Genomic DNA, 72089 nt, shown 5'->3' with positions numbered 1-72089 from the left:
TTGGAACTAATTCACATAGTCAGCTGGTTTTACTATTGGTTTGGCTGTCTGGGCTTATGAGAAGCCCTCAGTAGAGCTAAAATCCACACACTGTTCATAGTAGATCCAGTAAGTATATGTGGATACCTATGAATATTTATAAAGATCTACCTTTGCCTCCCACTGCTGCTTCAATATTTGCAGCACACTGAAGTAAGAAGTTTGCAAAGTCATTCCCCCTTACTGACAGTCTCTTTGCTGGATTGCTGTCATTGTTATTAGCATCGCTATTCAATGTGGACAGTGGAAAGTCAAAGATCCAAGCCAGGCAGGTGATGAATATTCATTTTTATTTTTTCCAATTGTACGTACAAATAAAAAGTCATATGAGCAGATTTCTGTCTCCTTAAGTGAACGTCATGCCAGTGCACTCGACCACATGGTATATGTTGTGAAACAGAGGAGTGTCTGGTAACCTCCTGTGAGAAGTCTGTCGGATTTTATTATTTCTAAGGTTACTGCTTTACCAAAATGATCAGAGCTCTTTTCTACCCCCCTTCTGTTGCTCCTTTCTCTTATCCCCCTCCTTCTTTATCTTCCCTTCCTCTTTCTCTCCCATTTCCTTCTCTCCCTCCTATTTTATTTTTAACAAACCTCAGATACAAAATACCATTTTTCCAGATTCTATCCTGGAAGGATCACTCACAGATCATTCATGGATCTAAAGCAGGTAGTCCTGAGAGAAAACCAAAGGTGTGACACCCCTTTGGTGTGGTAATAGACTGTAAAGATCACAATTATGTCTGAGGTTGAAGTAATTGTGTTAGGATCTTACTCTAATAAATGAACATTATAAGGGACCAATCACTGGGCGAGTAGGTGGGACTTCGGTGTCCAAAAGAGAAAGAGAAGGGAAGAGAAAGGAACAGCGCCTGTTTTGGACAGAGGAGAGCAAGGAGACAGACTGAATATAGGAAGTCACAGGCGGGTCCACCCACAGAGGATTTCTTGTCTTTTTGTTTTGTTTTGCTTTTCTGTTTGTTTGTTTTTGTTGTTTTTCTTTTGGATAGTTTATGTATTTACATTTCAAATGTTATCCCCTTTCCCTGTTCCCCCCTCTCCCATCCGAGCCTCCCCCAGCCTCTGTGAGAATGCTCCCCCTCCCACCTAGCCACTCCCAACTCAACCCACTCCTAACTCAACACCCTGGCATTTCCCTACACTAGGGAAAACAGCTTTCACAAGACCAAGGGCTTCTTCTCCTATTGATACCAGACAATGGCATTCTCTGCTACATATGCGGCTTAAGCCATGGATCCAGGGATGTGTACTTTTTGGTTGGTGGTTTGGTCCCTGGGATCTCTGGGGGATCTGGTTGGTTGATATTGTTCTTCTTATGAGTTGCAAACCCCTTTAGCTTCTTCGGTCCTTTCTCTAACTCCTCCTTTGGGGTCCCTGTGCTCAATCTGATGGTTAGCTGCAAGCGTTTTAATCTGCATCAGAACAGCTCTAGGGAAGCCTCTCAGGAGACATCCATGTCAGGCTTTTGTCATCAAGCACTTCTTGGCATCAGCAATAGTGACTGGATTTGGTGGTGGAATGTGGGATGGATCCCCAGGTGAGACAGTCCCTTGATGGTTTTTCCTTCAGTCTCTGTTCCACTCATTGTCCCTATATTTCCTCCCATGATTGTTTTGTTCTCCCTTCTAAGAAGGACTGATGCACGCACATTTTGGCCTTCCTTCTTCTTGAGCTTCATATGGTGTGTGAATGGTATCTTGGGTATTCTAAGTTTGGAGATAATATTCACCTATCAGTGAGTGCATACCATATGTGTTTTCTTGTAACTAGGTTACCTCATTCAGAATGACATTTTCTAGTTCCATCTATTTACCTAAGAATTTCATGAAGTCATTGTTTTTTATAGCTGAGTAGTACTCCATTGTGTACTGTGCATATACACCAAATAAATGCTCCAACATGTAACAAGGACACATGCTTAACTATGTTCATAGCTTTATTTATGATAGCCAGAAGCTGGAAAGAACCCAGATGCCCTTCAACAGAGGAATGGATACAGAAAATGTGGTACATTTACTACATCAAGGATTTCTAACATGAAATACTTTGTAAAATTAAGGTGCTAGATTCTGCGCCTAGCAATTATGTTATCTGTTGATTCTCAACTAAGATTGCATGATGTTTTACTTCATGGGATAACTCCGCTGAGTTCCAGAGGAAGATACAGCAGAGTGTAGAGTGCTAGGGTAGTGTAGTCAAAAATAATTAAACATTAGAGATAAGAAGGCCTATAGCACATCAACAAATTTGTTATTGGGAATTCTTGAACCTTGAAAGAGAAGTGATTCTCTCAATTTACTAGAAAGAACTTGGACATTAAGAGTAGCTATATCTAAAGGGAGAACTATTAATTATGAAAATTTCCTTTCTATAGTAACTGGTACTTTTTATGACAATTTAGGTGTCCTGGAATTGCTTGTGGGATACATCAATAGGGTAACAAATCAATGTTAGATGAATTTCATAAATGGCAACTTAGCTCAATAAACATGTATGGAACATCTAGTGCCAGGCACTGAATTTGGCTCTTAGGGTTGGCAAGAATGTGACAAGCTATCTCTGCACCCAAATGGTTAACAGTAGTTCCCAGTTACACGATTAGTTTTGGTAGTTAACTCAGTATTTTTTTCTCAAAATAAAAAATATATTTTTACAAAGGTAAAATCATCATATAGCTTTAATCTCATAAATTATAATCTAGATATTTTCTTGCTACTAATGTATTTATCTACACACAGAAAGGCCACATTATTTTTGTTTGTTTGGTTTGGTTTGGTTTCATTTGGTTTTCGGTGTTTTGAGACAAGGTTTCTCTGTGTAACCCTGGCTGTCCTAGAACTTACTCTGTAGACCAAACTAGCTTTGAATTCACTGAGATCCCCCTGTCTCTACCTCCTGAGTGCTAGGATTAAAAGCATGTGTCACCACCTGGTTACTTTCTATTATTTTGTTATTTTGGTGTTTATGAAAACTCAGCCTGTGGTGAAAAGAATCCCTTGTCAGGCAAGGGTCATATCCATAAATATGATCTGGTTGGGATACAGACATACCCTGAATGAGAACATAGAGATATCTTTAATTCCTAATGATGAAGGTAAGGTTAGTTTGTAGAAGGAAGCAGCCATTTTTGAAGCGATGTCTGATTGGGGCAGGGAGGCAGATAGAGTGTACAGAAGATAGCATTTGAGAGCACTTCTCCCATATACACAGCTCTCCTAGTCCTTCTTCAATGACAACAATTTATCCTATTTTGCTCCCTGAGAACATGTGGACCTCTACTTCTCTTTGGTAGAGAGTCTTAAAGCTTCACTTATTTAGATTGACACCTACAAATAATTTTAACTTTCTGCTTGCTTCTCATCAAAATACATGAAAAACAATATTTTTTCTTTTCTTTTTTTACGAATTATCTAAATTTCATGTTTCTCTGTAAGTGATCTGAAATTTTGAAGTGGACTGAATTGTTCTAATGTTTTATGTAAATTAATATGTCTCATAAAATAGAACAAATATACCAAGGGATTATGTAAGTTGCTAAGAACCTCAGTTTATCACTTTATCCAGCTATATATTTGCCTTCCAACTGTGCTATTATCTAGGGGGAAAACTGCTGATTCTCAATCCTCTTGCATTTAATTCTGCAATTAGAATATGAACTTTCAAACCCCAGAACTCCAGTAGAGTACTGGTAAACAGTAAAGGCAGCACATGTACAAGAGAGCTCATATTTATGGCATACTTCACAGAAAGCGCTTATTTTATATTAGTCTTTTGTATTCTTACATTTGACTGATTGAGTCAATGGAAACCAGTCCTAATTGTTGCTTTATGGGCAGACGATGGTTTCCATCACTGGCACATACAGAACCAAGCCTTCAGGGAGTAAAACGGGGCTGGCCTCCTGTTTTCTGTTACTCTGCAAATCAAAAAAAGATTGGTAGTTCTGATGAATCTTTTATTTCTTTTGGTTGCCTACACAACACCCTGCCAAATTACTTTACAATAAATAATAAAAGTCAACGAGAACTATGTGTTTATTCTTGCCACCAATACAAATAAAAGATTTTCGGTAAATGAGTTATTTCAAATAAAGCACAGAGCTTGAAGAAAATTATTAAAAGCAAATTTGCCTTACAGTTTTATGTTAATAGGATACATAAAACTAAAGAATATGTTCAACTCATGGTGATGCTTTTTTAAAGATTTTAGAAGAATCTAAAGGCAACAAAGAATTCTAAATGTATTGCTTTATCTTATAAAATGTCATTTAATGAGTAAAACTGACCATAGGATAGCATGATGCTACTCGGATTCTCCACAATACTGAACCTCAGAAATCTAATTCATTGGGTATGCTAGAATAACATTGTTTTAAACGCACTAAAATAAAACAAGCATTAGATGCTAAATGAGAAAAGACTGCTCTTAATAGTAAACAGAGCTTATGTTGCCATACACACTTTCTCAATGGGAAAATGCATTAATGAGGTTATTCTTATGCAAGAACATGGGGACATCAAAGTCTGATTAGTAGTAAGTACATTTCTACTTCTCTTCAAAACACAGCATTCTTCATACCCATTTTGGTTGTTATAGGTTCCTTGCCATCACTGGTCACTGGTCCTTTTTTCACTTATAAAAAAGTTAAGATGAGGAATAATTAAATATTAGCCCATGATATAGGATGGCTCTGCCTATTCCAAGATTTAGCTCATCGTTGGAATTATTTTAGATCAGAAAGCTATGACTACACCTCTTTGCCTTTTTGTGGGGAGTCGTACCATAGACTCACGGAAGCTTGCTGACCAAAGAATGAGCAAATGTGACATCTGGAAGCTATTTGAATCTTGCAGAACGTTAACGCAAGTGTATTTGGGTAATTAATTGATTTAGCACATTTAAGGGACGTTCCTTCTCAATTACAATTCTGACTGTGAACTAATGGCTGAGTAGAGGCAATGCATTTTCCATGGCTGGGGTGCCATTGTGCTGGTCCCTCTCCCTCTTGGACGAGGCAGGCACTTAAACTGAGGGCTTAAGCAGTAAAATATGTCTTAAAATGCTGGTCAATGGGATATTGGATAACTTTCTAGAAATTTTCAAAAGATCTGCTGCTAATACATTAAATTATATGGCTTCAGATGCATTTAGTTATTTTGCTTTACTATTACAGTGACTTGCCTCACCTAATAATTCAAACACCTCTTAAATTACCAAACAACCATTAGGATGTGCACAGATTCTATAAGCTGAAGTTACAAGAGTACTTTACAGAGTCAAATTTTAAAACTCAAAAGGCTTCCTCTATTATGTATTAAAAAGGTCAGTTTACTGAGAGACAGAGTGGTACATGGAGTGCAGGCCAGCACTGGACTGACTGTGAACGAACCAAACAAAAGTAAAGTAAACCAAACAAAACAGAATAGCAGTATTAGCTCTTGAGTCAGAAAGAGCTAAACAAGCTTATAGAAGCTGGAGTGTTTAACTGAAGTAGAAAATAATTGGAAGATAAGTAAATATTAAAATATTCTAAAATATGTAGCTATAGGTAGAATTAGAAAAACTTTCTAAGGAAAGTATAAAGTCTTAACAATATCAGATATTGGTTAAGTGTCCTTTTTTGTGTTCAGTCTGATGTTTAAAATAAAATAAGAAACATAATTAGGCAAAATGACAGGAAAACTACTATTTGGCCATGTGAGGAGCTTTGAAAATCCCGTATAAGCCAAGCACAAAGGGTCATTATTTGTTTAAAGACATGAATAATTGAATGAAAATATGAGAAAAGCAGAAACAATGCTGTGAGAGCTCCTTAGCGGAGAGTGACAAGGGAGCAGGGGAAGTTGAAGAGGGTCTACAGAGAACAGATACTCTGACAGGCATATCTAGACAGGGCAAGAGAAAGGAAGTATCAGTTAAAATGTTGAGTCTCGCCTCATACTTCATCATTTTCATCCTGTGGAATTCACCCATTCCAGAGTTTGGGCTTACATTAGAATTAGTCATTTTGTCTGTTTTTGTTGTTGTTGCTTTTAATCCAGATGTGAAAATGGACTATTTGAACACAAATTATCACACCTCTACCATAAATCACAAGGAGACAAAAGAATAGTAAGACACACATGTGAATGGTGCACATCAGTCTATTTCCATACTCTTATTATTCTGATACAATTGGGAAAGTTATTTGTGTCATTTTAGGCAGCAAATATAACTCTATGTAGAAGACTAGAGTATCAAAAGAGTGAATTGATTTAGAGCAAGGACATCTTTAAAAGAAGCATGTGTGTGATCCTTAATTTTTTGACAATGTGAAAAATATACTCCCATGGTAATGAAGTCCAGTGTTAATGAGCATGTTTCACAGAGGATGAGTGGCTCTTATGACCATATTACCCATTCCTTCTTCCTCCTTCCTCACTACCCTTACATATACCTATTTCCTCCTTTTCACTGCCCTTACCCATACCTACTTCCTTCTTCCTCACTGCCCTTACCCATACCTACTTCCTCCTTCCTCCCTGCCCTTATCTCCTTCTCCTTCCTTCTTCCTCACTGCATTTACTGACTCCTCCTTCTTCATTGCCCTGATCTACTCCTCCTTCCTCCTTCCTCAGTGCTCTGCATGCCTGCCCCTTCTTTGCTCAATTGCATCATCTTCTCCTAATGAGCACATTTAGCGATCTAAATTTGTTCTCAGTGCTTATGACATATTTATAGTTCTTTGTTCATCATTTGTTCTTCATTTTTGATGAGTTCGATGCTTAAGTCCTTAATGGAAAGCAATCATTTAAATGGCATTTAATTGTTATTCTGTAAGAAATGACAGAATTCAAATATAACTGGAACATAATATGTTTTAAAATGATATTTGTTTAAGGTATGGTTATTGATAGAAATGGATCTTAAAGGATCATTGGTATTTCTGGTCATAGGCCAGGTAGCTTTTCTATAGCTGCATTCAAGGGTAATATTTTTCCTGTATTCATGGAAAGAGAGTGGGAAATAGAAAAAAAAGTAAGTAAACAAGGTGTGTCACCTAGTCACAAGAAAAGTGGAGAAAATAAAGCAAGAGAGAATTAGTTGAGGCAAATTGTAGATTCATGAATACTGGGGATTAGATGCTGATTATGTTTCATACCTATAAACTGAAAAATAATAGCTAGTCATCAAGCTGTCAACCAAGAAAAGTAGAAAATCAATCTTGCCATAAGGATGGTGTCTTATGGGATATATTAAGTGAGTTGAGCAGTATTGAATAAATAGTACATATGCCCATTATATGATATATAACTAGTGGTACTTTTTATATATTTTTATTGTGGTATTCTAAATTAGATTTCAAATGTTATTCCCTTCCCCTATCCCATTCCCTCTCCTCCTACTTCTATAAAGTTGTTTCCCCTCACCAAGGACCCCCACCTCCTAGCTCTGACATTATCCTACACTGGGGGGTCCATCCTTGGCAGGATCAAGGGCTTCTTCTCCCATTGGTGCCCAACAGGTCATCCTCTGCTACATATTCAGCTGAAGCCATGGGTCTGTCCCTGTTTACTCTTTGGATTTAGTCCCTGGGAGCTCTGGTTGGTTGGTATTGTTCTTATGGGGTTACAAGATCCTTCAGCTCCTTCAATCCTTTTGCTAACTCCTTCAAAGGCGACCCCATTCTCAGTTAAATGGTTTGTTACTATCATTTGCCTCTGCATTTGTCACGCTTGGCTGAGCCTCTCAGTAGACAGCTATATCAGGCTCCTGTCAGCATACACCTATTGGTTCTATTGACTTCATCAATATTGTCTTAGTTTGGTGACTCTGTGTGTGTGTGTGTGTGTGTGTGTGTGTGTGTGTGTGTGTGTGGACTGGATCCCCAGGAGGGGCAGGCTCTGAATGGCTATTCCTTCAGGATCTGTACCAAACTTTGTCTCCATTATCTCCTTCTATGAATATTTTTGTTTCTCCTTTTAAGAAGGACTGAAACATCCACACTTTGATTGTCCTTCTTCTTGAGCTTCATGTGGTCTGTGGATTATATCTTGGGTAATTTGAGCTTTTGGGCTAATATCCACTTATCTGTGAGTGCATACCATGTGTGTTTCTTGTGATTGGGTTACCTCACTCAGGATGATATTTTCCAGTTCAATCCATTTGCCTATGAATTTCATGAAGTCATTGTTTTTGATAGCTGAGTAGTACTCCATTGTGTAGATGTACCACATTTTCTGTATCCATTCTTCTGGTGAAGGGCATTTGGGTTCTTTCCAGCTTCTGGCTATCATAAATAAGGCTGCTATGAACATAGTGGAGCATGTGTCTTTTGTTGTATGTTGGAGCATGTTTTGGGTATATGCCCAGGAGAGGTATAGTTGGGTCCTCAGGTAGTACAATGTCCAATTTTCTCAGGAACCTCCAGACTGATTTCCAGAGTGGTTGTACCAGTTTGCAATCCCATCAACAATGGAGGAGTGTTCCTCTTTCTCCACATCCTTGCCAACATCTGTTGTCACGTGAATTTTTTGATCTTAGCTATTTTGCCTGGTATGAGGTGGAATCTCAGAGTTGTCTTGATTTGCATTTTTCAGATGACTAAGAATGTTGAACATTTCTTTAGGTACGTCTCAGCCATTCGATATTCCTCAGGAAATGAGGTGAGGACAGGTTCCTCTGTGCATCATATGTGTAGATGTGGGGCCCAGAAGCTTAAGGGAATTTGTTCTGGACAGCCTTGAATTCTTTAGTGATATAGAAGGAATTTATTGGGCAGCTAATAAATGCCAGGCACAACATATCCTAATACTTATTCACTCTTAAACATAGATTCATGAGAGAAATCTGTCTTTTGTTTTATTTTTTATGTAATGTTTGTTAGATTTTCGTGTGAGAATTATTCTAGATTCATAAAACAGATTGGATTGACTTGCATCTTTTTTCTGTGCTCTGGAACAAATCATACAGAGTCGAGTTTACTGGTTCCTTTTAAGTTTAAATATTTCTTTAGTAAAGCAACCCCTCGAGGATTTGGGGGTCATTTAAAAATGTTATTCATTATGACTACTGCAACTGTCATTAAACTAAGAATTTTAATAATTTTCAATTGCTGATGCTTAATGTCTTTTTATGAACATCTACTTTACAAGTTATGTATAGATTAACATTGCACAAGGTCTTTCATTGTTATCTGTTATAGGCTATGTATGTTTCTTATCCTTTTGCTTCCCGATTTCGCTGCGTTCTCTCTTTTCTTAGTCATGTATTAGAAGAAACTGCATTCATTCCCAATAATTCACAGATTCACTAAATCTATTTTTCTCGATGTTAGTCTATTTACTTTTTATTTTGAAATGACTTGTTTTATTTTTGTCTTAGTCAACTTTTGATAATTCTTTCTTAATTGTGTGCTTGTTCAAAGCTGGGATGATTTCTCTGAGTGTCAGTTTGCCACTGACTCTTTCAGGACTGGAATAGATTATTTTGTTTTTCCAAGATATAGCCTTTACCATTCTTTCATTTGTATTTGTATTCTAAGTATTGATAGATCGTGTAAATATGGGAGGCTCAAATTGTTCTGCAAGGATCTGGAAGGTTTCTGTGTGTGGATTTAACTAGTTCATGTTGAGATTCCCAGGTGATGTTTTCTCTTTTACTTTATTTACACTTTTCACACTCTACTACTATTCCCTTTATTGGTGCCTATTGTTAGGTGAATTTTGTTTTGCTTTCATTTGGCATATATCTCAAAATTTACAATACTACTTAAAGAAGTATAAATATTATGTATAATTCCATTTGTTTTCCTCTTAAATTTTAACTCTTAATCATAAAAAGTTGAACCTTTATTGTCCCTTCATATGAAGTTGAAAATGGAATAAATTGAAAGTAAAGAATGGCAGGTGAGGGGGACTTTCAATAATTTGTAGAATTTATTCAGGTTTCTATGAAATGAAGTAATCTATTTTCTATAAAATTGTTTCTTCTACTCAACTGTGGAAAACATGAAAGAAAAAGGGTTATGGAAGAAAAAGAGAAATATAACTTTGTTTCTCATGGGTGATAAGAAACTAACCAATTTTTTAAGTGTGTACTATTATACTAGTTACTTAGAAATAAGACCTAAGGAAAAAATATATATGAATTTCATTATTAAATTATATTTTATGTTATTTAGAAGCTTCTAAGAATACATTTCCATGGATTTAACAGTACTCTGTAGATCAAGTAGCCTTTAGACATTTTATTATAGTAAAATACTATGACATCTAGTTATAATTTTGTTCCTTAGGGCAAAGATTGAAAATTGTTTTATTTTTATTTTTTTAGTAGTATGCTTTTTCTTAGCTATCTTATAGTTCCCCTATTTATAGATTGTTGCTTAAGGGTAATTATCTTTAGCTTCAGGTAGAGAAGTGTCTATAGGGTGAAAATATGATTTATGAATTTAAAACTTAAAACAGCCTACATCTGTGTCTCTTAGAAAATGACACCTGTTGTGTTAGAAGGCGTCTCATATCTGGACAGATCACACCAGACCAGCACAGCTCCATGAGAAGAAGTTGATTGGAGGGAAGCAAGGAAGAGAAGAGGATAAAGGGGTCGAAGAAGAAGGGACAAGGGGATAGGGGCTCTCTGCCTTTATTTGGGCCGTGATATAATCACTCGTATCATCGTGCACAGGTGAGCTGGAGCACAGGTGAAGTGTTTGCTGGGAATGTGTGGCGCTTGCCATGGTAACAGACACAGGAGAGCCCTTGTTGCCTAGGGGTGACATCATGGGTGGATTCAGTGGTGACTGTAGACCGTAATGTTGATCTCTGATGTCAACAACATCCATGAAATCTCAAACATAAGACTGCCTAAACATGACCAGAAGAGTGATGGCACCAATAGATTCACTAACGTTGAAGGGGGAAATATGGCCAATTCCATAGATGAAAAGCTCTAGGAAATTCACAACTGCTTAGAGAGTATTCCCCTCAGATAAGTCCCCCAATTGGTTTTTCAATACCAAGTGTTCAGCTCACAAAGTGTACGCAAACAAGCAACAAATACTAGGTGAACTCATCAAATTGTAGTTATATATTTATGTAACTATTTTCATATAGCAGTAGTACATAAATTAATACATAAAGTAATACATAAGAGGCTGAGTTACAGGGGGAGAAGTGTGGGTAGAATGGGGCTTGTGATGGGTTGTAAGGAAGAGAGAAACCATCAAGAAATAATGGAGTTTTATTTAATTTTAAAAAGTCAAATAAGAAAAGAATAAGAAATCTTTAAAAATATAGTGATTCTGGTTGCCCCTCACAAAATCCACACAAATGGAAGATGTACATGGTGCAATTATGTCGATATAGTAAGAGCCCAGGGTGATATTATGGCCAGATTTTATATCTTACATTTTTAAATTCATATTAAATCACTACAAAATTTATGTAATGAAACAATGTCTACAATGATTCTGATAACTTTTTATTGTTGCTTGAAAACTCAAGTTTAAAATGATTTTGACAGATATGAAGCAAAAGAGAAAAGGTTTCATTACTTCAGAGGTTAGAAGTGTGAATAAATAAATAGCAGAAAAAGGCTTCCTTGTTAAAGGTTGTAAACATTCTGGCCTAACATTTCCATTGACTTTCATGTCCCTAATATTCTAGGGCAAGTTCAATCTAATTTAAAGGCTCATTTTTTTCTGGTTTGTAGCTTTGGTCATTATTTCTTAATAAGTTTGCTAATAGTCGGTTGGCTGCCTTGCTGACTGATCTTCACAGTAATGAAGATGAGTGTACAATTCAAAGGGAACACAGGTCACGGACAAACATGCCTGTGACAATACTGATAATATCAGTAATCATGTTTTTCTGTATTCTGTTACAATTTCAGATACCTTAATTCATACTTCAGAGTTTTTAATACATAATTATTGTGTAAATGGTATATAAAGAACATTTATATGCCAATTGTTTGGAATAGAACTTTAATAGATTTTGTACGTCTTCCTATTATACAACCTATACTGCAGTGTTGATATGAACATTAGAGCCCCATTATTCCTTAGCCAGATTCTATCATTCTCTATATAACACAAGGGCAAAAAACAAACCGGAAGCATGAAGAAGCTATCCAGCTCCTTTTCTGAATGATTATGGGCATTTGTGAAGAACTAAAATTGTATTGCCAAGAAATGTCATCCACTGTTATAAGACAAATAGTTGACAACCCCGCAAAGTAATCAATAAAACAAACACACTAATTTGGAAGCAAATCAAAGCAGCAACCCACTCTGGCATACCCAATCTGTGCTTTCCATAGCCTGATAGTTTCGTAAACCTTAAATTATCTGGCAGAATTTACAGGTAGGTAATCAAAAGAGCCATGGCTTATATCAGGAGGCTCTGAGGAGAAAACAGAGGAGAGAGGAGGTTCCATAGGTTTTAAGAACAAGTTAGAAACCCAAAGGATATGGGAAGTAAAATTATGAAATGGCAAACTACATGGGAAGTCCAGCAGGGAGGTATACAGACATTCCCATGGCGACTCCCTGAATAATGATCCTTGAGATGATCTGAAAGATGTCTGGTTGATGTAGCCCCATTCAAAGACAGCCTCAGATGAGCTGAGTACACAGGCTTAGCTAGGGATACTGTATTGTCAACCTTGAGCTTCTCTAAAATGTCTGAGTTTATGATTGCTCATCAATTATGTAGAACATAGTACTGGTTTAAGTGACTTGAAGCATCTTTGCCTTTTCTTTGTCAAGCCCCTTGAAATACCACTCTAAGAATGATGGAAGTGAAGACTAAGCATGACCTAAAAACTGAGGGGCCCTAACTATACACCCCAAATACAGCCACAGACAAAAGGCAACAAAAAGAACCTAAGGACAACCATGAATAAATTCATAGGGCTTCTACCCCACCCTCTTAGAAAACTATAGGTGGTTAATTAAAGATATTAGAGGGAAAGCTAGGATCATGACAGTATATATCTTGGAGAATTAGTGGAGGAACATGAGTGGGCAACTGTGGTTTGAACTTTCATAGGCTAGATTTTTGCCCTTGATCAAACACTTTCATGCATTAACGTTTAAAAGTGCAGCTATACACCTAAAAAAAATCTCTAATTTGGACACACTATATATGCTTTCAGCTATAAAATCATGCCTTGAGATTAATTTTAATTTGCATAATCATTCTAAATTTAGTACTAGGATGTAGGGCAAGTAGGCCTTGTTACCAGACAGGCATAAGAACTGGCAAGGTTGAATGAATCACTGAGATATGAGATAGGTAGGAGTAGAGCCACCTTTTACCTGTCTCTGTATCTCCTTTGGAACATGTAGCCACGACACCCCACTGTGAGGACCACAGTCAGTAAGTCTGTAAAGTAGCATCTTGGAGTCCTTCCCCATCAAATAGAATATCACTAACATCTCAAATGTCAGTCAGTGGGAAACATCCACCCCCTAAATTCCACCCCAAAATTCAAGGTTTATATAGTCCCTGTCCACATGGAACAAAGCACACAAATTATTTCATCAAGGATCATCCGAGAGGGCCTTTGTTTCCTGAGCTGTAACATGGCCACTGTCACAGTAACTGATGAGAGACACAGGACCCTAGCTTCCTACACAGGCTACCCAAACCTCCTCAATTCCCTCTAAATTCTCTCATTCCATCTTGGACTGGAGACCTGTGGAACCTATTTGTTCCCGGCTCCACTTTGACCTCCCTGGTCTGTTTTGACACAGAGGCATCTGACACCCCAGAAAGAAGCAAGTACACAGTGGTTGGCACTAGGATTTGGATCATGAAGCCATTTAACTTTTCTGTACAACATCTTATTTTTTAACAATCCAGATCAACAAATTGCACATACCACTGTGCCACTACGTTATATTAGAATGGTTTTACTATATATATATATATATATATATATATATATATATATATATATATGTATTTATATATATGTATGTATTTATATATATATATATATAGAGAGAGAGAGAGAGAGAAAGAGAGAGGGAGAGAGAGAGATAGATGATATAGATATAGATATAGATATAGATATAGATAGAGATAGAGATAGAGATAGAGATAGAGATAGAGATAGAGATAGATATAGATATAGATATAGATATAGATATAGATATAGATATAGATATAGATATAGATATAGATATAGATAGATATAGATATAGATATGTGTGTATATATAATATATACATGTAATATATATTATGTATTAAACTATTGGTAGATTAAAAAACAGAAGCCCCAAGGTATCTCACATCTTATTTTCCTGCTACTGAGAGAGCAACCAGGCATCCCTGCTCGACTTATTTATAAGGATTGAAATTCCTCACTCAAAGAAAAAGGTACCCATTTCCAAGATGGGATAGATAACATGGGAATGAAGTGTGAACTGAAATTTCTTGAGTTGGTACCCCAGCAAAGTATGACAAACCATGAACTTGGAAACTACAAGGAAGCTACTATTTCTTGCTTAGAAGGAGGGGAGAAGAGTGGGATCTACATAGAATGCAAATGTTCTAGGAGGAAGAACCAAAAAGTTGCTGGCTTGACCTTCAAGTATATTTTGAGTATATTGCTGTACTTATTAGAATAAGTTTTTTTTTTTTTGAGAGCTGAACAGAGGGAAGGAGCGATATGGACAGTGTTTCAAAATACAAGATTAAAGTCATCACAGCTGGACAGCAGTCAAACGTCAAAAGGTATGCCAGATGAGTAGGTATTTAAGACTCACTGTTAGAAACAATTTTATTTTAAACACATGTGCTTTCTTAATGATACTGCTAGTTTGGTGGCTGTGCAGCCTGCCTTCGCCAGGAAGTGCTGATTTGGTTAATTCTATTAAGCCTGTAAGAAAGGTAAATCTGTCTCCTGAACTTAAAGGGCCTCTACTCTAAAGTAAGTTTGACATTGGCCAATAATCACCCTAACATTCCTGTGGCTTCGGCTCCTCTCAGGGCTGCTGAATGGCACAAGAGAAAAAGGTGAGGGAAGAGGCCTGGTTAAAGCTACAGGCCAACCAGCCACATACAGAATGGAGTGCTACTCTCAAAGCTGCACCCTCAAGGTGCTTGCCTGCTGGAATCCATCACAGCTGCTGCCTTTGGGAAAGAATTGGGAAAGATTTGGAAAACAACCATGGCAAAAGAAATTGTATAACTTCCTAAAGTGTGATGGAGGAATGAAACCATGGAAATTATTTTGAAAACTCTATACTTCCCAAAGGTATATGTGTGTGTGAGATATATATATATATATATACATATATATATATATATATATATATATATATATATATATATATATTACATAGCAATTTTAAGTACTTGAAACCAACCCTTAAAAATAGTCTTGACTATCAAATACTATTAGACTCTTGTTTTTATTAAGTGTTATTGTCTACTCTATTTTGTATAATATTGTCCTGGCTTGTGATCATTAGGTTCCCCCTCAAAAAATTTGCATACGATTATTTTATTTTATTTTTTAAAGGGGGAAGATAATCTTTTTTATTTTATTGGATATATTTTTATTTACATTTTAAATGTTATTCCCTTTCCCAGTTTCTGGGACATAAGCCCCCATCCCACCTCTCTCCCCTTCTTCTATAAGTGTGTTCCCCTCCACACCCAACCCCCTTTCCACCACCCCCACACCGACATTCCCCTACACTGCAGGTCCAACCTTGGCAGGACCAAGGGCTTCTCCTTCAATTGGTGCTCAACAAGGCCATCCTCTACTACATATGCAGCTAGAGCCATGGGGTCAGTCTTTGGGTAGTGGTTTAGTTTGTGGGAGCTCTGGTTGGTTGGCATTATTGTTCTTAGGGGGTTGCAAACCCCTTCAGCTCTTTTAATCCTTTCTCTAATTCCTTCTTCTGGGATCCTGTTCTCATTTCAAAAGTTTGCTGCAGCATTGGCCTCTGTATTTGATATGCTCTGGCTGTGCCTTGCAGGAGACAGCTATATCAGGCTCCTATCAGCATGCACTTCTTAGCTTCATCAATCTTATCTAGTTTTAGTGACTGTATATGTATGGGTCACATGTGAGGCAGGATCTGAATGACCGTGCCCTCAGCCTCTGCTCCAAACTTTGCCTCCATATCCCCTCCTATGAATATTTTGTTCCCCCTTTTAAGAAGGAGTGAAGCATCCACACATTGGTCATCCTTCCTCTTGAGTTTCATGTGATCTGTGGATTGTGATTGGGTAATTCTAGCATTTGGGCTAATATCCACTGATCAGTAAGTGCATACCTTGTGAGTTTTTCTGTGATTGGGTTACCTCACTCAGGATGATATTTTCTAGTTCAATCTGTTTGTCTATGATTTTCAGGAAGTCATCGTTTTGATAGCTGAATAATGCTCCATTGTGTAGATGTACCACATTTTCTGTATTTATTCCTCTGTTGAAGGACATCTTGAGTTCTTTCCAGCTTCTGGCTATTATAAAAATGACTGCTATGAATATAATGGAGAATGTGTATTTATTGTATGTTGGAGCATCTTTTTGGTATATGCCTAGAAGAGGTATAGCTGTGTCCTCAGGTAGAACAATATCCAATTTTTGGAGGAACCTCCAGAATGGAATTCCAGAGTGGTTGTACCAGTTTGAATCCTACCAACAATGGAGGAGTGTTCCTCTTTCTCTACATCCTTGACAGCATCTGCTGTCACCTGAGTTTTTGATCATAGCCATTCTGACTGGTGTGAGGTAGAATCTCAGGGTTGTTTTGATTTGCATTTCCCTGATGACTAAGGATGTTGAACATTTCTTTAGGTACTTCTAAGCCATTCGATATTCCTCAGCTGAGATTTCTTTGTTTAGTTCTATATGCCATTTTTAATAGGGTTATTTGACTCTCTGGAGTCTAACATCTTGGATTCTTTGTATATTTTGGTTATTAGCACTCTATCATAAGTGGGATTTTCAAAGATTTTTTCCCCAGTCTGTTGGTTGCCATTTTGTCCTAACCACAGTGTCCTTTGTCTTACAGAAGCTGTTCAGTTTTATGAGGTCCCATTTGTTGATTCTTCATCTGAGTGCATATTGGTGTTTTGTTCAGGAAATTTTCCTCAGTGTGCATGTCATCGAGACCCTTCCCCACTTTTTCTTCTATTAGTTTGATTGTATCTGATGTGAAGTGGAGGTCCTTGATCCACTTGGACTTAAGCTTTGTACAGGGTGATAAGAATGCATCAATTTGCATTCTTCTACATGGTGATCTCCAGTTGAACAAGCACAATTTGTTGAAAATGCTATCCTTTTACCCATTGGATTGTTTTAGCTCCTTTGTCAAAGATCAAATGACCATAGGTGTGTGGGTTCATTTCTGGGTTTTGATTCTATTCCATTGATCTACCTTCCTGTCTCTGTACTAATAACATACAGTTTTTATCACTATTGTTCTGTAATACTGCTTGCGGTCAGGGATGGTGATTATCCTAGAAGTTCTTTTATGGTTGAGTAGAATTTTTGCTATCCTGGGTTTTTTATTATTCAAAATGAATTTGCAAATTGCTTTTTCTAACTCTATGAAGAATTGAATTGTAACTTTGACGGCGATTGCATTGAATCTGTAGATTGCTTTTGGCAAAATGGCCATTTTTACTATATTACTCCTGTCTCTCTATGAGCATGGGAGGTCTTTCCATCTTCTGAGATCTTCAATTTCTTTCTTCAGTGACTTGAATTTCTTGTGATACAGGCCTTTCACTTGCTTGTTTAGAGTCACCGAGAGGTATTTTATATTATTTAGGACTATTGTGAAGGGTGTTTTTTCCCTAATTTCTTTCTCACCCTGTTTACCCTTGGAGTAGTAGAAGGCTACTGACATTTTTGGGTTAATTTTATGTCTCGCCACTTTGCTGAAGTTGTTTATCAGGATTAGTAGGTCTCAGATAGAACTTTGGGTTCACTTAACGATACTATAATATCATCAGCAAATAGCGATATTTTTACTTTACATCTTCCTTTCTAATTTGAATCCCTTTGACCTCCATTTGTTGTCTGATTGCTCTGGTTAAGCCTTCAAGTACTATATTGAACAAGTAGGGAGAGAATGGATAATCTTGTCTAATCCCTGATTTTAGTGGGATTGATTCAAGTTTCTCTCATTTACTTTAACGTTAGATACTGGTTTGCTATATAGTGCTTTTACTATGTTTAGATATGAGCATTGAACTCCTGAGCTTTCTAGAACTTTTATCATGAAGGGGTGTTGAATTTTGTCAAATGCTTTCTCAGCATCTAATGAAATGATCATGTGTGTTTTTTTCTTTGAGTTTGTTTAGATGGTAGATTACTTTGATGATTTCAATATCGTGAACCATCCCTGTAATCCCTGGGATGAATGCTACTTGATCATGGTGGATGATTGTTTTGATATGTTCTTGCATTCGGTTTGCAAGAATTTTATTGAGTATTTTTACATCAATATTCATAAAGGAAATTGATCTAAAGTTCTCTTTCTTTGTTGGGTGTTTGTGTGGTTTAAGTATAAGTGTAATTTTGGCTTCATAGAAAGAATTAGGTAGTCCTCCATCTGTTTCTATTTTATAGAATAATTTGGACAGTATTGGTATGAGGTCTTCTATGAAGGTCTGATAGAATTCTGTACTAGACCCATCTGGACGTGGGCTCTTTTTGTTTGGTAGACTTTTAATAACTGCTTCTGGTTTTTTTTAGAAGTTATGTGGTTGTTTAGATGATTTATCTTTTCCTGATTTAACTTTCTTATCTGTTATTTGTCTAGAAAATTGTACATTTATCTAGATTTTCCAGTTTTGTTGAATCTGTAGTAGGATCTGGTGATTTTTTTTTTAATTTCCTCAGATTCGGTTGTTATGTCTCCCTTTTCATTTCTGATTTTGTTAATTTGGACATACTCTTTGTGCCCTCTGCTTAGTCTGGCTAACGGTTTATCTATCTTGCTGATTTTCTGAAAGATCCAGCTCCTAGTTTTATTGATTCTTTTTATAGTTCTTTTTGTTTCTACTTGGTTGATTTTAGCACTAAGTTTGATTATTTCCTGTCTTCTACTCCTCTTGTGTGTATTTGCTTCTTGTTGTTCTAGAGCTTCTATGGGTGCTGTCAAGGTGTTAATATATACTCTCTCCTGTTTCTTTTTGGAGGCACTCAGAACTATGAATTTTCCTCTTAGCATTGCTTTCATTGTGTTCCTCCCATAAGTTTGGGTATTTTGTGCCTTCATTTTCATTAAATTCTAAAAAGTCTTTAATATCTTTTTTTATTTCTTCCTTGACCAACTTATCACTGAGAAGAATGCTGTTCAACTTCCATGTATATGTGGGCTTTCTGTCGTTTTTGATGTTATTGAAGCCCAGCCTTAGTCCTTCATGATCTGACAGGATGCAGGATGCATGGGATTATTTCTAGCTCCCTGTATCTGTTGAGGCCTGTTTTGTGTCTGATTATGTGGTCAATTTTGGAGAAGGTATCATAAGCTGCTGAGAAAATGGTATATTCTTTTGTTTTAGGATGAAATATGCTATAAATGCCTGTTAAATCCATTTGGTTCATAACTTCTGTTAGTTTCTCTACGTCTCTGTTTAATTTCTGTTTCCATGATCTGAACAGTGATGAGAGTGGGGTGTTGAAATCTACTATTATTGTGCGAGGTGCAAAGAGTGATTTGAGCTTTAGTAAGGTTTCTTTTATGAATGTAGGTGCCCTTGTATTTGTAGCATAATACTGAAGATTGAGAGTTCATCTTTGTGGATTTTTACTTTGATGAATACGAAGTGTCCTTCCTTATCATTTTTGATGATTTTTGGTTGAATGTAGATTTTATTCGATATTAGAATGGCTACTCCAGCTTGTTTCTTCAGATCATTTGTTTGGAAAGTTGTTTTCCAGCCTTTTACTCTGAGGTACTGTCTGTCTTTGTCTCTGAGGTATGTTTCCTCTATGCAACAAAATGCTGGGTCCTCTTTTTGTATCCAGTCTGGTAATCTATGTCATTTTACTGGGGAATTGAGTCCATTGATGTTAAGAGATATTAAGGAATAGTGATTGTTGCTTCCTGCTATTTTTGTTGTTAGAGGTCCAATTGTGTTTATGTGCCTATCTTCTTTTGGGTTTGTTGCAAAGAGATTACTTTCTTTCTTTTTCTATGGCATAGTTTCTCCCTTTGTGCTGAAGTTTTCCCTATATTATCCTTTGTCAGGCGGGATTTGTGAAATGATATTGTGTAAATTTTCTCATGGAATATCTTGATTTCTCCATCTTTGTTAATTGAGAGTGCTGCTGGATATAGTAGCCTGGGCTGGCATTTGTGTTCTCTTAGGGTCTATATGACATCTTCCCAGGACCTTCTGGCTTTCATCATTTCTGGTGTGAAGTCTGTTGGAATTCTGTTAGGTCTGCCTTTATATGTTACTTGACCATTTTTCCTTAATGCTTTTAATATTCTTTCTTTGTTTCATTCATTTGGTGTTTTGACTATTATGTGATGGGAGGAATTTCTTTTCTGGTCCAATCTATTTGGAGTTCTGTAGGCTTCTTGTATTTTTATGGGCATCTCTTTCTTTAGGTTAGGGGAGTTTTCTTCTATAATTTTGTTGAAGATATTTACTGGCCCTTTAATTAGGAGTCTTCACTTTCTTGTATACCTATCATCCTTAGGTTTGATCTTCTCTTTGTGTCCTGGATTTCCTGGATATTTTGGCCTAGGAGCTTTTTGTGGTTTACATTATCTGTGAAATTTGTGTCAATGTGTAGTATGGTATCTTCTGCTCCTTATATTCTCTCTTCTTGTATTCTGTTGTATCTCTTATATTCTATTGGTGATGTTTGCTTCTATGACTCCTGATCTTTTCCCTAGGTTTTCTATCTCCTGGGTTTTCCCCCTTTGTGCTTCCTTCATTGTTTCTATTTCCATTTTTAAATCCTGGAAAGTTTTGTTCAATTCCTTCACCTGTTTGTTTTTATTTTCCTGTAATTCTTTAAGGGATTTTTGTGTTTCTTCCTTAAGGGCTTCTACTTGTTTACTTTTCTTGTCCTGTATTTCTTTAAGGGAGTTATTTATGTCCTTAATGTCCTCCATCATCATCATAAAATGTGATATTAAATCTAAAACTTGCTTTTCCAGTGTGTTTGGTTATCCAGAACTCCCTTTGGTAGGAGAATTGAACTCTGATGATGCCAAGTAATCTTGGTTTCTGCTGCTTAGGTTCCTGTGCTTGCTCTCACCATCATGTTGTCTCTGGTGTTAGATTGTCTTGCTGTCTCTGACAGTGGCTTGACCTTCCTATAGGCCTGTGTGTCAGCACTCCTGTAGACCTATTTTCTTGCAGCTGGATCTTGGAAATAGAGAGCTCCATTCTCAGGTGTTTAGGTGCTTCTGGCACCTGGCTTTCAGCTCTCAGTGCAGGCAGAAACTCAAAGGTCCAGCCCCTGACTGCTCGTAGGTCCAGAGGACACAGATGGCACTGGGTGATTTCCTCTTGGTTCAGGAATATGGGCAGAAAGTAGTTGTCTCCTCTGAATTCTCAAGAGTGTCCCCATTTCTGAGGGTCCAGCTCTCTCTCCCATGGGACTTGGGTGCAGGTACTGTGTGACTGGTTCAATTAACTTCCATGAACATATAGTAACCAACAGGCTCATGCTGCTTACTGCTCCTATATTCCTGCATTCAGAGTCACTATGCACTTTCCTCTGCGCCAGGGATGTGGGCAGAAGTGGTGGTCTGTCTTGCAGTCTCAGGAATGTCCGTACCTCTGGGAGTTCAGCTCTCTCCCCCACCGGATTTGGGTGCAGGCTATCTTATTTTTGATACAGGTATTATTACTAATATTTATATAAAAATAAGTCAGTAAGGGTCACTAAATCTCTACTTTATTTCTTGCTTTTGTTGTTTTCTTATTGGTAATAGGTATCAGATACAAATATAATTTAATATAATGAGCAATAGCCCATCATTTTCTTATTGGTAATAGATATGAGATACACATGTACTATAAGATAGTGAGCAATAGCTCAGACTGAAGGAGAATGAGTAAGGCAAAGAACTATGATCACAGAATGATCATAGAATTTTTGTTTTGTGGTTGTGGAAGAAATTTTAAGCATTGCTCTCATTGGTGGTTCCATGTAGCAGCCAGGTGTGTGCCTATCTAAGGAGCCTGAAAGATGCTCAGAGCCTCCAATATCCTACTAGAGAGGAGCCTTGAAAGCACAAGAAATCATAGCTCTCCCACTGTATAGAAAACAAACTTAATAGTCCATTATAATGTACACAGTAGAGTAATTTGAATATTCTTGCTATGGCAATGCCCTCATCTACCAATCATAGTTCTATAGTTATTATTATTTGGAAATAGTCTTTGAAATTTACCATAAATTCTTCTATGATCCATGACCTTAGAAAATAGAAGGCACATATTCTTCTGTCAAAGGAGGATTCTATTTGTAGAGACTATGAAGGAATTGTGTTGACACAGGGCATGTCAAAACTAGGATACAAAAATCTGCCAGAAGTCTAGCAGTGTCAACCTCAAAAGTTATTTTAGGGGCCACATGCCAAAACAAAACAAAACAAAACACAAAAGCAAAAACAAAACAAAACAAAAAAAAAACAAAACAAAAAAACCACCACCACCACCAACAACAACAACAACAACAAAAACCTCACCATTACACAAGGAACTATCAACAGTGAGATATCATCTTTTTCTTTGAAGTATGAATTTTTATTTAGAACATTTGCCTACTGTTTTATGTTAAATTTGCTCATTTGAAACTTTGTACTTTAGTGAATATGTAAACTAGGAAGCATAGGTAGAACATGTGGCATTATTGATAGCAGAACTTCAACCTCAATGCCGGAGCTGACATCAGCAAATGCTTCAAACTGAAAAACCAGCTAATTCCAATGTTTCCTAGTCACTCTTCCCTCTAATTCCAATGTTTCCTCTTCCCTCTTCCCTCTTCCCTCTTCCCTCTTCCCTCTTCCCTCTTCCCTCTTCCCTCTTCCCTCTTCCCTCTTCCCTCTTCCCTCTTCCCTCTTCCCCAGGCTGCAGTAGGAATCAAAGTGAGTTTTAAACCTAATTAACTGAAAGTGAAGCATCAGAGACCATTGGAAATGTTAAGGGTTAATAATGATGAATTTATTTTTATGGGAATAATTTGAAGAGATATCCTGTGGACTATTACCATGGTTAATGGCATTCTCATCAAAAGAATCTATAGAGGAACAACATGCTAGGAATGGGGAGTGATACGTGTTAGTTGCTTTGCTATAGCTGTAATAAAACACCCTGGTCAAAAGCAACTCAAAGAAGATTTTATTCTGGTTTAAGGTTCTAGAGAACTAACATCTGTAATGGCTGGTAAGGCATACAAGCTTACAGCAGGAACAGGGAACTGGCTGGTCATATTCTACTGCACATAGGAAACAGAGAAAACACAAAGTGAGCAAGGCTATAAATCTCCCAAAATCTACCTCCATAGTTTCTCCATCAAGCCTCAATTTCCCAAAAGGTCCCATAACCTTTCCAAATGACACGGGACCTAAAGACCCAGTGTTGAAGTCTATGAGCCTGAGGAGGACATTTATCATTCACAACACAAAATGATATGTGAAAATGTATAATTTCATCAAAAGAAGTCATGATGAGCTGAACTCTAGAAATGAGAGGGTTCCTAGACTTCATCAATATTTTATATTTATGTGTTTGGAATTACATGGTTTTATGATAAAGCTACTATGACATTAAGAAGCAAATTTAAGGTTAGAGTGATAGCTCACCATGTCCCTAGAACCCATGTAAAACTCAAGGGTAATGGAGTGTGTCCACAATGCTCCTACCTTGAGATGGAAAGAAAATGTGCCAGAGCTTGTTGACCAGCTAGCCTGGCATGCAGCTGTGAACAACATTGAGAAGAGAAACCTTCTTCTCAAGCAAGTGGAAGGCAAGGACCAACACCTAAGCTTTGCTTTGATCTGCCACACCCAGCACACGCCTATGGCAACCTCAGGTTCTGGTCCTTGCTCTTCACTTTTATTGTCATTCCAAAATATGTAAATTTTCGTGAAGTAGCCAAACTTTAGTAATGTTTTGATCAACACCAAATGAAGATTTGTAAATGTACTGTTCAATAAATGATTAGATAATGCAATAACTTCTAGGTTTTTTTTCGTTACAATTGTTAAAGTTTCTGGAAAATAGAAAGATACACACAAATGAGCTGAACAAACTAAACTGCAATATAGGCTACAGAGAGTGTAGATAATTTGGTTTTGAAACTACAAACAAATGAGTCACAGGAAGAAATCATTGAATTGGATACATTTGTAGTTTGTATACTGTTATGAAAAAGTAACAAAATCTACAATATTTTTGCTTTTAAATTTGGTGAACTTGTAGGGAAATTATAAATAGAAGTGATTTATTTGATAAGTGTTTTTGTAAAAAAAATCATTGAAGTAAGATAGTGTAAATAGTTGGAAAAGAGGCAATGCTTGTAAAAATATTTGGGTTGAGACATTTACATATTTCAGTATAAAATAAATTGAAACTGAGCGTATATCCCACTTAAACAAGTTATCTGGACATGACCTCTTCCTCTAGAGAACATTGAAAAGAACATTGTCTTCCTTCCCATATTAAGAAGAATCTAAAGAAGGTACTATCAATTCCAAAATTTTAATCATAGAATATTGATTTAAAACCTTGCAGGAAATTTTAAAACTGAAAAAGTGCAAATTTTAAAATAACACATTTTTGTTTTGTTTTAAATATGGCACTAGACACATGTTCAATTAAAAAGCTAATTAAACTATACAAATATATGCAATAATATCATTTGAGCTAATGTTACTTTATCATTTTAATGTTGTTTTATGTACATGGCTGCTTTGTCTGAATGTATATTTATGTAACATGTGCATACTTGATAACTGTGGAGACCAGAAGAGAGTCTCAGAGCCCTTGGGAGTTGAATTATAGACAAAGGTGTAGGTTTGAATTCAGGGCAACTAGAACTCAAGCACTGAGCCATTTCCCCTAGCCCCATATATGATTTTTAACTTTGTGAAAGAATGCTAATTTTTGAAGTAATTTTTTAATGAATTTCCTTTTCAGAATATAAGCATCCCAGGCTTCAGAAAACAGTCTTTTTACAAATAAAAATCTTGATATTTGCAGAGGTTCCATCATTTTCAGTGACTCCTCCCCCCAAAAAGGTCACATTTAGGTAGCTTTTCATTTTGAGACATTTAGCACCAGAACCACTGTGGTAGAGTCCATGCATCATACAAAGTGAGTGGTGTGGTGGTTTAAACTGCAGACGGCTGTTAGGTGGTGGGCAGAGATTTATGAGGTTGTATTTCCCCACTTCCTGGTCAGTTTTGTTCATTAGCAGAGACTTGCAAAGCCCTGGCCCCTGTCTTTCTGTGACTATCGTGGAGCTTTACATGACGGTGGGATCTTACTGCTGGTGAGCAGTGATGTAGCGGTAAGCATGGCAGTAATGAATCAAAGTCTGGGATTTTTTTTTGTTACTGGATCAGGTTACATATCATACCATAGGATTTAAAGACTACTCGGGCCTTGGTGGGTTTGAGGTATTGGGGGGAGGGGTCCAGACTCTAGTGACCTTTTTCTTTGCACAACTGTTTATAATAATCAAAAGGATAATTTGATCCTCATTTCGTGCTTCAAAGTAAATATCGAAGCAAAGATATTCTAGACAATAAGGATGAAACATTGGCTTTGATATTTGTGTTTTGAAGTGAAAAGAGCCAACTGCACAACAACCATGTGTCTGGTAGACCTAAGAATGACATTTTCTAGGTCATCTCTGATCCCACCTTGTCATATTTCTTTAATAAACAGCATCCCTTAAAATCAGTGGGGTGATCCAATTACCATACCCATGACAAAATTTTAGATAATAGAATGGGTACCATTTATTTCCACCTTTGTCATGAGCTGCCACAAAAGTAGCTGGCAAAATTTTTCTACCACAAAAGAAAACACAACCAGATCCATGTGTCATAAACCAAAGACAAGAAGTCCAGAGCCTCAGATTTCCCAGAAAAGCCTTTGTCATGGTCCCCGATGATCATCCCCTCAAGGAAAAGCTTTCCTCCTCGATCCACAGAAAGGAACACATTTCTTCTTATGTTATGCACATGGTCTCTCTCATTTCTTTACTTCTTTTCTCAGAGGTCTAATCCAAACCACACAAAGCAAAATAATGGAGTGATTATAAAGATTTCTGTCCTGCAAGGAAAAAATGAAAAACATAACAATGATATCTCCCGGATTAGAAATTAAATACTAAAAGATGGTAGTAAGGATCATGTCCATTATACTATAAAACATGTCACCATTTATGCATAATTCTTTAAGATCTCTTGAGGAAGCTCAAGGCACAAGGTGAACTCATTCATTCAAGGTCAGATGTATGGTCAATGTAGCACTAAGACAAGGCTCTAGAATCCCAAGGTCCTTCATAGACCGTGGACCTAGTACTGAATCGTATTTGAATCCTTAGAAGAAATCTCATTTCAACACAATGATCTCTTAATATCTTAATTAGGCCTGTTAGCACCCTATTTTATATAAATGAGGTTGTTCATATTGGCTATGTTTGGACATATACATAAAAATTTGCCCTTCTTTCTTAAGTTTCGGTCATATTTTGTTATGATCATGGAACTATTAGAATTTTCTCCCTATTAGAAGCCTTAACACACACAAAGTATTTCATTCTTAAAAAATGAAATGGGAAAAATAATATTAATTGATCACAATACTGAAATAGGAGACATAATATTTATTTAACATAATACATTTTCTTTCATGAGCACTCAACTGCATAAATTATAATTTATGTAGGTATACATTCTTGAATGGCTAGCTATGAATTTATTATGCAAGTGTTTATAAGTGTTTTGTGTACCTATAAGGTATTATATAATAGATATGTTATGATTTTAATAACATAAGATATAGTCCTGGGAACTGAAAAGGTATTTTTATAGTGACTTTTTCTGACTTCTGATAATATTATTTGTGGTATTTTTTAATGTCTAAATAGAAATTGAAAAAAAAGGTCTGTTTTTACTTGATTATATTTGCTTTGATAACTAAGATTTTTCTATTTACTTATTTTATAAGTATTTCCTTTTCTCTCCCTAAATAATGGACTTTAGTTTTCGCCTGTAGCACTTAATTCCTAAAATAATTTTTAAATGTTCTGCCTTTCTGGTTGATACTTAATCTATTTTCAAAGAAAAGAATCATATTTTTTCTGCATTTCTCGAGCCCTTGCACATGTTTGGAAGTTTCTACCACCAACCTTCATCTTTGGAGCCTCACTTCAAAATACTTTTAATGTAGCTTTGATCTTTGAACACATTCCTAGTCTGTCCATCTATTTCCCTCTCTGTTTGCTTATCTGTCTGTCTATCCATATGCCTATCTATTTTTTTAAGACAGAGTTACTACTTTGGACCTCAGACTGAAGTGGAACTCATTAAATGGTCCAAGCTGACATAAAACTCATGACAGTCTACTGAGAGTTAGGATTACAGACGTGAGCTGCCATGACTAGCTTCCATATACATTACTTTCTTTCTATTATAGAAAACGCAGTGCTTAGGTTTACTTCTCTTATCATTGCAGTATATGAAAATAACTTGCTACATCTCATGAAAACATGCACTTGATTTTGCTTTTACATATGAATATATCTGCATACTTGTCAAATTTATCTCAAACTTTTGTTATTTGAAATTTACTGCAAATTTTCAGGGTGTCATGAATATGTATGTGTGTTTGTTTGAAGAATGCCCTAAACATTTAAGCTCCTGTTATTATACAGTCACATTACTAGTTGTTGGTTTTTAAATTTTGTTTTTTTTGGAACCCCTTACATAGGAATATTGATTTAGAGCACTGCAGTTGCTCTAATTCTGGGGTCTGTCACAACAATGTCTTTATTGTGAATTGCAATTTAATCAAAATACTACAATTCTTGCTCCTTTCATTTGTTTTGATTTTATTTTGATTTTAATAGTTATATATCTTTCAGATCTATATATATTTTTTCTCATTAAGATAAAAATTTAAGATATCAATTTTTATCCTATTTGGACTTACGTATGTCCCTTGTAAACGGTAAACAGCTGAATTTAAATTTTCACCATCAATTCAAATACTTTTTAAAATCAAACACAGAAAGATCTATGATTTTAGATTTTTGAAAAAAGGTTATTTGCTGCTGCTATTATCTTTAGCTATAAAATAAATTACTGTGAATTTAATAAGAAATATTTGTTCAAGACATATTGTGAAATGTCAACATGTTACAATTATGGTGTTATTAACAGTTAAGTTTGTAATTACAACATAACAGCAATTCATCATTACTTTCTTCCCTTTAGTGAGAGAGGGTTTTGCTGGCTGACCACACTGCGTTCCAATACCTGTGGTCAAGCAGCCTGTTTTGATATCCTCCCAAATATCGAAGGCTACAAGTGAGCACTCCTGTACCCAGCTGCTACTTCCTTATATGCAACCAGTATTTCAGTATTTTACTCTTGACTATGTCTCAAATGTAGTAGTGGTAGTAGTAGTAGTAGTAGTAGTAGTGTAGTGGTAGTATTAGTAGTAGTAGTAGTAGTAGTAGTAGTGTAGTGGTGGTAGTAGTAGTAGTAGTAGTAGTAGTAGTAGTAGTGTAGTGGTGGTAGTAGTAGTAGTAGTAGTAGTAGTAGTAGTAGTAGTGTAGTGGTGGTAGTAGTAGTAGTAGTAGTAGTAGTAGTAGTAGTAGTAGTAGTAGTAGTGAATACACAGCAGCTTGGGCTGCATCCAGAATGTTTCTATCTAACTATCCCTTGACCTAGACCTGGAAGCTTCTAGATTCTATATAATATAATCATCTCCAAGCCAAGATATTGTAGGCGTCAGCTTCCAGGCTCTGTCTGCTAACCTCGTCCTAGACTGTTTGCAGCCTCCAAGATTTACTGTTGAATAAGCTCACTCTTTCTAGTTTTAATCTGGCTGTCAGGTTGGACCCAGCTGTTCTGGCTCAAAACTCCTTTCCAAGCTGACTGATTCAGATTAACTTCTCCTGGCTTCTCACTGAATTGCTCTGCTTAGAAATCTGCCTCTGAATTCCAGGAGCCTAACTGCACTAACTGCACTGACTTCATAAACTGAATGTCAACTGAACTCAACTGCATGCAGCCTAACTCAAGCTCCATTCAACTGATCTGCACCAAACTCTTTTGAACTCTACTCAACTCTCTCCTTGCACTGCTCTTAAGTAGCCTCACTTTCTATCTGTTCTTGTGAGAGTTGGGGGTATCCTAGCTCTGATTCATTCTTTCAAACCTTTCTCTGGTCTGTCACTTTTTCTGCTACTCAAATAGATTTTCCACGCAAACATGGCTGCTTCCTTCTACAACGTAGCTTTACCTACATTTTTTGAGATCAAAGGTATGTACGGAGGCCCTAATGGTGTGTCTGTATGACAGTCAGAAGGATAAAGGTATACAGCATGTCTTCATTCCAGCTGCATCACATAGACCTAGAAATTATTTGATGTGTTCCCTTGCCAGAGCAGACATTTTGCTGTATTAAAATTTCCCTACAGATGGCTCCCTCATGTTAAATGAGCCACCCAAAAAGCTGAAGCAAGAACTTCACATGTTAAAGGAAAACTTCTGAAATATGAGGCACCATATCTTAAAATGAACTAAGAATATACCTCTTTAGTAGAGTTTTTGCCTTGAATGCATGTGTTTTAGATCTCAACTGTCAGTACCAGGGAGATCCCCCAAAACAAAAATGACAAACATTAACAAAACTTGAACATCTAACTTTATGCTTCTTTGTTAAGATAGCAGATGATGGAAAGTAATTCATCTGAGCAAACTTAAAGAGGTCAAATACTCTATCAAAAATGTTAGAACTCTATAAAGCCTGAAAGAGAAGACAGCTAACTTGACCATTCACTTATTCTTTTCTACTGTTTTTATGCCACGAGAATGGTATCTCCTGGGACTGCTGAATGGGGGAAGACGGTTATGGAGAGAGACCAGCTTTTGGTATTGAAGAAAAGGAAAAAGGGGATGTCAAACTACACAGATGCAGAGGAACTTCAAAAGCAATATCAGTTTCCAGAGCAAGGAATTATTAATGTGTTCCCGTCCTTAAATGTGGCCTTACAGGGTAAAGTCATTATATGTGACTGGATTAGACTTTTATCTCTTATTCATGTAAATGGCAGTGGGAAAGAGAACAAATGGAATATCTGTAAATAGTTCAGCACTGTCCAGTGTGTCTGCAATCTACATTCCTGGTCCTGATCATCTCTACCTTTTAGAAACTACTTGTTCATATTTGTAAATCTAGTGTGTAATAAAGCAATGTAAAAATTTTCTCTCACAAGGCAAGGAATTTTAAAACTTGATGAAATATAGAATACCTATAACTAATTGATTTAGGATGCAGCTATGTGTAAAATATAAAAATGACTGAAGCATCTTATTAAAAATGAAAAATTAAAGCAAGCATGTTTAACATCATGCACATAGCATACAGGTTATTGTATAGATTTGAAAGCATTTCTACTGAAGTTAATTTATTTTATTATTTTCAAAATTTCCTGTTAGTTGCTCTTCTATTGCTGTGATAAAACACCATGAACAAGGCACCATATAAAAGATTTTAAATTGTGGCCATTCTTGCAGAGAGTTAGAGTACATGAATATCATCATGGTGAGCACAGCATCAAGCAGACGTGGCACTAAGTATCTGAGACTTTACATCTTGATCTATGACCATAAGACCTAAAGATCCAACTAGGAAGTGTATGAGGTTTTGAAACCTTAAGGCCTGCCCTCAGTGACACATCCTCTCTAATAAGACCGTACTAAATATTGCAAAACAGTTCTACAAAATGTAGACGTAGCGTTCAAATGAATGATCCTATGGAAGCCATCATCATTCAAACCACCACATTCTCCTTATCAGTTACAAGACAAATAAATTTGATTTTGTTTTAAATGGTTCTTTGCTTTGCCATATTTGAGTGGAAGTCCAATTTGTAAGATAAAAGGAGATATATTGACACCATTTTTACAAGCCTACCACCAATTTGTAAAGAATGGATATTCTAAGTTCATCTTTCATCTATTTTTATTTTTAATATTATAATTTAATATCATTTCTATTCCCTTCCCTCTCTCAAACTTTCCCATATACTCTTCCATTAATATTCATCCTGATACTGAATTACTAGAAAAGTCACATTTGTTATGAATGCATGGGAGAACAGATCCTTTGTTAGAAGTCCTGAAAGTACATTGATACGGTTTTGTGGCAGGGACGCAGAGCTGTAATAGAGCATCACATCAGAGTAAGAGGGATTAAAAGCTCTAATTGCTTCACAGACTACTGGATAGCTGTAAACTGCCTTAGCCCCTCACTGGAAGAGCAGAAAGAAGCAAGTTCCTGTGGTATTTTTATGCGATAACAATGCATAATTGATGTGACCTTTGGGGTTTTACTTAAGAGACATTTTCTAGGACACCTGAATATCTAAGGACTTGGGAGAGACATGGGATAAATGGTTAAGTTCCTACGTGACCCAATACAGGACAAGAATCTGTGAAATATGTATATTGCTTTCAATAGGACTCATTGGAACAGCAAGCAGCTATTATCTGGGTAATTGAGTATAATAATGGGCAGTTCAGCTATTAAAGACATTCCAAACTGGAATTTATCACCAATAAGAAAACCATTGGTGTCATGGTGAAGCTCTGATTATGAAGGACAGATTCTATATACACCGGATTAGTTTTAAACAACTGATGAATAGTAGAATTTAAATGAAGCATTAAGATTCTGCCCAACTCAGAAATTCAAGTCCAAAATTATTTAACTCTAGACTGTTGAAACTTTCTGTAATCATATGCCTGCTACTACAGCAGGCAATACAGAGACTGATTTACCAAGTTTGCCTACAGATGAAGTTCACTTGTTTATAGAAATGGTTTATACTGTATTATATCATAGTAATGGTTCACTTGTTTATAGTAATTAAAACATGCACATTTCCATTTTGGGGACCAAATATTGTTTACATTTGTGTCCTTAGCAATAAGAAATATTTCTAGATGTTGAGTCAGAAAGTTGAATGTGAAAGAAGTAAGCTCTTCCTTTTACCCTTTTAAAACTTTATTCTAATGGCTTTGTCAATTGAGTTTAGAAATATTTCATGTCAATAGACTTAAAAAATGTTTTAACTAGTTTGTTATAAATAATAAGAATACACAAATATTATATGTTACTTATTACCTAAGAACCTTTCTATATACCCATGTAATTGACTCAAGCATTTCTTGCTTCTACAAAGCAAATGTATGCCATATATTTTAGTGCAGTTATATTTCATATTTTAGGCAACCTGGCAGTTTTCAGTCAGATCCAGGTGATTCACTGATGAGTGGAATAAACATTAATTGTTCTTATCTTTAGCTCTTACTTATATCTGGAATAGTTAAATAAATAAATGAACGAATTATTTAAATAATAAATAAATAAATAAATAGGATAGTCGTTTCAAAAATCTTTTGTCAGAGGAGAAGGCAAACATTTACCAAAGTTTTAAGTTAAACACAAGAAACTGGGTAGGGAAACTTCTAGATCACTCTATCCACATGGAGATTTCCAAGCTACCTTATGGTGTGATTCTCTACCTCCTTAGCACTAAGACCTCCAACCTGCATCAGGAAGGGAATGTGGAGGAAACATTAATCTTCCCAAGCTACAAGTTCTACATTAGCAAAATGAAGATGTTCTAATGGACAATTCACATGCATACTTTACTGGTCACATTTTGTGTTAATTCTTCAGGCTTACCTTTGAGCTCTGTCACTGTTGACTGGAGAGATTAGAAATAGGATAAGATTCTTCTACATGTGTAGAAGGCTGTTTGATAAACGTTGAAAAATATAACCAAGCAATTTGTTCTTTATAATCACATACACAGGCACACACACACAGGCACAGGCACACACACACAGGCACAGGCATACACACACACAAACACACACACACACACACACACACACACACACACACACACACACCCATCCAACTGAGGAAAATGTAAATATGCAACACAAATGAACCGTGAGAGAGGGTCAGTGCAGAAGTGATAATAGCTGTGAACACTGGATTTTATCCTTTGGGTTTTAAAGAGGAAATTAATCACTTCTCTCTAGGAATGTTCATTTCAAACACATGTGAATTGTTACCAAACTTTATCTCCTGCTATGGAGTCCACTGGGAAGCTGCTGGCTATCAATCTCCCTGTCAGTATACAATGACACCCAGAACTGCAAACATGCCAGAATGAAAAAAATATCTGGGCATGCTGAAAATAACAAAGATTGGTTGCTCATGATGACCAATTTTTCATGCCACTAAAGAAAAATGGCAAGATTGGTGTATAAAATCAGAAACAGTGTTTGGGGAAGTAAGAAGCACTTGAAATCTGAGAAGAGGATGAAGCATGTATATCTGAAGCCAGTGTGGCCATCCTGTTCTACCTTGAATTAAGGAGTGAGTGTGAAACCTGACATGAAACAGTGATACCACAGGAAGTGTTGACAGACACTTTAGACCAGTGCTTCTCCAGCTTCCTAATGTCACTGCCCTTTAAAACAGCTCCTTGGGTTGTGGTGACCTCAAACCATAAAAATATTCTTGATGCTACTTTATAACTGTTCCTTTGCTAAAGTTATGAATTACAATGTAATAATTTTGAAGATAGAGGTTTACCAAGGAATTACTGGCCCACAGTTTGGGGACCATTGCTCCAGGGATTAGAGGCCACAGGAGGGGAAGACGTGGGGACTGACAGTTACTGCCCAAGTAGAGAAAGCTCTATGTACTATAACTCACTGTTCAAAGCCATGAGGAGCCCTCTTGGCAGATACTATAATTAATCAGATAATTCCCGAGAGGAAACATAGAAGGATGTCTGTCTTATGTGTCAATAATGATACAGTGAACATGCTGGGAGGTGACACCAGAAGACACCAAGGACAGACTTGCTCAGATGTAGATATGCCAGGAAACTGTTTAGTTCAGAATTTTCAACTGTTACAAAAACTGTGGAACTGCAAAAATCTGCACCTAATCCTGTAGGTTTAGATTTTTCTAAACCTACTTTATTTACATGATCCAGCAGAAACCACAAGGCTCCAACAAACTGGCCTGCATCAGCAGAAGCAGCCAGAAGCAGCCTGAATGCCATTTTTCTCTAAGTGCATTTTTCTCTAAGAAGTGAAGACCAGCGATGACTAAGGAAGGAAGACCAGCAAAAAGGGGGACCAGAAAAACACTGCATGACCAGTGAAGAACAGAGATGACCAGCAAAGTCCAGCAAAGACCAGCTAAGGCCAGCAAAGATCAGTAAAGCATTGCACATTTCAGTGCAAAAAGGACTTCTTACTGTTCTTGGGTTCCATTTATTCTCTTTCCAACTACCATGTACCCTCTTAAGTTTTCAATCAGCAAATTATAACATGCTCTCTAACATGACTGCTTCAGCAAAACATCTTTCAAAAGACAGTTTCCAGAAGTAGTACTACTGAGTTTCCAAGAGAACTAGAAATTCCACTTCATACACCAAATTGAAAAAAGGTTTGAATAGTGTTATATATTTACAATCACTCATCTTTTGCCAAAGTAGAATGTTGGTTATTTCTGAAAGGAGTGAGTGACCAGTTAATTTGCTGATTTGTCGAATGCAACAGTAGTACCTATTTTGTAAATATGAGGTCACTAATGTAACCCTTCAGAGACATTGCCTTCCCTCTAGTTTGACAGATCCAGGGTATACTCTTTATAGATAAAACATGATCTTTATACTCTACATGTGCTTATACAGTCTGTAGTTATAGATATGAAAAGTAGCTGAAGTTACAGCTATCCACTGAGTGATTAGTTTGTGTTTAACTGCTGGGGAGAGACACCATGAACCAGAACTCTTATAAAGGAAAACATTTAATTGTGGCTAGCTTATGGGCTCAGAAATTTAGTTCATTATTATCAAGGCAGGAGCATGGCAGCATTCAGGCAGACATGTCATAGGAGGAGCTGAGAGTTCTACATCTTGTCCTTAAAGGCTTCTAGAAGACTGGCACCTTGGCAGCTAGGAGGAAGGTTTCTCAAGGCCCATCTCCACAGTGATACACTTCCTCCAACCTTCTAATAGTACCACTCCCTGGGCCAAGCATATTCAAACACATGAGTATGGGGGCCAAAATATTCAAACTACTACACCCCCATGAAAATATTTAATTTACCACGTTCCAATATTAAGTGATCTTGTATTTGAAATTTTTCATTTTGAAAAAAAAAATCAATAAACTAAAAACATGAGAGGACTTTATTTTCATCAGTTCTTAATTTCTAGTAATTGTCCTACTTATTCATTTATTTACTTAAGCAACTTTATTCTTGTGTAATTATTTTTCTTTAATTTACACATATTATTTATCTATGTAAATTTTCTCACATTACAGGAGTGATGAGCTTTAAAAATGTTTTAATTTTCTGTTTTAGAGATGTGAAGTTTCATCAATGTTAATGACAGTAAGATTTTTTAAGAGAAAATATTTTATTCATTTTTTACATTTGTGTGTGAGTGTGTGTGTGTGTGTGTGTGTGTGTGTGTGTGTGTGTGACAAACATAAGGAAGTTAGAAGACAACTTCCTAGAGTTGGTCCTTTCCTTCCCCCATGTATGCTCAAGGGATGGTCAAGAGATAGAACTCAAGACATCAGGTTTGGCAATAGGTGCCTTTGCCCACTGAGCTATTTCATAGACACCAATTATTTCTTTTTAATTTCCTCAAAGTATGTGAGCTCAGAGTTGTCTCTATAACACCTTGTTGTGCTCTTTTGTAGTTTGTGAGTCATAGAACACAGTTTGAGAAATATTTGCTTGACAGGCTCTTAGGTAAAAAGAGCTTCACTTCAGGCATGTCTCAGTGACATGGATATTCACTCCCAAAGACTGACAGAGTATTTCTTCACAATATAAAAGTATTAACTGTCTGCATTGATTTGTAGAGAGAACCATACATCTGACATACACTTCTTTTACTTATTTACACAGAAAAATATTGAGCTGTGGTGAGGTAGGTCTCAATACCACAGCTCTCTTAACACAGACCAATTTGATTGTCAGCACTGAAAAGAAGGAAGAAAATAGTTTTACAGGATCACATGATTTTACAATAAAATAACATTAAAGATTGATATTTAACCTATAGCTGTCATTTTCTAAAAGAAAGAGAACATAGTATCCTTCAGCCATTGTTTTTAAAGTTTTCATAAATGATGATTATTTATTATTTAACAAATACTTTAGAAATTTAAAAATCTGTACTTTCTCCTTGGAATTCCCCATGGACATAACATGCTTAGAGATTAATAGCATGAAAAGGAATGGGTAAAATCTTCTGGGAATTTGACTGAAATGTTCAGGAATTAGACCCAAGTGGCTTTCTGATTTCCATTATGGGGCAAACCTCAGTGTCCAAGGGTTCGAAGTTTTTCTTAAAGCATCGGCATGAACCTGGAGATGAATAGTAGTACAATGGTAAATACTCATTTATTTATTCAGTCAAAATGTTTCTAGCCTCTCACCTAGTGTATCTCATTATCTTTCACACAGTCGCAAAATGGAAAACATGACCAGCATTCAGAAGGATTCAAATGGAATCCTATTTCATTTTATAGAAGATTGAGAAGCTAGCACGGCCAGGTATGGCGTAGGAGACACTGGTGTTCAGGGTTAAAAATAGTTTTTATTTATTCTTCTGGTCCCTACCACTCTGCTCTTATCTGGGAAGCACTAGACCCTGCAGGCTGTTTCGGTTTTGTTTTTGTCTTTGGGTTTTTGTTTGTTTGTTTGTTTGTTTGTTTTTGTCAGCTAGTGTCCTCGGAATTATTGACAGTCGTTGGAATATTTGTGATGCTGATTCCTTGCAGAACAGCTCACCTAGGACTTTGGCTTCCTCCAGAAATGTCACCTTCTGTCTTAGTCTTGGAAGTTTAGGGTTAGTTTCTTGCTTTCCTGCTGTTAGAGTTGACCCACTCTGCCAATTCTATTCTTAGCCTTCACACACATAAATTTATTCCTGATCCTCTTTCCCATGTTTTTATAGTAATTTGTAACCATTTCACTCTTTGGATCCTGATACAGAAGATGTCCTAAAGGAAGAAAAGTAGGAAATGAATTATTTAAATGTGCTAAGCATTCTAAGGGAAGGTTCTGACGTCAACAGCTTGTTTCCCAATCCGTTCTTGACTTTGTCAGTGAAGAAAGTCTTGGAACAATTGTTGGGTGAAAGGTAGAGGTGTGAGTTCCAGGTTCCTGGAGGCAGGAAAGGGACACGAGGAAGGAAAGGGGGTTTCAGCCATACTTTGAAAGGAAAAGAACACAGCAGTCATGTGAAGTCTCAGGAGAAGCTGGGGCCCGGGGCCACTACCGCAGGCTGATGTGGCAGGGGCTAAATGGGATTAGCCACTAAGGTTAGGGCAGGTGGAAGATTGTAGTGCCTAACATTTGTGCCAAGAAGGCAAACTGTAAAGGAAGAAACCATGTGTGTGTGTTTTATCCTCAGATTTAAGGGTCTCAGGTGGGAGTTAGTAGTGTGGTCACCTCCCGGAGCAAAGGTGGGTAGAGCAAAAGGGAAGCTGGGAGAGGCTAGTAGCACAGCTGGTCCAGAGCAAAGGCGGTAGCGATTAAAAGTACATGCAACCAAGCACCGTCTTAGTGCGGTGCCTCGTGTGGGTTCTGGAAATGCAAGTTGGTTCCAATGCAAGAACAGTATGTGCTCTTGGCCAGTGTGACTTCTTTGCAGCTCCTGGAATTTATAGCATCTTCTTTGTCTCACAGTGTCGGGCCCTTTTTCAGAATGGCCATAAAAGGACGGAAATGAAGCATCTTGCCTGGTGCTAGCCCCTCAAGATCACCAACAACTCTGAGTTTGGGGACCTATATGTATGTTTTACACACCTGCCAAGATGTCTGTTTTGGCTGCACGGCCATTTTAGATTTTACCCTCGTGCCTTCTAGTGCTGTAGGGTACTTTAATCCTTTCCCGTTCTTCCATTATCTGCCTTGCATCTGTCCCTGATGCCTCTACTCTGTGCTCGTCGGTCTACTTCTAGTAACATGGGGCTGCATTTACTCTCAATATGTAAAAATTAACTCAACCAATAGGTAAATAACAAATAACTTCTATGACATAAACATATTTGTTTTAAAGGGCACTTCGCCTATATTAAAAATGCGGAATGGAGCTGTGATTACATTACAGGTAATGTATAGGCACAAATGGACTTTTTACATAGTGTGATGTTCCTCAGGAGTATCCTATTGCATAAATCTTGATTTCTTCCAAGGTATATTATAGCATGCCACACATAATGAAAGCCAATGGTTTAGTTCAAATACAAGCAATTTTAGCTTAAAAAACTATATATTTTAAAATTAGGAGTGGTCTAAATTTATACTCTACTAGTAAACAGTATACTAAAGGATTTGATTCTCTTAATGATACATTGAAGCTTGTTTGTCATAAATACACAGGGATTTTAAGAGTTAGAAAGCAGATCCAAATTAAATAAAATATCAACTGAAACTATTTCAAAACACAAAAAAGCCAAAGAAAGGGGTGTTATTTCTTGGATCTCATGGCATATGCATACATTTATACAGTGTACATAAGATGGCTGAAGATGATTGTGTTGTCTCATCTGATTTCAAAAACTTCAGTCTGCTGAAGGAATACTATGGTTTCTCTCTTTGGTAGATAAGAAAACAGGTTCACACAAGATAAACAATTCACCTAAACTCAAGAAGGTAATAAGGATTGGGCCTAGCACTAAAGCCCAGGTTTCAGAATTTAAGTTTATCCACTTATACAATTAATAAATACTGTATGCTGGATCTCTGCTAAGTCCTATAGCTAAGGTAATAAATAGTTGCCATCCTCAAAGACCTCACAGATATACAAGTTGAGTGTAATATATTCTGGTTGGTAAAATAATAGAGACATTTTCAGAGTATGATAGACTATTCGTATATTCAGAAAGACAGCCACAGGTGCCTTGGAAATGGGAATTATGGTTAAAATAAGTTATTTGGTTAAAGTACGTGGGGATACAATTGACAGAAAGATAAAGGGTTTGAATATAGAAACAGACACAACTGAAAAATTGAGGAGGGAGGGGAAGGGGGATAAAGGGAAGTAAATAAAGACAAAAACATCACTACATTTCAGTTCAAGATTTCTGCCTTTATTTTATAGTGTAGGATTTAAACACAGAGAGGAAATTATCACATTTTCTCATATTTGTTTCCATTTTATTTTTGTCTTTATTTTGTATTATAAAAGGATGACAGTACTTAAACAAATATTTGTAGCAAAAATATACTGACAGCCTACTTTTATTCCTGGGTACAGGCTTAGCAGAAACATATGTGCTGCAGACAGATGTAAGACTTACATAATGCTTACTATTTGTACATGGACAAAATGTAAATCAATTTTGATATATTTGTATGTAACTGAATTTTATGTAGTAATGGGATTCAATTATCTACTAACACAGGATAGCATTAATATTTTCATACTACTTTAAACATGAAAAATAATATATGAATCATACAATGCAGACAATCAGTAGCATGACCATACAGGGGCAGCCTGGGAGCAGAAAGAAGTCATGGCAGAGGCTCTGGGAAAGGGTTTTGGTTTTTCTTATTTATTGTTCTTGGTGCTGGGTTACCTGAATTCTTTCATTCCCTTCTATTATATGTTCCTCAAAGTGACTCAGAATTCTTCGTCGGTAAAGACGCATGGCTGAATCTGTTTCTGAGGTAAGGCAACAATGAGGAAGCCTGTGTGAACACTAGTAACAGTGTTGTCTTTGCAAGATGGCGCAACAGTGATGACTGCAAGAATCATGTTGCATTTGACTATCAGAGACTCAAGCCAATGCCCTATGCATTGTGTGATCTTCTTCTGTGTGATTTAAGTAAAAAAGAAGAAACCAAATCAAGTTGATGTAGTGTGAAGAAAGTAGCAGGATGCAGAAGTCATGGGAATGACTAACAGCAAAACTGTGGACAGAGGAACAAGATTTGGAGGATTCCAGAATTGGGTAAGAAAATGAGGAATATGGAATCTGGGAACTGAAGGGCGTTTTATATTTTAAAAGAGGTAAGAGTGTCAAATAAGATTGCTTCAGAAACATAGTATTTGGGAAACAACTCTGTAATTTGTCAATTAGGAGTCCCCTGCCTAAAATATGCTTCAGGAAATTTCAATTGAAGGCATCAATTGAAAGGTGAAATGATGGAGGGGAGAAAATCGGTTATCACACACTGAATGTTCCCTCCCCTCAATCTAGGATAGATAAAGACAGACAAGGGTTACACTTAATTCTTTATAAGCTGTAGACTCAAACTGCAGCTTTCTTTATTGTTTTGAGGGGGCTTCCCTTTTCACTGAAGTAGCAGATTTTTCTCTTAAACATTTTTTTTATCTACAGAAACTAATAAAGAAGTGAAATCTTATCATCTAATGGCCATATTCTCTACCGTGTCATCACCTACAGCTGTAAGAATCTATATTTAGCAACTTAATTAAACTAGATATAAAAGGAAAATTATTAAATAAAACTATTTAAATGTATGCACTCCACTTTCATCACATTCTTTCCCTTTCAACTCCTCCTATATCTTTCCCTACTCCCTACTAATCGAACTTCATGTTATTTTTTCTTTCTCTCCTCTCAAACACAAGAGCAATAAATGAACCAAGCACACAAAAATTAGTACAAAGAAACTATATCAAAAGAGGAGTTAGAAGATGAAAATCAATAAGATAAAAAATAATACAAAAACAAAACAAAAAGAACACAAAAAAATATGCAGTCTGTTTTGTGTTGGCAAACTACTTCTGAGCCTGGAACATGCCTTAGAATGTGGTTGATATACTCAGAAATTATTAGTTTTATATCATAGTTATTAGATCCAAAACACCTGATATCTTCTAAGATAGTGCTAACTTCCTTTGAACCCTGACCCTCTCTGGTCCTTACTTCATTTTGCAGGGTACCTTATCTCAAAGCTGCCTTTGTAAAACACCTCACAACATGGAGAAATTGAGCTGATACATAACTAGAAACATGAGCCCTAACTGACTAGTGTTATGATGCTAGAAGGCATACTACATACTATCAGAAGGGATAGCTGATTAACAATCTCACTCAGTTACAAACCCTGCAATTTACAACAGGGTCCTGCTTACAAGATATACTGGTGTAGCAGTGGTTTAAATGATAAAGGAGTAACTAATCAGAATTTTACTGGATGCAAGGCTTACTCTATGAAATGGTAGCCATATGCAACACTGCTAATATGGCTGGCAATCTAAAAGTAAATAGGTTATGGGCCCTGGAAAAATCCTAATACTATTATTCTGATAAAATAACATAATAATAGAATGGCTCCTAATGAAATACTGTTATAACCACAGGTTTCCTTGTTGAACCCTCACCAGATAAGCTTCTTGTAGTAGATGGAAACGTAAGATGGATAACTTGAAGGAAATAGCCTTCCATGTACAATAGAACTGATATACATGTGAACTTAAAGACTGAAGGAAATAGCCTTCCATGTACAATAGAATTGATATACATGTGAACTTAAAGAGACTGAGGCGGCATGCCCAAGGCTTGCACAGGTTTAAGCCAGATGTGATCCTGACATTGAAAAGGGGACACAGAGTCCCACCCCTAACCAAGAAATTATAAGCAATTAACACCATCTGTCAAAGAGGAAATCTGCTTCTTAGAGGATCCTCACTATGGATACCAATCATACTACAGCGTAGGCTCCATGCCCAGAAATACTTAGCCAACACAAAGCAGACTCAATGTTTTTGTTTGTTTATTTGCTTTTGTTTTGTTGTGGACATTGTGCTTTGTTTTGCATTTTTTCCCTCTTACTGGTTTTTTACTTGCTTGTTTTGATTTTCATTTTGTGGGATTTTCTTGGGTTTTGTTTTCCTATGAGAGAGACATTATAAAGGTGAGAATATATGAAAGTGAGAAGAAATCAGTTTCCGTCTGCATCCAGAGCTGACCCTGTGCCACAGCTCTCTGTCCCCAGATCCCTCTGGGGGAAAGCTGATTTCTTAGAAGTGCTGACATACCCAAGAGCACAGGTGAGACCACCAGTTCTGTTCACATTTCTGTCCCAAGAGGAACCTGTCCAGAACCCTCTGGACACAAGGACCTAGGAGCAGGCTTGGGCAGTATCCTTCTGGCTTCTGCCTGTGCCCTGAGCTAACCCTGTACCGCAGCCCTCTGTACCCAGATTCCAAGAGGAGAAAGCTGGTCACCTAGTAGTGCTGACACACAGGCTTAGAGGAGGGTCAAGCCAATATCAGAGATAGCAAGACCAGCTAACACCAGAGATAAGCAGATGGTGAGAGGCAAGCACAAGAAACTAAGCAACAGTAACCAAGTCCATATCGTATCATCAAAACCCAGTCCCCCCCAACACAGAAAGCCCTGGATACCCCAACATACCAGAAAAGCAAGACTTTGATTTAAAATCACAACTCATGAAGATATTAGAGGACTTTAAGAAAGACATAAATAACTCCCTTAAAGAAATAAAGGACAGTAGCCAAATCCCATGGGGGCGTGAGCTGGAATCTCAGAGTGCAGACAATACTGAAAGCACAGGGGAGACCACCACTTCTGCTCACAATCCTGGCCCACGAGGAACCAGCATGGAGACCTCTGGACTCAAGAACTGAGGAGCGGACTGGGACAGGATATTTCCAGTCTCTGCCTGTACCCAGAGCTGAAAGCCAGTCGCAAGAGCATTGACAAACCTGAGAGCAGAAATAAGACCACCACTTCTGCTCCAAGAGACCCACCTGGAGACCTTGGGACACAGGAATCCAGTGACAGGATCCTTCTGGTTTCTGCCTGCATCTAGAGATGACCCGGTAACATAGCTCTCTGTACCCAGATCCTACTGGGGAGAAAACTGGTCTCCAGGAGTGCTGACACACAGGCTTACAAGAGGTTCAAGGCACTGTCACAGAGAGCAAGAACAGCTAACAGCAAGGACAAGAAGATGGCAAGAGGAAAGCACAGAATCCTAAGCAACAGAAACCAAGACTATTTGGTGTCATCAGAGCCCAGTTCTCCCACCAAAGCTAATACTGGAAATATCAACACACTGGAAAAGAACATTTGGATTTAAAATCACACTTCATGATGATGGTAGACAATGTTAAGAAAGACATAAATAACTCCCTTAGATATATACAGGACAACGTATGTAAACAAGTAGAGGTCCTTAAAGAGGAAACACAAAAATCCCTTGAATTTTACAGAGAAACACAACCAAACAGGTGAAGGAATTGAACAAAACCACCCAAGGTCTAAAAAGTGGAAATAGAAACAATAAAGAAAGCACAAAGGGAGAAAACCCTGGAGATAGAAAACATAGGAAAGAGATCAGGAGTCATAGACGCAAGCATCACCAACAGAACACAAGAGACAGAAGAGAGGATCTCAGGGGCAGAAGATACAGGAGAAAACATTAACACAAAGCTCAAGAAAAATGTAAAATGCAAAATGTTCCTAACCCAAAACCTCCAGGAAATCCAGGACACAATGAGAAGATGATACTTAAGGGTAATAGGTATAGAAGAGAGCTAAGATTCCCAATTAAAAATTTTCAACAAAATTGTAGAAGAAAACTTCCCTAAAATAGAGAAAGAGATGCCCATAAAAACAGAAGAGGCCTACAGAATACCAAATAAGAATACCAAATAGATTGGATCAGAAAAGAAATTCCTGTTGTCTCATAAAAGACAAAATACCAAATAAAAAAAGAAAGAAAGAAAAAAAAGGAAAGAAAGAAGGAAAGGAAAAGAAAAGAAAGAATATTAAAAGCAGTAATGGAAAAAGGTCAAGGAACATATAAAAGCAGACCTATCAGAATTACACCAGATTTCTTACCAGAGACTATAAAAGTCAGAAGATCCTGGGCAGATATCATCCAGACTCTAAGAGAAAACAAATACCAGGCCAGGCTACTATATCCAGGAAAACTCTCAATAAACATAGATGGAGAAACCAAAATATTCCATGACAAAACCAAATTTACACAATATCTTTCCACAAACCCAGCCCTACAAAGGAAAATAGATGGAAAACTCCAACACAAGGAGGGAAATTACACCATATAAAAAGCAAAAAAGTAATCTTATTGCAACAAAACCAAAAGAAGAGAGGTACACAAACATAATTCTAACTCTAATAACAAAAATAACAGGAAAAAATCATTTAATTTTTCTTAACATCAATGGACTCAACTCCCCAATAAAAAGACATAGAATAGCATGCTGGATATATAAAGAGGACCCAGCATTTTGCTGCATTTAGGAAACACACCTGAGTGACAAAGACAGCCATTACCTCAGAGTAAAAGCCTTGAAAAAAATTTCCAAGTAAATGGTCTGAAGAAACAAGCTGGAGTAGCCATTCTAATATCTAATAAAATTGACTTTCAGCCAAAAGTTATCAAAAAGTACAAGGAAGAACACTTCATGTTCATCAAAGGAAAAATCCACCAAGATGAACTCTGGATCCTGAATATCTAGGCGTCAAGTGCAAGGGCACCTACATTCATAAAAGAAACCTCGCTAAATGTCAAAGCACACATTGGACCTCACACAAATAATGGAGGGAGACTTCAATACCCCACTGTCATCAATGGACAGATCATGGAAACAGAATCTAAACAGAAGCACAGAGAAACTAACAGAAGTTATGGATCAAATTAATTTAACAAATATCTATAGAACATTTCAGCACAGAGAAACTAACAGAAGTTATGGATCAAATTAATTTAACAAATATCTATAGAACATTTCATCACAAAACAAAAGAATATAGCTTCTCAGCACCTCATAGTATGTTCTCTGAAAATGACCATATAATCAGTCACAAAACAGGCCTCAACAGATACAAGAAGATTGAAATAATCTCATACATCCTCTCAGACCACCACGGAATAAATATGGTCTTCAATAACAACAAAAATGACAAAAAGCCCATATATACATGGAAGCTGAATAACACTCTACTCAAGGATAAGTAGGCAAAGGAAGAAAGAAATTAAAGATTTTCTAGAATCTAATGAAAAGGAAGGCACAACAAGTCATAGCTCTGAGTGCCTCCAAAAACAAACTGTAGAGAGAATACACTAACAACTTGACAGCACACCTAAAAGCTCTAGAACAAAAAGGAGCAAAAACGCACAAGAGGAGTAGACAACAGGATATAATCAAACACAGGGTTGAAATCAACCAAGTAGATATAAAAAGAACTATACAAAGAATCAACAAAACCAGGAGATGGTACTTTGAGAAAATCAACACAATAGGTAAAACCTTAGCCGGACTAACCAGAGGGCACAGAGAGTGTATCCAAATTAACAAAATCAGAAATGAAAAGAGAGACATAACAACAGAACCTGAGGGAATTAAAGAAATTAATCATCAGATCCTACTAAAAAAGGCTATATTCAACAAAATTGGAATATCTGGATGAAATGGATTTTTTTTAGAAACGTGCTGTTTTATTACAAAGAGTCTCACAAAAATGAAAACATCTCAAAAAGGAAGCCAGGCTAACAACCTTCACCTGCAGAATTGGGGGGAGACAGGGCAGTGTAAGTTTTCTGCTTGCCCAGGGTAGGTGGGAAGGTAGAAACAGAACCAATCTAAAAATGGCTGATATTACCCAAGCTTGAAAAGGGATCCCAGAAGACAAAGTCACCCATTCTGAAAAGCTTAACAAGGGCATCTTAGCAGAGTTCCTAAGCAGGCACTTGCAGTTCAGGATGTTGTCTTCCGGCTGTTTTCTTTTCACCTGGACCCTACATGGTCCAAAACTCAGACCTGGGGCAGGATGGACAAGGCAGCTCTTGGAAGAGTTCTCCCAGCACCACTGCCCTGTGCGCTGGTCCCTGGTTCCTATCTAGTCCTTGGGGACATTATATTTAATATATTTTATATAAATACACAGGAATAGAAAATATAAAATCTGAGAAATTGAGGGAAAGTGAGGGACTTGGAGAGACGATGGAGCTGCAGAACTTGCTCAGGCTATCTTGACCTCTTCTTTGACCCCTTTGGCTTCTGGCTTCTCCTCCTCGGTTTTCTCCTCTTCTGTGACTTCTTTTTTCTCTTCAGAATCTTTTTCTTTCTCATCTTCTGTTTTGACTTTTTTTTTTACTTTTTTGAAGTTTGAAGAGTTCTTGCGACCTCCTTCTCCCTCCTCATCAGAATCAGAGAATTCCTCCTCACAGGCAATGTGTTTGTCAGAGGAGCAGATGGAAATTCGTTTCTCAGGGTCTTCCTCATCCTCGTCACCGCTCTCTTCTGGGATGGCATCCTCTGGGATGGCCTGCATTTGGACCCCAGGGGCATGGGGCAGCATTCTCAAGTTCTCAAAGAGCCGCTGCTTGATCTTCTCCAGGTATTCATTGGTGTTCTGGTTAGTCATATTGGAAGGGCTGGTGTGGAGCTTGAAATCTGGCCCAAAGTATTTAAAGTAGCCATTGTATGACAGCTCATTAGGGATCTCTGTGTCCAGGGCCACAGCTGTCTCGTAAGTCCAGCACCGAGCAACATTATGGATGGTGTAGCCACCTCCTCCCAACATAAGCATCAGCAAGTTGAAACTCTTCACGAACTCCACACACTTGACATGTCATTTGACGGTCAGATTGAAGCAACTTAGCTGATCCCCAGACAGGGAGTCTGAGCTGTACTGTAGGACCACTGCACTAGGCTAGAACATCTCCATAACGTTGGACATGATGTTTTTCTAGAAAAATCCCAGGTACCAAAATTAAATCATGATCAGATAAACCATCCAAACAGTCCCATAACTCCTAAAGAAATAGAAGCAGTTATTAAAAAAAGAAAAAGCCCTGGACCAGATGGGTTTAGTACAGAATTCTACCAGAACTTCATAGAAGACCTCATACCAATTCTGTCCAAAGTATTCCACAAAATACAAATAGAAGTATCACTACCCAATTCCTTTTATGAAGCCACAATTATGCTTATACCTAAACCATACAAGACTCAACAAAGAAAGAAAACTTCAGACCAATTTCCTTTATGAATTTGACATAAATATACTCAATAAAATTCTCACAAATTGAATCCAAAAGCACATCAAGATCATCATGATCAAGTAGGTTTCATTGATGATACAGAGATTGTTCAATATATGAAAATTTATCAAAGTTATCCAATATATAAACAAACTCAAAGATTATCTCATGATTATCTCATTAGACACAATACCCCTTCATCTTAAAAGTCTTGAAATGATCAGAAATTCAAGGTTCAAACCTTAATATAGTAAAAGCCATATACAGCAAACCAGTTGCAAACATCAAACTAAATGGAGAGAAACATAAAGCAGTCCCGCTAAAATCAGGGACTAGACAAGGCTGCCCACTCTGTCCCTGCTTATTCAGTATAGTACTCAAAGTCCTAGCCAGAGCAACCAGACAGCAAAAGGAGGTCAAAGGGATGCAAATTGGAAAGGAAGAAGACAAAATATCACTATTTGCAGATGATATGATTGTATACTTAAATGACAATAAGAGTTCCACCAAAGAACTATTAAGCCTGATAAAAACTTCCATAAATTGGCTGGATATAACATTAACTCACACAAATCAGTAGCCATTCTCTACTCAAAGGATAAAGAAGCTAAGAAAGAAATTAGTGAAATAACAAACTTTACAATAGTCACAAATAATACAAAATACCTCCTTGTGACTCTAACCAGCCAAGTGAACGATCTGTATGACAATAACTTCAAGTCTCTGAAGAAAGAAATTGAAAAAGATCTCAGAAGATGGAAAGATCTCTCAGGCTTATGGATTGGCAGAAATAATATAAAAATGGAATGTGGCCAAAAGCAATTTTCAGATTTAATACAATCCCCAACAAATTTCCAACTGAATTATGTGTAGACTTAGAAAGACGAATTGCAAATTCATTTGAAATAACAACAACAACAACAACAAAAAACAGTATAGCAAAAACTGTCCTCAACAATAAAAGAAGTTCTGGGGAAATCACCATTCCTGACCTCAAGCTGAATTACAGAACAATAGTGACTAAAAACTGTATGGTATTGGTACAGAGACAGACAGCTAGATCAATGGAATAGAATTAAAAACCCAGAAATGAATCCACACACTTATGGTCACTTGATCTTTGACAAAGGAGCTAAAACCATCAAATGGAAAAAAATAGCATTTTCAAGAGATGGTGCTGTTTCAACTGGAGGTCAGCATGTAGAAGAATGCAAATTGATCCATTCATATTGCCCGGTTCAAAGCTTAAGTCCAAGTGGATCAAGGACCTCCACATCAAACCAGATACACTTAAACTAATAGAAGAGAAAGTGGGAAGAGCCTCGAATACATGGGCACTGGGAAAAATTTCCTGAACAAAACACCAATGGTTTATGTTCTAAGATCAAGAATCAACAAATGGACTTCAGAAAATTGCAAAGATTTTGTAAGGCAAAGGACACTGTCACTAGGACCAAATGGCAAGCAACAGATTGGGAAAAGATCTTTACTAATCCTATATCTAATAAGGGGTTAATATCCAAATATACAAAAAAACTCAAGAAGTTAGACTCCAGAGAGCCAAATAACCCTGTTAAAAATGGGGTACAGAGTTACACAAAGAATTTTCAGCTGAGGAATATTGAATAGATGAGAATTACCTAAAGAAATGTTCAATAACCTTAGTCATCAGGGAAATGAAAATCAAAACAACCCTGAGATTCTACCTCACACCAGAGTGGCTAAGATAAAAAACTCAGGTGACAACAGATGCTCAAAAGATGTGAAGAAAGAGGAACACTCCTCCATTGTTGATGGGATTGCAAACTGGTACAACCACTCTGGAAGTCAGTCTGGAGGTTCCTCAGAAAATTGTTCATAGTACTACCTGAGGACCCAGCTATACCACTCCTGGGCATATACAAAAAAGATGCTCCAACATATAACAAGGACACATGCTCCAATATGTTCATAGCAGCCTTATTTCTGGAAAGGACCCAGATGTCCCTCAACAGATGTATGGATACATTTACACAATGGAAACTACTCAACTATTAAAAACAATGACTTCATGAAATTCATAGGCAAGTGGATGGAACTAGAAAATATCATCCTGATTGAGGTAACCCAAAGACAAACAAAACAAAACAAACAAACAAAATCACATGGTATACATTCACTCATAAGTGGATATTACCTCCAAAAGCTGGGGTTACCCAAGATAAACTCCATAGACCCCATGAAGCTCAAGAATAAGGATGAATAAAGTGGTCCACAGCTCCCATCACCCAAATCTCATGGGGAAGAGAGCTGAAATCTAGGAAATGAAGATAATCCTGAGAACTCAGGGGAAGCCACCACTTCTGCCCACTTCAGTTCACATTCCTAAACCAAGAGGATTCTGCATACTGGCATCTGGATACAGGAGTATAGGAGTAGTCAGCAGCAGAAACCTTCTGTTTTCTCTCTGTGCCCAGATCTGAACTCAACCAGTCAAACAGCTCCCTGCACCCAAATCCCATGGAAGGGGAAGCCCTGGGTCCTGCTAAGACTGAACCCCCAGTGAACTAGATTGTTGGGGGAGGGCGGCAAGGGGGGGAGGATGGGGAGGGGAACACCCATAAAGAAGGGGAGGGGGAGGGATTAGGGTGATGTTTGCCCGGAAACCAGGAAAGGGAATAACACTCGAAATGTAAATAAGAAATACTCAAGTTAATAAAAAAAATAAAATAAAAAAAAAAGAAGAAAGGGCTGGACCCTAAGAAGTGTGGACAATCCTGAGAACTCAGAGGTGACCACTACTTCCTGCCCATATTCCTGACCCAACAGGAAACTCCCTAGTGCCATCTGTGCCCTTTGAGCACAGCAAACTAGGAGCAGTCAGGTATAGGACACTTTGGGTGCCTGCACCTAGAGCTGAAAGTCAGTTGCCAAGAGTGCCTACACAACTGAGAGCAGAGGTAAGACTAACTCTTCTGCTCTAAGTATCTGACCTGGAGGCTTCAGGTCACACAAACCCAGGGGCATCTCTCTGTTCCCAAAACTGGCTGAAAGAAACAGGTCTACAGGAGTGCTGACAAACAGGCCTACAGCAGGGTCAAACCACTGTCAGAGACAGCAAGACAAGCTAACACCAGAGACAAACTGATGGTGAGAGGCAAGCACAGGAACATAAAAAAAAACAAAACAAAACAAAAAACAAAAACAAAAACAAAACAGAAACCAATACTACTTGGCATCATCAGAGCCCAGATCTCTCACCAAAGCAAATAATAGATATCCAAACACACTGGAAAAGCAAAATTTGGATTTAAAATCACATCTTATGACGATGACAGAAGACTTTAAGAGAACATAAATAGCTCCCTTAAAGAAATACAGGAAAACAAAAGTAAACAAGCAGAAGCCCTTAAAGAGGAAACACAAAAATCCCTTAAAGAATTACAAGAAAACACAACCAAACATGTGAAGGAATTGGGAAAAATAATCCAGGATTCAAAAATGAAAATAGAAACAATAAAGAAAGCACAAAGGGAGACAAGCCTGGAGATAGAAAACCTAGGGAAGAGATCAGGAGTCATAGATGCAAGCATCATCAACAGAATACAAGATATAAAAGAGAGAATCTCAGGGGTAGAAGATACCATAGAACACATAGACACAACTGTCAAAAATAATGTAAAACGCAAAATGCTCCTAGCCCAAAACATCCAGGAAATCCAAGACTCAATGAGCAGATCAATCCTATAATAGGATTATAATAGGATAATAGGTATAGAAGAGAGTGAAGACTCCGTTTTGAAGTCCCAGTAAATTTCTTTAACAAAATAATACAAGAAAACTTCCCTAACCTAAAGAGATGCCCATAAATATACAAGAAGCATACAGAACTCCAAATAGATGGCCCAGAAAAGAAGTTCTTCCCATCCCATAATAGTCAAAACACCAAATGCCCAAAAAAGAAAGAACAAAAGAAAGAAAGAATATTAAGCACAATAAAGGAAAAGGTAAAGTAACATATAAAGGTAGACCTATCAGAATTACACCAGACTTATCACCAGAGACTATGAAAACCAGGCAGAATTCATACATACCCAGAGAGAAGACAAGTGCCAGCCCAGGCTACCATATCCAGCAGCACTCTCAATTAACATAGATGGCGACACCAAGATATTCCAAGACAAAACCAAATTTACACAATATCTTTCTATAAATCCAGCCCTACAAAGGATAATAAATGGAAAACCCTAACACAAGGAGGGAGTTACACCCTAGAAAAAGCAAGGAAGTAATCTCCTTGCAAGAAACCAAAAGAGAGAGACACTCAAACACAATTTCAACTCAAACAAAATAAAACCAAAAACAAACAAACAAAAAAACCAGGATAAAAAAACCACTATTTCTTAATATCTCTTAACATCAGTGGACTTAATTCCTTAATAAAAGACATAGACTAACAGACTGGATATGTAAAAAGGACCCAGCATTTTGCTCAACACAGTAAACACACCTCAGTGACAAAGACAGACACTACTTCAGAGTGAAAGGCTGGAAAACAACTTTCCAAGCAATTTTTGAAGAAACAAGCTGGAGTAACCATTCTAATAAGTTAAGTAAGGACAGTTCATATTCATCAAAGGAAAAATCCACCAAGGTGAACTCTCTATCGTAAATGTGCCAAATGCAAGGGCATCTACATTCATTAATGAAAACTTACTCAAGCTCAAAGCACACATTGCACCTCACACAATAATAGGAGATTTCAACACCCCACTCTTATCAATCATCAGATCATGGAAACAGAAATTATACAGACACCTAGAGAAACTATCAGAAGTTATCAAGCGAATGGATGTAACAGATATTTATAGAATATTTCATCCTAAAACAAAAGATTATAACTTCTTCTCGGCACCTCATGGTATATTCTCCAAAAGTGACCATATAATCAGTCAAACAATAGGCCTCAATACAAGAAGATTGATATAATCCCATGCAACCTATCAGATCACTACAGAATAAGGCTGGTCTTCAATAACAACAAAAACAACAGAAATCCCACGTATACATGAATGTTGAACATGCTCTACTCAATGATAACTTGGTCAAGGAAGAAATGAAGAAAGAAATTAAAGACTTTTCAGAATTTAATAAAAATGAAGGCATGACATATCCAAACTTAGGGATACAATGATAGCAGTGCTAAGAGGAAAACTCATAGATCTGAGTGCCTCCAAAGAAACAGGAGAGAGCATACATCAGCAGCTTGACAGCACACCTAAAAACTCTAGAACAAAATAAAGCAAATACACACAAGAGGAGTAGAAGGCAGGAAATATTCAAACTGAGAGCTGAAATTAACTAAGCAGAAACAAAAAGAACTATGCAAAGAATCAACTAAACCAGGACCTGGTTCTTTGAGAAAACCAACAAGATAGATAAAAACTTAGCCAGACTAATCACAGGGTACAGAGAGTGTCTCCAAATTAACAAAATCAGAAATGAAAAGTAAGACAGAACCTGAAGAAATTCAAAAAACTTATCACATCATACTACAAAAGCTTATATTCAAGAAACTGGAAAATCTGGAGGAAATGGACAATATTCTAGAGAGATACCCAGTATCAGAGTTAAATCAGGATCAGATAAACCACCCAAAAAGTCCCATAACTCCTAAAGAACTAGAAGGAGTTATTAAAAGTCTCCCAACCAATAAGAGCCAAGGACTAGATGGGATTAGTACAGAATTCTATTAGACCTTCATAGAAGACCTCATACTAATACTGTCCCAAGTATTCCACAAAATAGAAACAGACAGAGCACTACCCAATTCCTTCTATGAAGGCACTATTACTATACATAAACCACAAAAAGACCCAAAAAATAAGAGAGAACTTCAGACCAATTTCCCTATGACTATCAGTGCAAAAATACACAATAAATGCTCACAAACTGAATGCAAGAAAACATCAAAACAGTCATCCACTACAATCAAGTAGGCTTCATCCCAGAGATGCAGGGATGGTTCAATATACAGAAATACATCAATATAATCCACTATAAAAAACAAACTCACAAAAGGACCACATTATCATTTCATTAGACGCTGAGAAGGCATTTGACAAATTCAGCATCCCTTCATGATAAAAGCCCTGGAAAGATCAGGAATTCAAGGGCCATACCTAAACATACTAAAAGCAATATATAGCAAACCAGTAGCCAACATTAAACTAAATGGAGAAAAACTTGAAACAATCCCATGAAAATCATGGACTAGACAAGCTGCCTACTCTCCCCCTACTTATTCAATACAGTTCTCCAAGTCCTAGCCAGAGCAATCAGACAACAAAAGGAGGTCAAAGGGATACAAATTGGAAAGGAAGACATCAAAATATCACTATTTGCAGATGATATGAAGATACACTCTATTTACCACAAAAGCTCCACCAGAGAACTAAACCTGATAAACAACTTCAGGAAAGTGGCTGGTTATAAAATTAGCACAAAACAAAGCAGTAGCCATCCTCTACTCAAAGATAAACATCCTGAGAAAGAAATTAGGGAAATGTCACCCTTCACAATAGTCACAAATAACATAAAATACCTCGGTGTGACTATAACCAAGCAAGTGAAAGATCTGTATCACAAGACCTTCAAGTCTCTGAAGAAAGAAATTGAAGCAGATTTCAGAAGATGAAAAGAATTCCCATGCTCATGGATTGGCAAAATTAATATAGGCAAAATGGCTATTTTGCCAAAATCAATCTACAGATTCAATGCAATCCCCATCAAACCTCCAACTCAATTCTTCACAGAGTTAGAAAGAACAATTTGCAAATTCATTTGGGGTAACACAAAACCCAGGATAGTCAAAATTATACTCAAGAATAAGAGAACTTCTGGGAGAAGCACCATTCCTGATCTCAAGCCATATTACAGAGCAATGATGACAAAAACTGCATGGTATTGGTACAGAGACAGGCAGGTAGATAGTGGAATAGAATTGAAGACCCAGAGATGAACCCACACACATATGGTCACTAGATCTTTGACAAAAGAGCTAAAACCATCCAATGGAAAAATGATAACATTTAAAACAAATGGTGCTGTTTCAACTGGAGGTCAGAATGTAAAGAATGCAAATCGATTTATTCTTATTGCCCCGTATAAAGCTTAAGTCAAAGTGGATCAAGGGCTTCCACATCAAACCAGATACACCCAAACTAATAGAAGAAAAAGTGGGGAAGAGTCTCAATGACATGAGCACTGGGGAAAATTTCCTGAAGAAAACACCAATGGCTTATGGTCTAAGACCAGGAATTGACAAATGGGACCTCATAAAACTGCAAAGCTTCTGTAAGGCAAAGGACACTGTCATTAGGACAAAACAGCAACCAAAGGACTGGGAAAAAATATTTACCAATCCTACTGCATCTGACAGAGGTTAATATCCAAAATATGAAAAGAACTCATGAAGATAGATTCAAGAGAGTCTAATAACCCTATTAAAATGGGGTACAGAGCTGAAAAACGAATTCTCAACTGAGGAATATTGAATGGCTGAAAAGCACCTAAAGAATTGTTCAACATACTTAGTCATCAGGGAAATGCAAACCAAAACAACCCTGAGATTCTACCTCACACCAGTGAGAATGGCTAAGATCAAAAACTCAGGTAACAACATATGCTGGTGAGGATGTGAAGAAAGAGGAACACTCCTCCATTGCTGGTGGGATTGCAAACTGGTACAACCACTCGGGAAATCAGTCTGGAGGTTCCTCAGAAAATTGTACATTGTACTACCTGAGGATCCAGCTATACCTCTCTTGGGCATATACCCAAAAGATGCTCCAACATACAACAAAGACACATGCTCCACTATGTTCATAGCAGCCTCATTTATAATAGTCAGAAGCTGGAAAGAATCCAGATTTCCTTCAACAGAAGAATGGATACAGAAAATATGGTACATCTACACAATGGAATACTTCTAAGGTATCACAACAATGACTTCATGAAATTCATAAGCAAATGCATTGAACTAGAAAATGTCATCCTGAGTGAGGCAACCCAATCACAGAAAAACACACATGGTATATACTCACTGATAAGTCGATATTAGCCCAAATCTCGATTTACTCAAAATACAATCCACCGACCACATGAAGCTAAGAAGAAGGATTTCCAAAGTGAAGATGATTCACTCCTTCTTAAAGGGAGAACAAACATTCATAGGAGATGATATGGATGCAAAGTTTGTAGCAGAGACTGAAGGAACAGCCATTCAGTGCCTACCCAACATGGGTATACTGCCCCACATGGGTATATGCAGCCACCAAAACTAGATAAGATTGATGAAGTCAAGAAGTGCATGCTGATAGGAGGCTGATATAGCTGTCTCCTGAGAGGTATATCCAGAGCATGTCAAATATAGAAGCGAATGCTTGCAGCAAACCATTGAGCTGAGAACATGATCCCTGTTGGAGAAATTAGAGAAAGGATTTAAAGAGTTTAAGGGGGCTTGAAACCCCTTAAGAACAACAATGCCAGCCAACCAGAACTCCCAGGTACTAAACCACTATCCAATGACTATACATGAACTGACCCATGGCTCCAGCTGCACATGTAGCAGAGGATGGCCTTGTGCACCAATGGAAGGAGAAGCCCTTGGTCCTCCCAAGGCTGGATCCCCCCCAGTGTAGGGGAATAACCCAGTGGGGGGGTGGTTGTGGAGGGGAACACCTTTATAGAAGAAGGGGAGGGGGGATTGGGAAGGGCATTTATGGACTGGAAACTGGGAAAAGGAATAACAGTTGAAATATAAATTAAAAAATCCAATTAAAAAAGTTGTTAATGAGCATGCAATCCTGTAAAAGTCAACGTTTATTAAAAAAAAAAAACCACAACATAAAAAGGATGAACAAAGTGTGGATGCTTCAGTCCTTCTTTGATGGGGAATAAAAATATTCAGAGGAGGACATACAGAGACAAAGTTTGGAGCAGAGACTGAAGGAAAGGTCATCCAGAGACTGCCCCACCTGGGGATCCAGCCCATATACAGCCACCAAACCCAGACAATGTTGCTGATGCCAATAAGTGCATGCTGACAGCAACCTGATATAGCTGTCTCCTGAGAGGCTGTTAGAGCATGACAAATACAAAGGCAGATGCTCACAGCCATCCATAGAACTGAGCATGTGATCCCCTGAAGGAGTTAGAGAAAAGATTGAAGGAGCTGAAGGGGTTTGCAACCCCATTACAACTATAGTATTAACCAACCAGAGCTCTCAGAAACTAATCCACTATACAAAAAGTACACGTGGACAAACCTATAGCTCCAGTGTCAACAAACCAGAGCTCACAGGAACTAATCCACCACACAAAAAGTACACGTGGACAGACCCATAGCTCCATCTGCATACCTAGCTGGGGATGGCCTTGTTGGGCATCAATGGGATGATAAGCTCTTGAACCTGCCAAGGCTCCATGCCCCACTGTAAGGGAATGTCTGGGCAGCGAGGCTAGTATGGGTGGTTGGGTGGGGGAAATACCTTCATAGAAGCAGGGGGAGGGGGAATTGGATAGGGTGTTTATGGATGGGAAACTGGGAATGGGGATAACATTTGAAATGTAAATTTAATAATATCCAATAAAAATCCAAAAAAGATACAAAATATTTTTTTAAATAGGAAAGTAAGGAGAAACTGGAAGGAGGTTGGGGAAGGGAAAGAACATACTGTATGAAAGAAATTATTAAAGAAAAATAAAACACTATATCACTTTTCAAAAAGCCTTTGTACTTATGCTTGACTGTCCTGTCAATCTACTTTACAAGTGACTATTCTAGTTAGAAAGTAAAATTCTGAAATTCTTAAATATCACAGCATAGAAGCAGGGAGACTGGCAGATTTGTGTGGAAGGTCTCATCAATAGTTACTTAGCCAGTGTTCTAAAGATCTATAAACAGTACAGTATCCCAAAGGCTAAGTCCCTTTTCAGCATGGATATGGCATAGGTGAGAGCTTTTCTAAGTGATAGAAACTAAATTTCTGGATATAGAAAAGGTGCACTAGCTCTCTGTTATTATTGAATATGCTACTCATGGACTTTTGGAAGAGAATAAAATCCCCAAACAAAACAATAAACCTCTCTTGGTAAACAGCTACCACCACCAAAAATCCACTTATAAACCAAACCAAACAAAGAAACAAACAAAAGCACAACCCTTTCCTTCTGAAGAAGGCAGTTCTCTGTGGGGTGGTTAGTCTGTTTTCTTAACCCGGATTCTGATGATACACAGTAAGGCCACTTTAGGTTGGACAAAATTTGCCTTTGTACTTCTTGCAATTTTGTTAAATTTCTCTGTGCTGTTTTTTTCTCATTTGTAAAATCCTACATTCTATTAATCATTTGCTTTGTTTGATAGAAAGAAAAGGTGAGTTTTAAAGTTGAGCAACGATATAACTTTTCCTTTTTCATTTGATAGGGGGCATTTGGATGCTGATCTCAAATATCATCAGTCATGGAACATTTGTATAGTTATTTTTGAAGGAAATACAGTACTTTTAGTGCATGTGTGGGTCTATAAAATTGTGTGAAACTGTATTTTTTTAATATTTCTTTGACATGTTTAGTAACCTAACAGGTTAACATTGTTCCAATGTTTTCATATTGTAAATGACACTAATTAAAGTCAATTTACAACATTTATCCAAATTAAACCGACTGAGCCTACCTTTAGGAAACAAAACCCTATCTTAACTGTAGGCAGTCATGTAGAAGAAATGTATTATGTTTTCCTAACATATAAAAACAAAAGATTTATTTAAAGAAAGTTATGTTTAACAACCTATCTATCCGCCCTCTGTTTCCACAGAGTTGACTACAATCTAACTTTTAATTTTAAATGTGGAGGAGAAAGTTACTTTTGTGTGCACTGTGATAACAGAACTCATCAAGTAAGACCTTGCAAAAGAGAAATTAAGGATAAGATTTTCAGAGCTGTTTGGATATTACTACAAACTAAAATTGAAATTTTAAAAGGCAAAGTTGAAGTGTAGCCTCCAAAGATGGGCTATTACCCAAATGGAGTACGCCAAAAAGATGACTCAAATAGCTATGTGTGAAGAACTACATCTACTCAAAATGGCAGCAAATTATCATTTTGGATTATTAATGCAATTGATTAGCGTCACTGTTCTGGTAACTCCCAAAGCAATTGCCTTTGTTGTAGGTTTTCTAAGCACTGAGAGTCACCTCAGATATTCCTTCAATTAAAAAGATGGAGAAAGCCTGAATTAGTCTAAAGTGTCAGAGTTCTACATGAAGTTAGATTGTTCAAGTCAATAAATTAAGAGGAAGAAAGGGCTCCATTTTTCTTAGATTGATAAAACAAAGTACTATAGACTGAGAATACCAGGCTGTAGAAATGTATTTCCTAAAGTACTGGACGTTGGAATCAGAGATAAGAGTGGTAACCTGATTTGATTCTGCTGAATGCTCTCTATCTGGCTTATATATACATATGTGTGAAAATTTTTCTTTTTTCACAAATGCTACAATCTTATTGGGTTATAGCCCTGCACTTTAGAACTAATTTAACCTTGATTACCTCCCAAAAGCCCTATTTGAAAATAATTGCGTTGGTGATTACAACTTGAATATAATTCAACCTGGTTTATACAGAAAAATATTGTCTTAGAACTTTGCCTGTAAATCCAGGCCATTGTCCTCCAAGATTGGCACCCTAATCATTTTCTGCTTGTTAGCTTTTAGTAATATGCTTCTTGTCTTTCATAATGGCCAGTTACTATCAGTACCCCTCTGTCTCAGGACTCTACTTCTGTGAACGGATACCATGACCAAGGCAACTCTTATAAAAAAAAGTTAGTTGAGGCTGATTTCCAGGTTCAGAGATTCAGTCCACTATCATAAAGGCAGGAGCATGGCAGTGTACAGGCAGGCATGGTGCAGGCAGAGCTGATGGTTCTACATCCTCATCTGAAGGATGCTCTCAGAATACTGGCTTCCAGGCAGCTAGAATGAGGGTCTTAAATCTGACCCCCACAGTGACACACCTACTCCAACAGGGCCGTACCTGCTACAAGTACCACTCCTTGGGTCTAGTGTATACAAACCATCGCATTCTACCGTCTGGCCCCCATAGGTTTGCTTGTTCAAACATATGAGTCTGTGGGAGCCATACGTAAACACAACATAATACAAAATACACTTAGTCCAACATCCAAAGCCCTCATAGTCTATAGCAGTTTCAACAATGTTAAAAGTTGAAAATTCAAAGTCTCTTCTGAGATTCAACCAATCACACCACTCCTGGTAGCAACTGTTATAAGGACGATATTTAATTGGGGCTGTCTTATAGGTCCAGAGGTTCAATCTATTGGCAATAGCATGGCAGCATTCAGGCAGGCATGGTACAGACAGAGCTGAGTGTTGCATATCTTCATCTAAAGGCTGCTAGTGGAATACTGGTTGCATGCAGCCGGGAGGAGGGTCTTAAAGCTCACCTCCACAGTGACACACCTAATACAACAAAGTCATACCTGCTACAACAAGGCCACACCTTCTAATACTGCCACTCCCTGGGGTAAGCATACACAAAACTTAACACCTACTAAGTGCTTCTCCTCAATATACCCATGAGTATTTAGAGTTAAATTCAGAAAATGGGGCCTTTTGCCTGCATTTCCATGTTTGGATACTATCTCTTTAAATGAGGCATTTCTCTGGATTAAGTTTCTTTGATTTTTATCCACCACCATCTCACATATTGTATATGACATGATTTCATGTAAATTTTCATTATTTTCGGAAATAAAAGTCATAACATAAATAATTAGAAAGAAAAATCAATTCTTTCCGTACATAAACAGCATTAGGAAAAACAATTCTGTTGTTGTGTGTGGCTCCTGATCTGGGATTATTGGCAGGCTTATTGCATATCATTCTGCACTTTTCCAGGCAACAATTCCTATAATAAAATTATTCTAAAAGTTTCTAGATTGGAATCAGTAACTCAGAAGATACTAGAATAAGAAACATTTCAAGCTTTTCTAGAGACAGAGTATTATGTGCTATAGCAGTTTCCACAGCTATCTGTTTCTGTGTATCTTTCTATCAGTCTCTCTTTCTCATTGTCTGTTTTTCTCATTCTCTATATATGTGTGTGTATATATATATATATATATAGTTGTCTATCATCCATATTATCAATAAATCAGTCAAATAATCTATTATCTACAATGAATCTATATCATATCTATCTCTCTTTCCTCTGTTATCTATATATCTATGTAGCTATGTGTCATCTATCTGTCTATCTAGCTATCTAGCTATCTACCAGCCTATCTCTCATCTCTGTAGTGGAATACACTTGTATATATCAACATTCTCCTTGATAGTATTGGGAACAATGAACTATTCTGCACAAAATCTCCCTTTTCAGTTTAGTTAAAAACCATAGACAATACTAACTAAACTCTCATACTGTTTTCAATGTTGCCATTTTTACATGACAAAAGTTTTATTTTTCACCAAATAGTCCAATTAAAAATGGAGTACAGGACTAATCAAATAATTTCCAACAGAGAAAACTCTAATGACTGAGAAACACTTAAAGAAATGTTCAACATCCTTAGCCATTTGGGAAATGCAAATTAAAATTACTTTGAAATTCAGTCTTATACCTGTCAGAAGAGTTATGTTCAACGATGCAAGTAAGAAGTCATTCCAGTGAGAATGTAGGATAAGGGGAATACTCATCCATTGCTTGTAGGAATGAAAAATTGTGTAGCCACTATGCAAATCAATATGGCAGTTCCTCAAAAAGTTAGGAATTATCTTCCTCAAGATCCAGCTATACCATTCTTAGGCATGTACCTAAAGGCCTCCTTATTCTATCACAAGGACGCTTGCCCAACCATGTTTATTATTGCTCTAATCACCATAGCCAGAAACTTGAAAATAAGTAGATGTTCCTTAACAGAAGGATAGACAAAGAAAAGGTGGTACATTTACACAATGGAACATTATCTAGCTGTTGAAAATGATATCATAAAATTTTCTGGCAAATGTATGGACCTAGAAAAAATTTATCTGATTGATAAATGTGGTATGTATTTTCTTATATGTGCATGTCAGCTATTAAACAAATGATGACCAACCTATGAATTCGAAAACCCAGAAAGATACAGAAAGGTACTGGGGCTGGTACACATGCTATAAAACCTTTGACTTAAAGTTTGCCCTGCCTGCAAGATATGCCAGAGCAATGGAGGCAGAGAACTTGTGGGAGTAACCAACCAATGTTTGATTAAGCCCCATTTCACAAGATGGAACCCTGTTTGACACTGCCTGGGGACTAAGAACCAGAGATGAGTAACCCCAGAGACTTAAGGTAAAACCAAAGAATACTGGTCTTTAAAGAATGGTATTAACAAAATGACTCCTAATGATATTCTACTATACTCATAAATCAGTGCCTTACTCAGTCATCATCAGACAAGCTTCCTCATGAAGCAGAGATCAGATGCAGAGACGCACAGCTAGACATTAAGCAAAGAGAATGCACCCATTAAAGCTCAGGGAACATTAGAGAAGAGGAGTATAAGAGAAAAAGGGGGTGGAGCAACCAGGAGGACAATTCTCTGAATCAACTGAGCAAAACTCATATGAATTCACAGAGACTGAAGCAGCAAATCCAGGGCCTATATGGGGTCTGCACCAGGTCTCTTGCATATATATTATTGCTTTAAGCTTAGTATTTATTTTTATGGGACTTCTGATGTGTAAATGAGTGGCTCTCTGATTCTGTGCGGGCTCTTGGCTCCTTTACCTCTATTGAGTTGCTTCATCCGGTCTCAGAATGGTCTTTTTCGTTGGTTTGGTTGGTTTTTGTTTGGTTTGGTTTTGGTTTATCTTTTTATATCTTATTTTGTCATTTTGGTTTATTATCTCTTAGAAGTTCATTCTTCTCTAATGAGAAGACAGAAAAAGAAAAAAAATAAATAAATACAAGCCAGTTGGGTGGGTATGTAGTGAGAATTGACCTGGGAGGACTTGGTGAAGGGTTAATATGTTTGCAGTGCATCCCATGAACTCTTTAAAAAAGCACAAAGCTACAATATAACTGAAAAAAATAAAATCACTTTTAATCCTTTCTGTATGTGTGAAATTATAGAAAAGTCTAGGAATAGAAGGGGTTGTTAAAAATTTTTAGCTTAAATCCCATATCATTTATCCCATAAAATTTAGAAGGACAAATGGCTTGTTCAGAGACATGTCTACAGGTGAACTTTATATAGGAAAAAGCTCAACTGTACAGTAGCATACATGGGACTCCTTTCATTGGTCTGAATATTTATATAACACCTTATATCCTTAGATGTTATGCCTCCCTGATCTATGACTTTACTCCGCTTCATTTGCTGTCTACTATGCCTAAACAACACAGAAATCTTTGGTCAATATTGGTTAAGCCTTTACGTTTACTCTGCCTTACTTCTTAATGTAACTGTTTTCCTTCACATTTTCTCAGTTATATCTGTCCCAATTTAAATATGATTTTTTGTTTATTTCTATGACTCTGAGAGTTCATTTTTAAAAACCAGTATCTCCAATATATCACAGATAAACTTTTTTATGAAAAACTTGCAACTAAATACCATTTTAGTTAAAATTTCAATTTATTATATGCTTGATAATTGTGATACAAATAATTTGATGGCTTTGTCTCATCCCTTTTATTGAGACTATGATCTATTCATCTTTCAAGATGAGGCACCGGGGTTTTAAATAAAGCATCTAACCTCATAGAAAAAAAACTTTTTATTGTTGTTATTTCACATAAGAGTAATTTTATCTCATAGATTGTTTTTTTCACCTCTGACTCTAGGATGCATATTCTAGTTAGTGAAACTTTATGAATCTGGTACGTGCAGCCTGTTTCTCTTAGTTGATCATATACCAGTGTATTGTCTGATAGGAACTATCTAGGATTCCAGGACACAGGCTATTGCTTCTGCCTCCTTCCATAGCCATAGGCTATCAACACACAAATATTTGTAGTCCAGAATTGAATTTACACTTCTGAAGATAGTGAGTGCTGATCAACCTTAAGCAAAGAGGGATAAGCAGGTGATGATTAAGAAGGAAATAGAATGTTTTAGTTTATGGTTCCGAAGTCCTTGAATTCCTTACAAATTTTTGCCCTGTAATTTGGAGACATAGGGGGAGATTGTGGCAAAGACAGATTCATAGAAATCCTCATGCCATAGATATTTATTAAAAATCTTATAATGAAAACAAATTATTCGATGTGTTTTTATCTGGAAGGTCAATGAGGAATTTTAAAACCATAAAACATGGAAGCCATGTAACAAAAGAGCAAGAGAATTACTGGCAGAATGCACTCTGAATTTGAAAGTTGGCTTTATTTGAAAAAACTGGGAGACAACCAGTAAGGGTCAGCTATTAATAGGAATCAAGTCTTTGTGTTTTTTTTTTATTAGCTGTTATTTCTCAAACTACAATTTATTTGCAAATAGTCAGAAATTGTGTGTTTGCTGAGAGGTGAGCACAATTTAAGTTGCCAAGAACTGCCTGTTCTTTGAAAACTGCTCGCATTTGTGGTATAAGGCTATGCTTGCCATTTTCATATGAATCTCTTTACATGTTATTTATGATAATTCTTTCAACTTTGATAGCAAATTAAAGAAAATTAATTACCTTTAATCTCTTAATTAGGAAACATGAGTTAATCATTTGTAGTTTTAAATTTACTTATTTATTCATACTTTTCAGTTTCAATGTTTTTACATTTTTACTGCTTTTTCAAAGACCCATTATAAAGTTTTTTTTAGCTCTGAGATAAATCAGTTGTCTTAGATATTTACAGGAAGACATTATTCACAGAGAAAGTGTGACAGATCAAAAAGTTTTTATATGTATCAGCACAAAGTTTAATCACTGTATAACAAAACTACTTAAAAACAAATCACTGAGTGAGAGGAGACTCGGGGAAGCAATATTATAAATATTTTTTCAACAGAGGGAGAGCTGAGAATAGTAGTAGAGAATTAGGTAAAAGATGAAGAGGAGCTTTCAGATATGAGGCAGTGGCTTGACGCATATCAACATGTCCGCTGAAAATAGTTGGAGAGGTTTGTAAACTAATATCATGAAAGTTTGTCATCTCAGGGGGACAATCAACGTAGCCAGTCACATTAGAGAAACTAAGATTCTAAAGAAAAGGAAAGGCCACTGAAATGGCTAAAGGTTCTACTATTACTTATTCTAAGTCTGCGGTCTCCCAGCAGTGACCTAAGAGTCCAAGGACAAAACAGGAATTCAGATGTTTTGTTTTAGGGTATCTTGTAATTCGGAATACCGGGGAAGCCAGAACTTATGAAGCCTAAATTGAGAAGATGAGGTTAATCAGTGAAGGAGTCTGGCATTCTTATCTGCCCCTCACCCCCTACACACTTTTTTTTCCTTTGGAAGTTGTTTATTTCCTAACTTCTAGGAGCCAAAGTTGAAAAAGACAGGTAAAGTCTAAAAGTCAAACCAGAGGTCTTCTTAAGAAAAGGGACACAAAGAAAGGGGACCTTGATAAACACAGAAGACTTAAACTAATCTATGGTGATAACAACATCAGAATAGTCATTATCTCTGAGATTCACGTGGCTGAGAAGAATAGCCTCAGAGCCACTGGAGTGCTGACAATGAAATTGTTGAACCTAGTGGTAATTACGTAACAAAGTGATGAATAATTACTAAGATAGCAGGAAGTTCATCACATTCTTTGTTTATACTAATTATTAAAGAATATATCCTTGGATTGTATCCGCCTGGGGAAGGCTTCTGAAAGACACAGATAAAACTAATTTCTTCTATTGTATTTCTCCTTACTGTAGTAATTACTACATGTTTGCTGTCTTTGATTAATGAGAATCCAAAATTGCACAATAAGTGGAAAAATGCAAGAAGAGGACAGTAAGTCAAACAAGTACTTTTAGTATCACATTAAAGTTAGTGTGAAAACCATGAATATAAGTTGAAAGCATTATTGAGAACTGAAGATAGCTCATGGTCAGACTCACATTCTCATGGAAGAAAAATGCAAAGCTTGAATCAGCAAGGCAGACCTTATGTGCGTGAGAATTAGCCAAGAAAAGAATTTATTACAACATATATTTTATATGAATTCTAATTGTTTATAGCCTCTAGCCATGTAGTAATGCCACAACCATGTTTCTGTATTTCATTTAGAAGGCTTCCCTAGATCAGTTTTAGAGTTGTCATTAACTTGGTTTCCCTTTGCAGTGGCGATATTTTTTCCACTGTTTTGCATGCTAAGACAGCAATTGATTAGCATAGACTCCTCAGGCGAAGTTCTGCCCTGCGATATATATATATATATCTCACCCCCACAAAAATAAAAAACACTTATTTTTCATGTGATTCCATTAAAAATACATTAATTATAGGAAGATTCTATTTTATCTAAATTTTTCTAGACAACACTGCTACAAAATATCTGCAAAAATTCCAGTTACTGGACTATTAAAAGCTTATGACTGAATAAGAATGACTACATTGCTGTTTATTTTAAAGGGTTGATTCAGAAATGAATAAAGGACACCTTCTCCCCAACACACCTTCCTCTATGCCTAATGTTCGTGAGGTGCGGCCAGAGCTCTGCTTACGGTCAGGATCTGGTATTCTAACGTGCTTACCATATCTCAGTACCTCTGAAAAACATATTTCAGGAAGCAACTTTGTCTTGATTTTTAGCTTATTTTTAAATATGCTGTTTTTCCTTATTTTTGAGGTATTAGTGAATCTCCCACATCTTGGTGCACCTATGACACTTCTTAAAACTACAGCAATTTTGTTTTCCAAAACTCAATGACATATTTCTCAAAATTTCTGCTCTTTCTTCTCTATCAGTCCACAGTAACTGCCATAAATGGAGATTCATCATCCTCCATTCTTTAGCTCACCACTTCTTGGTTACCCCTAATAATTGCCAAATCTGTGTCCCAAATGGAAACGTTCTAGTGTCCTTCCACATCCCCTCTTCTTCTCTGTGAGTAACTACTCCATCAGCAGATAGTGGACTTTTTCTCTTAAACTAGAAACTGCCTATCATTCATATTTTTATAAATTTTAAAATTTATTTTCTAATAATGCTGAATCTTTGAAGATACCAAATTATATTTACGAAAAGCCATTTTCTGGCTTTGCCTTACATGCTTATGTGATAACCATTGGCTCTTCTGAACCCTTTGTTTTTTATAAGCTAGAAGTTAAGTTTGAAAGCTTGGATCAGTAATTATTTTACACCATTAAATAATTATGGTAAGAAATTTTCAAAAGTGATAGCTATCTTATTTATATTATATTAATCTAAATACTCCCTAGTGTATGGTTGTTTTCAGTAGTGATAATACATTTGATTATTTGGTTATTATAAAATCATGGCATTCTCTCTATGGGACAATTTTGTTTTAATTAAATCAACTAGTAAGTAATTGGTTGAGTGATAATTTAAGACTATTTTGCCTACCAATCTACTTATAAAAAATGTTTTCAGTCTGGTTTGGTGATTTTGTCATAATATGTACTTCTTTGAGGCTTTAGTGATGGAGGAATAATCATGATGTTTGACTTATAAAAATATGAAGGAAATTCCATTTTTATCTTTGAAGGGTAACTACAAATCCATAGATTCCAAGAAAATCAGATATATTATCAGATAAACTGCTGACTTTCAGATACTATTATCAACAAAATAAAATTATTTCCTTACATAGTTCCACAGTGAGAGGAAAGAGACTTATACAGAGATAGATTTCAATGACTAGACCTTAGAAAGAGTGTCATGGTTTTGTGAAAACCATTGTAGTGTTAACATTCAAATGTATGTATCCCCTAGATTGTTTCTTATTCCACATAAAATTCTCCACGAGTTGGCATTATTCTCAGTAGCTGTGTAATTTCTAAACACACAAAGCAAAGCCACCAACACTGTATATGGGACAGGAAAAACACATTCACTTAATGTTTCTGGTTTCTTCTTAAATATCAGTCTAACATGTAGCTACTTGTGCTTTCTGAGTCTTCTCTATTTCCTTAATAGTAAGCGAAATAAGTTATATTAATGGTAAGGATGAATTCTTCCAGTTTTAAGACTTTGATTCATACTCTTCTAGGTATCTGCTGAAGTTCTTATGAATAATACCTTTAACTTATATTCTGTCTCTTAGAATCAGTGGATCCTTTGTTTGGGGTAAAAGAACTCATGACATCAGTAATTTGTATTGGTACAGATTTTGAAAAGTAGATTAGACAAAGAATGAAAACTATTGAACAAACTTTTTTTACTAGTGCTAAGAGGAACGTGATTCTTTGTCATGGGGTAATAGGCTGTCTCTGCTAATGGCTACATAGAAGTTGGTAAGAAAAACATGAAATGCAATTGATGTGAATGTAGCCTTGAAAACTACGTTGACCATCTCATCTGCCTATCCTTTCGAAGCTTATCTCACTGTGGAGCACTTAATGACTCTCGTATGCAAAACATAACAACAAAAGCATGGTCTAAAAGCAGATATTGAAACAAGCCCTTCCCTTATAGTCTTAATAAAACTAACATGAAGTTATAATAAGAATTAATTATTGGTTTGATCTATTGCTACCCCTTCACATAAGCTTCTTCTCTTACTATCTTCATCTCCTTTGTATTTTTGTAACAATTTCTTCCTTACGCTTATTTATATTGGCTAAAAGCCCACATTGGACATTCTCTCCTTTTATTGAATGCATATTTCATCCTTACTTTTCAACTGAAAATAAGTGCTGTATATACTGAAATGGGCGTATAATTCTAGTCTGGATTATCCTTTTAACTTCTTGAGATATAATGTCTGTTTTTTTCTTTAAATTATGACATTTATTTCTTTGTGACTCCTGATTTTTATTGTCTTCAGATTTCAGTAAATTCAGAATGTTCCTTGGTGTAGTAATCATTACAGAAATATTATTTCAAATGCTTGAATCACCATATAATTATAGGAACCAAAAATTCTCAGTATTTTGTGGGTATTGCTTAATTTTCCATCAACTATGCTTCCAATTACATTATAGCTTTTTATCTTATGTGTCCCATGTGCTCTGTTCTGATTTCCTGATTTGCTTTTTTTCTCTTCTGTGATTTAGACTTGTAGTTTTATTTTCATTTTAACTTATTTATTTTTGTTTAAAAGTTTATAAAGTTATATTGTATATTGAGTATATATATCCAAGCCGCTCTTTTCTCATGATTCATCCATTGCTTTCTCCCTTTTAACTAGTCAAATGTTTTTATTCTATAGGTAGAGCATATGGGGATCTGGTTTTAGGTTTCTTTTCCAAAGTTCTACATTGATTTTTCACAGTGGTTGGACCTATTAACATTCTCTCTAGAAAAGTAGGTACAAGGTTCCCTTCTGTGTGAATCCTCACAGTTTTCTATTATTTTATTATAGTTAACTAACCCTAGTCTTGTTGTTTCTAATTTGATTGTAAAAGCAGTATTCAATTGTTAATTTCAATTGCTGTTGTTTGGATTAGGTGATAGTGGGGAGCTTCCTGTCCTTCTAGGTATTTGCCCTTTGTTTCCTGTCCAGCTGAGAGTCCTGAACTGAGTTTCTGTTTTCCTGGCAAAGAAAACAATTCTGCCTTAGGCTCCAAGCAACTACACTCAGGTCAACTTACTCTATGACAGAGAAGCCCCTAGGCAGGAAGCCAATGCCTGTTACATAAAACTTACCTAGATTTAGTAGTCTTTTCTCTAGGAACTTGCCCCATTACCAAGAAAAACTCCTTCAAATACCTCAAACAGATGAAGGGACAGGAGCATGCTGCATGACTATCTGTTTCACAGTGGAGAGACAGAATCACTTGTTGTAACTTATAATAAGACATAACAGCAAGAAAATTACATCCGTTATTTTATTATAGTGATTATAAATCTCAGTGGATATCTTGATTTGCAGTAGTTGGGAAAAATCTGAGAGTTTCTTATTTGTTTGTTTGTTTTGTTTTCTTATTTTGTTAGACTTCGGGCAGTTCAGAATTTCCTGCTCTTATACTTTCAGGAATTGTTCTTTCCTGGGGCAGCACAGACTGCAACAAACTAATACACCATCAACTCTCACATTCTAACCTTTCATTTGAAGTAACTCTGTATTCCCTCCATAACAGGTATAAATAAAGGAAAGATGATACAGTAAACAAATACAATTATTGCTAAGGAAATATACATGAAAATCTCAAAGTTTGAGTCATATTCATAATTTCTATGAGTTCTCTTTTTAGAACTTTCTCTTTATTCTGGTTTCCTCAACTTTGAATCTAATAAGAACCCTTTAATCTTATGTTCCTGGTTCAGAGATGAAAAAATATAACTTTTGTTTATTGCAGTATTGGTTTTCACCCAACACTTTAAAAAAGGAAACTTTATTTTGTTCCAGAGGGTTATTTTCCTTCCTACAGACAAACATTTTAAACACATCCCTGTCTAGGGCTTTGCTGCCTGAGCTCATAAATGTCTGCTATTGCTGACTGTGCTGTAAAAGAATTAGAGCCTGGGGCTGGCAATTACAGTAGGAGTCTCTCTCTCTCTCTCTCTCTCTCTCTCTCTCTCTCTCTCTCTCTCTTGTATTTTTATACCTTGAGAATGACTTCAACTTATCATTTCCAGCTATAAGCCTAGTTAAATGTACACAGAGAGAGAACATAACTCGAAAGGATTGTTCATTTTAAATAGATGCATTTGATAACATTTAAAGGCAATCATAGATTCATGGATGCTTGTAATGGAATTTGTTCTTTATACAGAATGAAAATCATAGGTATGTAATGTGGATTTGCTTAGCTGATTACTCATTTACTGTGATACTTACAGAGAGCCCCAAGCATAGGCAAAAAATGAGAGTTGTGCTGTTTGACTAGGAACACAGTCAGATATATATTGGTTATACACTCTGTTTCCTACAAGGACAGAGGTGTCATGAGGAAAATCCCTGATATCTACAGTTTGATTTAAATGATCGTGGGTCTTCTTAGCATTCAGGGCAAGGGAAAAGTAATTCATAATGAAATGTAAAGTTACCATCAGTAAAATTTGATTCACTAAAGATTTTTCTTCACCCAAACCCAAGTATTGTGGAATTGAACTGTATGAAGTCTGTACTCTGTTAGGTTTTCATTAGATCAAGGAGGCAGCCATGAGGAAGAATAGTGCTTGTACAGTTCTGGACAAGAAAGAAAATCCAGTAAGTGTATAGTCATAACATTATCTCCAGGACAAAGTCTAGAAACTTTGCAATTTAAGCAACTGAAGAAATAATAGTTGTCTATAGAATATACAAAATGTATTTGCTGTGGCAAAATAGTCATCAGCATTTATGTGCAATGAACTGAGCTAAGTTTTCAGGGAAGCAAAACTTTAAGGGATAAAAATGCTGATCCTTGTCTTTTAGGCACTCTGTCAGGTAAGAGAAGTTTCCGATGCCAGTGGAAGTTTGCAGTGAGTTCTGCAGTCAGTGGTCTGGGGCACGGAATGGGAACATAGTCTACAGAGTAGAGCCTTCTGATGTTTTAGCCCATTTTGACATTGCAAAAGGGGAGCATGTTTGCAGCTCATTTTTCATGCCATTATGTCAGAACAAACATGAGGATTGAAGCTTCCACACTCACCCATGCCTCTGAGTTTGAATAGAAGACTTGTTAGTAGCGTAGGAAGATTGCATTTAGACTTGAAGGCTTATACAGCTTCTTGGAATTCCGTTTATCCTTTGTTTAGCATTTGTCTTAATCACTTATTTGTTTGTATTTTGTTTGTTTATTATCATTTGTGTCACCTTGATGTGAAGCTTCTTTCTGTAGGTTTAGGGTGTTAAATGGTACTCTGTAGTGTGTACAGTCAGCCACGGGCCTTGAGGACTGAGGGAAATGCATGGTTTATGGAATAACCTCTTTTACAGAGACTCCACAGAGCATGTACCACAAGCAGGAAGTGGTTCCTTGCCCTTCACTTTTCTCTTTTATCATCTTTGTGGACAGTTTTTCATGTGCATTCTCATACTACTGTGGACTTTTCAGATAAGGGCTTACCATGCCACATAAATAAAATAGTAAACATATGTGTGTGCATGTGCATCAAACACACAAATACATATCTACACATACGTAGATATACAATCAATCAAAGGTAAACCTTTGCTAAGTGCATGTAATAGTAAATTGACAGTAAGTTAATTTTCAGGATTTTCCATGAAGTGTTAGGGTCCTAGCTACAGTTTTTTCCTAGATTTTTCTCTCCAAAACCAAAAAAAACCTTACAGAACAAAGGACAAGTAGAAATTTTGTGAGTATCAAACTATTTTATTTACCTAAAATAACGATTTTAATAAAAACAAATCATTTGGTGAAGATATTAATACCCCATATTATTGAATAAGTAGTTTGATAAATTAGTAGTAAAGAAGACTACGGCTTTATATCTGAAAATCAAGAAACCAGCATTATTTATAGACGTTTCTCTCCCACATTGCAATGTAGACACTGTAAATGAAAGTTCTGTCATTCTATGTTATAGTCACTGCCGTGATACATTAACTTATTAGATTACACAGAAAGCTGGGGGTACTGGAGTGTGTAATATT

The 72089-nt window shown here is 36.8% G+C and overlaps 1 pseudogene; it reads right to left on the bottom strand.

The window, feature by feature from the left end:
- Nucleotides 1-46227: 46227 nt before the first annotated feature.
- Nucleotides 46228-47075, bottom strand: Hdac1-ps17 (Histone deacetylase 1, pseudogene 17; annotated as a pseudogene).
- Between the last annotated feature and the right edge of the window lie 25014 nt (nucleotides 47076-72089).

Source organism: Rattus norvegicus, chromosome 1, assembly GCF_036323735.1.
Source record: "Rattus norvegicus strain BN/NHsdMcwi chromosome 1, GRCr8, whole genome shotgun sequence".
In the NCBI taxonomy this organism is placed as follows: domain Eukaryota; kingdom Metazoa; phylum Chordata; class Mammalia; order Rodentia; family Muridae; genus Rattus; species Rattus norvegicus.
This window is presented reverse-complemented; position numbering and strand designations above follow the sequence as displayed.